The sequence below is a fragment of the Salvelinus fontinalis genome, chromosome 3 (genome assembly GCF_029448725.1).
Source record: "Salvelinus fontinalis isolate EN_2023a chromosome 3, ASM2944872v1, whole genome shotgun sequence".
NCBI lineage: Eukaryota > Metazoa > Chordata > Actinopteri > Salmoniformes > Salmonidae > Salvelinus > Salvelinus fontinalis.
This window is the reverse complement of record NC_074667.1, coordinates 18803594-18875682: the sequence shown is the minus strand read 5'-3', so window position 1 is coordinate 18875682 and position 72089 is coordinate 18803594. Positions and strand designations below refer to the sequence as shown.

Below are 72089 nucleotides of genomic sequence, written 5' to 3'. Positions count from 1 at the left end.
CCCCCCAATTTTTTCAGGTTTTTGCTATCAAAAATCACCCTTTTTTAATTGAATAAAAAAGATGTAAGTCCACAAGAACGCTTAAAACACATCAGGAAAATGCCGCCAGAGGGGATGGCTGCCGTTTTACGGGCTCCTAACCAATTGTGCTATTACGCATTGTTTGTAACTTATTTTTAACATAATGTTGATGCTACTGTCTCTTATGACAGAAAATAACTTCTGGATATCAGAACACCATCTCAATTGGGTTGAGATCGGGTGATTGTGGAGGCCAGGTGATCTAATGCACCACTCCATCACTCTCCTTCTTCATCAAATAACTCTTACACAGCCTGGAGGTGTGTTGGGTCATTGTCCTGTTTACAAACAAATTATAGTCCCACTACGCGCAAACCAAATGGGATGGCGTATCGCTGCAGAATGCTGTGGTAGCCATGCTGGTTAAGTGTGCCTTGAATTCTAAATAACTCACTGACAGTATCATCAGAAAAGCACCCCCTCGCCATCACACCTCCTCCTCCATGCTTCACGGTGGGAACCACACATGCAGAGATCATCCGTTCACCTACTCTGCGTCTCTCAAATTTGGACTCATTTCCACCAGTCTAATGTCCATTGCTCGTGTTTCTCGGCCCAAGCAAGTCTTCTTTTCTTATTGGTGTCCTTTAGAGGTGCTTTCTTTGCAGCATTTCGACCACAAAGGCCTGATTCACGCAGTCTCCTATGAACAGTTGATATTGAGATGTGTCTGTTACTTGAACTATCAATCTGAGGTGCAGTTAACGCTAATGAACTTATCCTCTGCAGCAGAGGTAACTCTGGGTCTTCCTTTCCTGTGGCGGTCCTCATGAGAGCCAGTTTCATCATAGCACTTGATGGTTTTTGCGACTGCACTTGAAGAAACGTTCCAAGTTCTTGAAATGTTCCGGTTTGACTGACCTTCATGTCTTAAAGTAATGACGGACTGTCATTTCTCTCTACTTATTTTAGCTGTTCTTGCCATAATATGGACATGGTCTTTTACCAAATAGGGCTATCTTCTGTATACCACCCCTACCTTGTCACAACACAACTGATTGGCGGACTGCCCTGCCGTGTTCCCTGGCATCCATTGAAGACCAAGACTTTTCCGCTCTCCCTCCCGAGTACTTCGACCTCCGGGAGGCCTTCAGTAAGAGGCAATCCACCACTCTCGCTCCCTCCTCATCATTTATACGACTGCGCCATAGAATGCCTACCCGGCTCCACCCCTCCCAGGAACCGTCTGTACTCCCTCTCAACCCCTGAAGCAGCAGTCATGGACAATTACATCTGGGAGTCGCTGGAGGCAGGTTTCATTCGCTCCTCTACATCCACAGCTGGTGTAGGCTTCTTCTTCATGGGAAAGAAGGATGGAGATCTGTGTCCCTGCATTGATTGCAGAGGGCTGAACAGGATTACGATTAAGAATCGTTAACCCCTACGCCTGATGTCCGCCGCCTTGGAGATGGCCCATAAGGCCCAATTCTTCACCAAACTGGACCCTCAAACATATTAAGAAGGAAAGAAATTCCACAAATTAACTTTGAACAAAGCACACCTGTTAATTGAAATGCATTCCAGGTGACTACATCATTAAGCTGGTTGAGAGACTGCCAAGAGTTTGCAAAGCTGTCATCAAGGCAAAGGGTGGCTATAAAGAAAAACCCTTGAATGGGTAGGTGTGTCCAAGCTTTTGACTGATACTGTATGTGTGAAATTTGTTTTGATTTAGAATGGACCATTATCATGCACCTGTCTCAAAACAGGGAGAGGGGGAAAAATACATGTAATCTGTTCACTCAAATAGCGAATGGAGGACATTTGTCCTGTGGTTCATTTTCATGCCAGCCAGATTAGCTATACTCATGTAAGCAATGTGCTTAATATAAAGAAAGTTGAGAAATAAATATAGTAGCCATAGCCTATAAAAAGCTGATGAGCTCCTCCTCTTTTTAATTGAGGCCATCATTCTGTTTCTCATACAATTGCATAGACTAGAAATGTTGCGCAACATGAGCTCATGGGCTCTCATGAAGTGTTTGATTGGATTTATTGATGTCAGAGTGATTAGAGGTACAGTAGAGTGCTGAGTACCAGGCAGTTGGCAAGTTTGGTTGGCTACTAATGACCATCAACAGCATCAGAGCTTGTAGAAGCCTAATTACCGTGACTAAACGGTTGTGTGGAATTTGACTGCCTTCTATACCATCACCGCAACAGCCCTACCTGCAACCACAACACTTCAATAACACTTGCTATGAGATCTTCTCTAAGCATTACAGGGATATAGCTCGGAATATATACAGCAACACATCCCCCATAACCATTCCTGTATCTTCTATAGATGTTATATCCTTGTATTGCTACTCTTGTTTATCTCGGTCTCCCTCTGTATGGCGATGCTCCTCTGTGAAATCTTAAAACCCAAAGAAGATATTCTTTTGTCATTTTTGTAACTTATGAAAAGTATGATAAACTTTTGCAGCTTCCCCTCGACCAATCATCATCTAGCACCACCTCCATCAACACTATACTGTGGGTCTTCACATGTTGTCAGATATACACAGGGAAAGACGGCACCAAACATGGGAACAAGGCAGCTCTGAGCAGTGGCACCAGGAGAGAGAAGGGAGAATCACAGCATCTAAATTTAGCGAAGTCACAAAAATAACAAAAGTGACAGAGGCATTTGTGCAGTCCAAAACAAGTATCTTCCGAGCCGATAAGCTATCTAAAAAGGCTATCAATGTACCTCAAGAAATTCCCAGATAGGCACCTGCTCAGCTGCAGTCTACTCTTGTGGCCCAGCCTACCTTTTCTAGGAGCTTCGCCTGATGCAGTTACCTGTGGCAATGTCATGAGTGGAGTGCTGGAGGTGAAGTGTCCCTTTAGTGCGAGGGACATGACCGTGGAGCATCATGTGTCCTCAATCAAGGATTTCCACGTGATCAAAGAGGGTGAGGGGATAAATATCTGGCTCGCGGTCAGTGTTCCCATTAATCCCAATGATTTTCGAATGGGTTGAGGTCGGGGCTCTGTGCTGGCCAGTCAAGATCTTCCAAACCAATCTCGACAAACCATATCTGTAAGGACCTGGCTTTGTGGATGGGTGCATTGTCATGCTGAAACAGTAAAGGGCCTTACCCAAATTTTTGCCACAAAGTTAGAAAATAGAATCGTCTAGAATGTCTTTGAATGCTGTAGCGTTAAGATTTCATGGCTGTGTACTCGATTTTATACACTTGTCAGCAATGATTGTAGCTGAAATTGCCAAATCTACTAATTTGAAGGGGTGTCCACATATAGTGTATCCAGACTGTATCACATCCAGCCGTGATTGGGAGTCCCATAGGGTGGCGCACAATTGGCTCAGTGTCATCTGGGTTTGGTCGGGATAGGCCATCATCGTAAAAAATAAATTTGTTCTTAACTGACTTGCCTAGTTAAATAAATGTTAAATAAAATGTTAAAAAATGTAATCTTGGGATGGATCGCACCGTTGCATATACAAAAATACTCATGTTAAAATTGCAATTATTAAATATAAGTTCATTGCTTATGTTAGCCTATGTACTGTTAGCATAATATGTTAAAACAGCGCTCTGACAAACAATATATGAAATTATCATAAACAAAATGTGGTCTGTCATTATTTACATCTTCACCAACAGTCACAGTTACGCTAGGCTGATAGCTACTTTGTTAAAATAGCTGGCAACCTTTTGTTTGGAGGTCATCTGAAGGATGTTGTTCCAGCCATGTGCTCCCTGCATCTACAGGGTTAGGACATATTTCGCTTGGCTTTCCATCAGTGAAGTGCTAAAAATAAAATGTTAGATAGCTAGATTAGTTATTGCATACAGCATAAACGAGGAATAGACTCAATGAATAGCTAAGGCTCTGTTGTATGCTTATATACAGAAAGGGTAATGAGTCATTGAGCTAGCTAGCTAGCTAGCAAGGTTAGCTATGATCACACCTACTCGTCACTGAGCTAAGATAGCCGAACTAGCTAAATACATGTATAATATAGCCCATTCATAGACGCTAACTACATTTAGTGCCTATTGGTGAGGGTATCTTGTTCCCGGGGGACTTTTGTTAAGAGCCACGACGTTTGCACTAAATGTTAACACACATTGCTTATGATACGGTTTTGGAAACACAAGAAATGTACACTGAGTGTACAAAACATTAGGAGTACTGCTCTTTCAATGACATACCAGTAGCTCGCAGCCCACCTGAGTAGCTCGCCAAACAATTCCAAAAATAAATGCAATTTTTCACGTGTTCCATCGCAAACTGTCATAAACAAATCTCACAACTATCTGACACCGCAAGCTCCCAGCTACTATCTAATCAACGCAACATTGACATTTTTCAAACCTCTGGTTAGCCACTAACAAAATATCTACCAAATATTTTTCAGCAATATTGCGCGTCTGTCTATGTGGTGCGCAGGTTTGTCTATCACTCTGTGTGTAGCCAGTTGATGTGATAACCGTCTTGTGGGTTGACAGAATGTAAGGGGTGCGTAACTGGTGGCAGGGAAGTCAGACGCAGGAGAGCAGAACTAGGTAATAGCCGGAGTAGTTTCATTCCAAAACCAACGGCATCAAGAAAATAACAACTTGGGTATAAAACCCGATGCGCACCAGTCAACATGTGCACAAGCACTTACAAACAAACAATACCACACAAAGACATGGGGGGGAACAGAGGGTTAAATACACAACACGTAATGAGGGAATGAAAACCAGGTGTGTGGGAAAACAAGACAAAACAAATGGAAAATGGATCGGCGATGGCTAGAAGACCGGTGACGTCGACCGCCGAACACCGCCCGAACAAGGAGAGGAACCGACTTCGGCAGAAGTTGTGACACAGAAATACTTTCTTCAAAACCTTCTCAATTAAATGTTAACTGCAAAGTAGGCTTACCTGGCAGAAGTATGTCATGAGGAAGTAAATATATCATTTGTATCTATTATTTGTTATTTAAAAACTTTGCCATGAAATGAGCAGAACCAGTACAGAAGCATCGCTAGACCAGCACATTAGATGGCAGATTCCTCATTCACTAGATGCGCAATTAAAAGGGAAGATAAACAATTAAACAACATCAAAACAATGGTCTTCTGATGTGATTTAACCATTGACATGGATTCATAACATCCAATTTCATTATTTCTCTATGAACAATTTTAAATTTTGAAAATAAAACAGAAAACTTAATTTGGGAAAGTATAAAACAGAATTTGGGAAAACATCCAAGATGTACATTTACGGAGCCTGTTACTCCTAAAGGTTCAAGGACCTTATATGTTATTTTCAGAGGTAGAATAAATCTGGCAGCCAAAACAGCCAAATACTCCGTCTAACTGTGAATTGATTCCCAATTGCGGTATGGTTCTAGAAACATAAAGCCCTTTACTTTCATATCACATCAAAATAATTTCACAAATGCAAAATATACATTTGCAGCCCTCTCCTTTTGCCCCCAGAACAGCCTCAATTCGTCAGGGCATGGACTCCACAAGGTGTCAAAAGCGTTCCACAGGGATGCTGACCCATGTTGACTCCAATACTTCCCACAGTTGTGTCAAGTTGGCTGTATGGGTGGTGGACCATTCTTGATACACACGGGAAACTGTTGAGCGTGAAAAACCCAGCAGCGTTGCAGCTCTTGACACAAACCTGTGTGCAAAGCACCGACTACCATACGCTGTTCAAAGGCACGTAATCTTTTTACACAATCCATGTCTCAATTGTCTCAAGGCTTAAAAATACTTCTTAAACCTGTCTACCCCATTTCATCTACATCAGTGGTCACCAACCTTTTCTGAGTCAAGGTCACTTTGGCAGTCAAAAAGCAAGCCAAGATCTACCACTAAGATAAAAAAAAGACTTAAAAAATGTAACATGAAACTAATAAAAACAGTTCTGTAGGAATGAGTTTTGTGCAGTAGGTCTAATACATTATTACAGCATATTGGTTAAATGACTGGCCTGCCAATATTGTTCTTCTCAGAGCATACATTTCAAAACTCAAGCATTGATAACAGATCAGTTGGTGTAGCACTTGCGAGTCACAGCGGAGGATAAATTGAAATAATTTGTTTTTTTATTTTACTGGACTAATGGTACCTGCATCTGATGGTCATGGTGCTGTCAAGACAACTCGGAACTCAGTGACGTTCAGGTCAGAAAGTCAGAGCTCTAGAAAGGTGCCAGTTTCCGAGTTGGACGACCATTCAAAACGATTTTCCCAGTCGGATCTCGTTTTTTTCAGTTCCCAGTTGTCTTGAATGCACTGAAGTCGGAAGTCCAAGATTTCTGTTCCGAGTTCCGAGTTGTTTTTAACACAGCATTAAAGTCTCAGTGGAGGGACAGAGAGAGCAGCAGAGGGTCTGCCTCTCTGCTCTTTCCTTCCTTTCTTCCGGTGAGACCAGAGAGAGGGGACACATTCTTCCACCTTCCATTCAGGCACAAATTGATGTTGTTCCGATAACCATAGAAAGTGCAATACTTCTCGATATTAAAGTAGACACCATGAGCTGCTAATAATAATAGAAACGCTGTTCTATTGATACACTTGGCTACTCATTCATTGCAGCTGCAGCGCTTCATATGTAGTATTTAATGTCTGGACAATTGTTCCTTTATGATCTAGCCAGGTCATTACAATATGATGGGATGTATGGACAGTATATGGATAGAATATATGGTATATCTGAAGAATACGTAGGATAGAATACTATATGTACAGCAATAGTTAAATAGAATAGGCCTTGACTAGTATACAGAGGATGGACTTTACAAATTCACGGTTTATTAACCCAACTCCACACAGGCTACTGTTTGGCCGTAGCCCACGCCAAATAAATGAAAGATACCCGTATAAATCAACCATGACATTCTCTTGTGAAGACCAGACGTAAGAGAGTGAACAATGGCTAAACATGGTCTTAAACTTGCAATGGCATGTCGGACCCTGCGAACACTGGGTACTGGTAAGTACAACACAACCAACTAACAGCATAACACATAACACACAGCTGTCTGTGTGGGTCACTACAATATATATAGTATCGTTCTGGGTTCCACTACGCAAGAGGGGTTCCATGGAGTTTTATGAACATCAAGGCAGACACACGGTGAATTAAGATTTTTTTTCAATGTTCTGATTGGCCAAAGTGGTCAAACCTCCGACGAGCGTTTGCAGTGCACACACATAGCCTACAGTTCTTATCATTCTCACCACCGCCAGAGAGAAGACTGGGAAGAAACCACCATTTACCTACCTCTACGCTGCTATACATATTTATTTGGTTTGACATTCTATTGTTTTTCATGGAATTTTTGTAATAATTAACTCGAATTTATTTAAATAAATGTTTCCAGGAATAGTTTTACCAGCTCCATGTATTCTCAAAATTGAAAAAGGTGAGGGAGCGCCGCTCCCCTGCACTCCGGCAGCACTACAACTCTGACCATGAGCAAACCTGTAGGAAACGTTATGCTGAAGGACTGAAATTCCCACAAAAGAACATTATTTGTTAACGTTCTCGGAACAATTTGAGAACATGACTTTAAAAAGAACCAATAGGAAACCTCTAGGAAACGTGTTGCTGAAATACTGAAATTCTCACAGAAGAACTTTGTTTCTTAACATTCTCTGAACTATTTGAGAACATTCCCAATGTCAGACCAGTTGGAGAACATTACCAAAATTGAAACTAAATGTAACCATGTTTGAACTTTTAGGAAACGTTCTGTTAAAGTAATGAAATACCAAGAAAATAGTTTTTTCGGGGTCAAGTTCCTTAAATGTGCTGAGAATGTTCCATAGCAAATATCCGGCACCATTCCCAGAAAGTTGTGTATTCAAAATAACCATAGGACCACCATGCTCTTACCACGCTCTAAGACAGGGGTTTTCAAACTGGGTTCCGAGGTACTGCGGGGTGTCCACAAATGTATTATTATTATTCTCATCATCATCATTATTATTATGTTGTTTTATGAATATTGCTAACTGCAAAAGAATACCACCGCGGATACCATTTTTATGTCTCTGCATCCAGAATGAAGGCAGTTAGAGGTAGTTTCATGAGCCAATGCTAACTAGCATTAGCACAAGGATTGGAAGTCTACAGGAACAGTTAGAATGCTTGCTGTTCCTGTTCATCCGTCTCTGCGGAAGTACATAAATGGCTTCATTGCCAAAATCTCAAACTATTCCTTTAATATGGAGGAACTTAGTCATTGGCGCTAATTAGAGGTGTTTTTTCTGTATAGAAAATTGTTAGGTGGGCCCTCTAAGTGGTAATTTTTCACTTGTTTGTTTTCACTTAATACTTTGGGATACTAGTGCTATGTCGCATTTTATGAGGGTTGTCAGATTGGAGAATTGTTGTTGTATTGATTGTTGTTGTATTGATGAAGGTATTTGGATGGGGAATGGGGATACATTTTCCTGATGGTGAATTAATTCATCAATAAATGTGGGAAAACAGAAGACCTGCAAAAAAAAAATGTGTTTTAAATCCCCCTTTTGCAACTGCATGGTATTTGCAACTATAACGAGCCTGGACTATGATCAATTAAGCCATATCAATTCAATTAAACAGGCTAATGTAAAATAATGAATTATGTTGGCTTACACTTATGGCACTTCAAGGCTGTTTCATAATGATTATTACGGTCGTGTCAATCATGTTATATACTTAGGCCATCATTTTTAATTAATGATCGGACCCTTTTCCCCCCAATTTTCACCTAAAATGACATACCCAAATCTAACTGCCTGTAGCTCAGGACCTGAAGCAAGGATATGCATATTATTGATACCATTTGAAAGGAAACACTTTGAAGTTTGTTGAAATGTGAAATTAATGCAGGAGAATATAACACATTAGAGGTGGTAAAAGATAATACAAAGAAAAAAACATGAATTTTTTGTATTTTTTTTGTACCATCATCTGAAATGGAAGAGAAAGGCCATAATGTATTATTCCAGCCCAGGCACAATTTAGATTTTGGCCACTAGATAGCAGCAGTGTATGTGCAAAGTTTTAGACTGATCCAATGAACCATTGCACATCTGTTCAAAATGTTGTATCAAGACTGCCCAAATGTGCTTAATTGGTTTATTAATACATTTTCAAGTTCATAATTGTGCACTCTCCTCAAACAATAGCATGGTATTATTTCACTGTAATAGCTACTGTAAATTGGACAGTGCAGTTAGATTAACAAGAATTTAAGCTTTCTGCCCACATCAGATGTCTATGTCCTGGGAAATGTTTTTGTTACTTACAACCTCATGCTAATCACATTAGCCTACGTTAGCTCAACCGTGCTGCAGGGGGGACACTGATCCCGTAGAGGTTAATCATCCCCCACACTTCTCCCACAGGTGTCGCCCTTCCAATGGCGTCACAGAACAGACGCAAACATTACCTCTTTGCATGACAGATAGTTATCATCAGATCCTGGACCTGTTTATACTGAATCAGATGTTGGAAGTTATGCATCATTTTCAGTACTTTAAATGCCCTGTACTTTAAATGTCCGTCCACCATGGGACTGCTTTCCTCCTCCCTGAACTCTTAGGTATAGCCACAGTAGCTGCACCCACTAAAGCTGTTCTCTCACAGTTATTCATACTATCCACACCCCCTCTCATTTCCACCTGAGCCATCACCTGCTCACTCAGTTCTTGAAATTGGTCCCACTTTGCCCTTCCAAACACCAACCTGCCTCCTCCCTCCGGCCTACTGTGCATACTATGGGGTAATGATGTTGACTCCTCCCATATCTCCCACTCACAGATTCCTGACATCACATTAGATACCAGAGTGAGGTCCAAGGCAGACTCTTTCCCTGTGGCTACATCAATCCTGGTCCCTCGGGTATCATCCAGGCACACCAGAACTTTCATTTCTATCAGATTTTATATCCTGGCCCTCCACTCTCTCCAGCACAACCAGGTCCAATGTCTGACAAGGATTATAGTAGTTCACTACCACTAGCACCCCTCCTCTCAACCACACCACCACCACATATTCCTGTTCAATACCTTTGCCTAGCATCTTGTAAGGAAGTCCTTGCTCTATGAAGGTGGCACATCCCCCTCCCCCTAGATCTCTATCCCTACAAACCACTACATATCCCTGTATGATAAACTCCAAAGTAGGTTTGAGCCATGTTTCCTGCATACAAATCACATCAGGCTTAGCTGGCATATCCACAATGAACTGCTTGAACTCATGCCCATTCGCCAACAAGGCTTCGAGCATTCCATTGTAGTATTACCACCATAACTAAGATCCAGTAATACATAACTCCAGCCTCGGATGATTGAGGTCATCTCGAACCTCTTCCCATGTCAACCTTGTCATACACAGATGTCTCCCAGCCGCTTTCACTATTAGCTGAATCTTCTCTGTTTTAGACTCTACTTTAGCAGTGATATTGATAGCTCCTGCTATGAATGTCACCAGCTTTCTCTTATCTATGTATACCATATCGCCGCCCACCTGCCCCGTAATCCTAGTTCTAGATGCTCCTACCCATCTCTCCCTTGAACCTGTATCTCCCTGTACCATCCTCACTGCCTCAGCATATGACACCCTTCTCTCCATTCTCACTTATTGCACCTCCACTGCCTGTTTCCTTGCATCACACCCACCATATGCCACACCATGAGCCCCCCCCACCTCCACCGAAAGGCTTCGGTACATAAGCTCTCACATAATAACTCGTATGTCAATAATAACTTTAGTTGGCAGTACCCTGTCCTTGATGTGTAACTGAATAGACTGGATATCTAACCTAATCACATCACAGCACCAACAAGCTCCCGTCTCTTAACACTTTATCATTGACAACTTCCCCGATCAACTCTTTTATCACAGCCGTCAACCTTATTGGACTCATCGCCCCATCTCCCCCTTCCTCCCTAAACTTCAGAGTCATCTTATGCTCCTCCTCTCCTCCATTCTCCCCTCAAGACTTGTCTTGCCCTTCCTTGGCACTCTCTACCTCCGAACTGACGCTGGCATTGGAAACTATGTTGCTTTCCTCAAACGTCCTTTTCTTCTTTTTCATCACCGCCTCCATAAACCTCTCGCTCCCCTTCAAACCCCTAATCCCTCTCTCTCCCGCTTTATTTGTCTCTTACCTACTCCCCCCTTTATTTGTATTGCTATGCCCTATACTTGCTTCACTTTCTTCTCCATCACTATCACCTAACATCTGTGACCCAACCGCCACCACACCGAGTAAAGTTTGATTGTTTGCTTATCAACGACTGATACCAGAGCGAAATTAATAGTTAGTTACAAACAATAACTTGTAGATAGCCTAACCAGCTCTGCTAGGGTGAGTAAAATGGTCAGAGTGAGACGTTCGATCATTTGTCTGGAAATATCTAGCTAGCAAGCTAGCCAACTTCAGCCAGTTCGCTTTAGGTGCTTGGTTGGTACAAGCATAAATTGTTAGCAGGCAAGCTGCAGAAGGACGAGCAGGCTACAATTCCTCGTCGTTTATTAGTGCAATTTTGACGGCCAACTAACTGAAAAAAGTTTGAGAGGGTTTATCTAATGTTCCTTCGTTAGATTTTAACTCATCTTTCTCTGGCTAGCATTAGTTGTTGATCTTTTTGTTGTTGATGTGCATAACTAAGAGAGACTACCTTTTCATGTTTGTTTGATCAATAGGACTGTAAAGTTCCCACATGTAAGAGGACTCTCAAGTGGTATTGACATATTTGCAGAAATCCATTCTGGTGTATTTTTTGGCGAATGTGTTCTAATGATCTAAAGTCGCGCTGTTGCAACTGCCTGTAAACACACAGTCCAGTTCAAAGTGAATGATGGCAGGCCTGTGTGGAAAATAAAGTCCTACTATAGCTCTGATTGGCTATGGCGCACCTGTCTGCGTAGACTCTGGTCCTGGACGAGACAGATGTTTTTATTCCGTTTTATTTACTGCATTTAATTGTCCAAACGCACATCCGCTTTATCACTCTGAATTGCTATAGAATTTTCACCAACGCCTCAGTATAAGTAATTCCCAAACATTCTAAGAATTTGTGAAAATGACATTATCTAAGTGCTCACTTGTCAGAAACTGTTTTTAAAAACGTCATTCTTCCTGGGGGTTGTATATGATCAGATTTGAATAAGATTTCATGTTGCTAAAATGCTTTAAGTGATAATGTGCTCTTTTGAACTAATAGGAGCTGGCATATTATCCTAAAATAAGTCCTGTTTTTCTTGCAACTACTTCAAACAGCAAGCAGTTGGGACATATGATAGTATTATGAAACTGGGCTTCATGGCAGATTCATTGAATAATTAATATTCAGAAAAAGCATTGTTAAAAATGTCATGTGTCCAGCCTAGTTATGAGTCAACCCGCACATCACTAGTGCATAATGACAGAACACTGCCCTGTGTGTTCTATAAAGAATTCGAGCAGCACATTAAGACCATTATACATTATTCTAATAAGAAAGCTGTTAAAACAAATCAATGTGTGCATCTTTTAAGGTCTTTGTAGAATCTGTCATTTGTTGTACCCCCTAGCGTATGTTATCATTGTCTGTTTGTATACTTCTTATATGTATACTGATTTTCCTCTAACAAAAAACAAAAAAAGATAGATCACTGCCCTCCACTTCTCTATGTGGCCGTCTGTCTTTCTATTTGTCTTTCTGAGCCGGGCGTCAGTTAAACTGCAGTACCAAAGCAAAACTGTAGGAGCAGTCGAAACCGTGCTTCTAGATCGGAATTCTCTCTAATACAGTATCTCTGGCCTGGTCAGAAAGACCAAGAAGAAATATCAACAACATCAGTTCAGCTGTGCGAGTGAAAAGATACGAGACTAGTTTCTAACATTTGTTGAATTCTGTTAATTGCTACGGTATAGCACGTGGAGTATAAATCATTGTTGTTATTTAGCGCAAATATGTCTTTGTTCGGGAAGTTATTTGGCACTGGAGGTAAAGGGGATAAAATGACTAGCCCTCAGGAGGCGATTCAGCGACTTCGAGACACAGAGGAAATGTTGACGAAGAAACAGGAATTTTTGGAGAAAAAGATTGACCAGGAACTCCTCACTGCGAAAAAGAATGGCACAAAAAATAAAAGAGGTGAGACCTATCGGAGATGCGCTCTTAATGTATTAGCTGTCTGGCTCGCTTGTTAGCCAACAACTTGACAGGAAGAAGGAAGTTGATAGTTAGCGAGTTAGTTTTAGCTAACTGCTAACTTCAAGCCTGTAGCTAGCTATCTAGCCGAGTATGGTAGGTTGCCAATTATTGAGCAATATGCCAGGTGGTTAAATATCTTACTGATTTGATAACGTAAAAATATTGCTGTTTTATTTATAGGTTAGTAGCTAGCTAGCCTACGTTATATAGCTATGTAGCCTACTGTACTAGCGTTACTTCTCTAAATAGGCTGGACACAATGCCGTTTTTTGACTAAAAAAAACGACTTAATTGCATCCGAGGTGGAGCCCAGTTTCATAATATTACCTTATGTCCCAGCTGCTAGCCGTAGTTTTGAAGTAATCACGAAAAAAACAGGCCTTATTTTAGGGCATGTTTCACTCTGCCAGCTCCTATTAGTTATATTGAGTACAGTGGCACTAACTCGCCTTCCTTAGGTTCTATTCCCAGCCTATTGTGTCACGTCACACTGCTTGCTTTACTAATGTTGGCAATGAGACCTGCCCACGTTGCTGGTAGTTAAAATGTAAACAACAACAAAAAATGACTCATGGAACGCTGAGGTCATCCCATTGTTTCCTATAGGGAAAATATGTATGCTTGTCTATTTTGCCAAATATCTCGCAATGTGTATATTTAGATTTTTTTTGTTCAAACTGAACACCATAATCATGAGAATCTCCTCTTTCTAATTATGTAAGGCTGGGCAGCGTATGTATCAAACGCTAGCGCCAAAATACCTTTTGCCATTGGAACACTGAGCTCCCCCCATTGTTTTCCTATGGAGAGGCATGCTGGTATATTTAGCCAAATATCTCACAATGTGTATATTTAGATTTTTTTTCAAGTCAGACACCAATTTTATCAGGATAATCTCCTCTTTCTAATTAGATAAGATTGGGCAGCGTACTCTGCTGTCATCGGTCGCTAGACCAGAAATAGTCAAAAGTTGCCAGACATAAGCACACTTGGCGCCATTGAGGTGCGGATGTTTACCTTCAACACAAGTTTTAATTTTTTTCAGTTTCGTCCTAGGAACAGATTGTAGTGGTTAAATAAAAAGGGCTACATTTTTTTTGGTGCCATTTAGGCAAAACAGGCTCTGCGAACATTTGATTCCATTAATTTGCTATGGGCTCGCGCTAGTGTTCCAGCTTAGCCAATGTTATTTTGCCATTTTTTCAGCCTTGGGTGAATTTTGACTTGTTCTATTGTCCAGCCTACTCTGAAGCCATTTCATGGCCCCTGTTATGTACATCATGTCATGGACGACATGGTCCTGTGTGTGTGCCCAATAAATTTGATTTGGCAGACTAAACTTATTAGGTGTATTGCCGCCACCTACTGTACAGGGTAGTAAAATATATTTTGGATGAATAAAACTCATACTGATTACCAAAACACTAACCAAATTCATGCTACTGTAACAGTAGTAACTTTACTTAAGTCTCAGAGCAAGTGACGTAACTGATTGAAATGCTACTAGCGCGTACCCGCTAACTAGCTAGCCATTTCACATCCGTTACACTACTACCCTGAATTTCAAACAAAAAACTACTCCTTTAGTTGGATTTAAATGTATATTCAGGTCCCTACACAGTAGAGGTCGACCGATTTCTATGATTTTTCAACACCGATTAATCGGCCAATATTTGTGTGTGTGTGTAATGACAATTACAACAATACTGAATGAACACTTTTATTTTAACTTAATAAAAATCAATTTAGTCTCAAATAAATAATTGAACATGTTGTTGAAACCTGGCACCATCCCTACTTTGAAGCATGGTGATAGCAACATCATGCTGTGGGATGTTTTTCAGGGGCAGGGTCTGGTAGACCAGTCATGACCGTGAGAAAGATTAACGGTGCAAAGTACAGAGAGATCCTTGATGAAAACTGGGGCGAAGTTTTTATTTTTTCCAACAGGACAACGACCCTAAGCACATAGCCAAAACAACACAGGAGTGGCTTGGAGACAAGTCTCTGAATGTCCTTGTGGCCCAGCCAGAGCCTGGACTTGAACTTGACCGAACATCTCTGGAGAGACCTGAAAATAGTTGTACAGCGATGTTCCCCATTCAACCTGGCAGAGCTTGAGAGGATCTCAAATCCAATCAAATGTTAGAAGAATGGGAGAAACTCCCCAAATACAGGTGTGCCAAGCTTGTAGTGTCATACCCATACCAGAGGACTCTGTAATCACTGCCAATGGTGCTTCAACAAAGTACTGAGTAAAGGGTATGACAACTTATGTAAATGTGATATTTCCGTTTTTTTTAAATACATTTTGCAAACATAAAAAAAATTGTGTGTTGATTTTTTTTAAATAAGGCTGTAACGTAACAAATTGGAAAAAGTCAAGGGGTCTGAATACACTGTACGTCTCCTTATGATAATACTGCACTTCTCCTGACATCGTGTTCTTGACTTCTCAAGGGACGCCATTTTCCTTCCTCCACTTGCCCTCCTCCCTTCACAGAACAGCGCAAACTGGCTCTAACCAGAATAAGAAGAGGAGTGGGAGGCCCCGGTGCACAACTGAGCAAGAGGACACGGACATTAGCATGTCTAGTTTGAGAAACATACGCCTCACAAGTCCTCAACTGGCAGCTTCATTAAATAGTACCCTTAAAATACCAGTCTCAACGTCAACAGTGAAGAGGCGACTCCGGGTTGCTGGCCTTCTGGGCAGAGTTGCAAAGAAAAAGCCATATCTCAGACTGGCCAATAAAAAGAAAAGATTAAGATGGGCAAAAGAACACAGACACTGGACAGAGGAACTCTGCCTAGAAGGCCAGCATCCTGGAGTCGCCTCTTCACTGTTGACGTTGAGACTGGTCAACTAGTCTAAACAAGGCCAGTTTTATTGCTTCTTTAATCAGAACAACAGTTTTTAGCTGTGCTAACATAATTGCAAAAGGGTTTTCTAATGATCAATTAGTCTTTTAAAATGATAAACTTGGATTAGCTAACACAACGTGCCATTGGAACACAGGAGTGATGGTTGCTGATAATGGGCCTCTGTACGCCTATGTAGATCCATAAAAAATCAGCTGTTTCCAGCTATTATAATAATTTACAACATTAACATTGTCTACACTGTATTTCTGATAAATTTGATGTTATTTTAATGGACAAAAAATTGCTTTTCATTCAAAAACAAGGATATTTCTAAGTGACCCCAAACTTTTGAAAGGTAGTGTATATTACACTAGATGATAAAAAGGAGGCGCTGTTTTGAAGCCACAGCGCCTCCACCTTGACACTCCCCCACCGTCGTGGAAGCTATAGAAATGCATTCATTAATGTCTACATTTGTTATTGCCACATTTATTGTATTACATACACCTTAATTATTGCATACTTTAAAATTATATTATTTGAGTTTAACATAAAAAGAAAACATTTTCCTTAAAGTATCATGTACTAATGTTACTGTCCCCACAATAGATTTTTTTAAATGTGTAATTTTGTCCTTAACATTTAATAATTCTAGAATTCTGATAGAGGACTGCTCCTTCCCGTGAGTGCCAATATGAATGACCGGTGGTTTCAAAGCCTATCATTGGCCATACATAGCATCAGAAATCCAGGGTTTATATGTACATCATTGTTTAACGCACGAGCGGCAACCGCCAGTGACCACGGCGACAAAATGAACATTATCGACATGCAAAAAGTGAATCGCTATAACACCATAAGCATGCATAAAAACCAATTTACATGCAAGATAAATTATGAATCTAAAATTAGATTACAAAACAATGATTTGTATTGTTAAATGTGACTCTGTAAACGGATAGTTAGCCAGCTAGCTAGCGTGGGCAAGTTGGATGTATGTGCTGAGGTATCACCACACAGGCTACATTTTCTACTGTGATTTGGTCAAAGACGGCGCCGCTTCAATAATAGTGAATAAACCAGATAGGGGCTTACAGATGGGCCGCGGTAAACGGCGGAGGTCTCATAAACGTCAATAGGAGTAGGGCGGCTAAACGCAAGCAGTTTTGCAAGCGGCGCGGTTCGTGGTGCCATCTCCGGTAAGCTGCGCCTCTGGCACAGCGCCTAAAGATTTAATTAGCGGAGTCTTTAGCGGCTGCAGCGCATGGTTGATTAATGAGCGGAGTTCATCTTGACAACCAATCAAACAATGTTTTAATGACCAACATTCGAGCTGACAACAAACGGGATCGCTGGTCTCTACACAAGGTAGGCGTATTTTGTCGGGCTCAAAGCCCGTACTATTTTCTCCGCCCTCAGCTGAGTGGCTTCCACAGGCACGAGCACCGCAGAGCCCCCCTGCCTAGGATTAATTGAAAATCAATGGGCCACCCTGCCCGCCACTGCGTGTAACTCAAGGGGCACAATTGCAACTTTGGACCCTTTCTCCTCAACAGGCCAAACATTGTTGAGGAGTAATAGTAGAGCAGCTATGATTGGCGTGGTTATTAGACTTGACACATAACAAGATTAGGTTGTGTGCAGTTAAAGAGAGGCCTACGCTCTGTCAGATAGTAAAACAACATTAAAGCAATAGAAATAGACACACACACACACACACACACACGCCTCAGTTTTGTTCTAGAAATGCGATTAAGCTGTAATCGATCTTGGATGGTCGATTTCCATGGTTCTGCTTCTCTCTCTCTAAGGGAACTTTTGATGGAGCTGTTATACAGTCTAGCTCACGCAGTCCTTCAAACTATGGGACTGTTCAGATAATCAATAGAGTTGATTCTTTCGGTGCTTAATGATTGGTAGTCTCGCGTTACCATTCTCTTAAGTCTCGTCCAAATTAACACACATGCAGGAAGCATGGAACTGAGGCTAAATGATAGGTAACCACATGCTTGAGTGGACTATATGGGGTGGTAGTGAAGCTGGTGGTAGTGCCTTCAGGTTGCCTTAGTTGTAGTAGCAGGGGAAATATTTGCACATCAGGTGATGTCCCTGACATGTCAATAGGTCAGTATGCTAGCTAGCCTATGTTTATGGAGTAGCTTAGCTTAACCCAAAAAACAGAAGCAAGCTGAAGCCACAGGACAGTAAGACATAATATACATTTTGTATCATTTTTGGTCAAAAATGTAGCAGGAAAATGGTGTGTTCAAAAAGTACTTTCAGCATTTTTATTTAAACTGTCTGGAGTGACAGATGTGCTCAATCAAATAAGATGTGATGCAGAAATCTACAAGCTACAAAGTAACACCATCTTATCATGGCTAATATACTTCAGCCTGTCTCACCTCAATTAAGTACATATTATAAGCTTGTGTAAGCCTTCTTATTGTAAGCTTATACATGGTCACCCAGTGAATACTGACCTAGCCAAAACCAACCAAAGAAACGAGTCAGTTGAACAACAACGTTAGTTTTTCTATTTCCTCTTGCAGTGCTTTAGGGCTTTTCTGCTCCATTAGTATTCCCATCCCACAACCTCTCACAGTCGCTTCTCCTCCCTCTCCTCTTGCATCCAGCTGCTCTGCAGGCCTTGAAACGGAAAAAGCGGTACGAGCAACAGTTGGGCCAGATCGACGGCACGCTGTCCACCATTGAGTTCCAGAGGGAGGCGCTAGAGAACGCCAACACCAACACCGAAGTGCTGAAGAACATGGGCTTTGCCGCCAAGGCCATGAAGGCAGCCCATGAAAACATGTAAGGGCCACCGTCACTATTATTATTATTATTATTATTATTATTATTATTATTATTATAATAAACTGAAAACTTTTTCGTAAAACTGAAAGAAAATAATTTACAAACCTGTTTTGAAAAACTAAAACTATACTGAAACTTAACTTTGACTCAAACTAAATTAAATTTAAACCATCATGGATTATGTTCAGCTGTAGATTTTTTCTCTCTAAACTTTTGGCAAAAATCAAATGTGGTTTTCAAGCAATTTTGTTTTCTAATGGGGTTTGCAAGCTTCTGAATCTGGCAGGTAAATGCTGCCAGCGGATAGGCTTAGCTTCTGCATCACTATCACCAGCTATCACTAGATAACAGGGAAGAAATCTGCTCATTTATTTCCCTAACTCTAACTCTAAAACTAAAAACTAAATAGTATAAGAATAAAATAGAAATGTAATTAAAACTCAAACTAAATACAAACTATTAAATCAGGCTTGAAAACTTACTGAAACTTAACAGAATTTTGAATAGAAATAAAAACTAACTTAAACATAACTATAATAACCTTGGCGCACACACACACACCTCTGAGGTGCCTTTGACCTAGGCCAACATTAATGTTCTACTTCACGTTTGTCTAGGATTTTTTGTGTGTGTGACTAAACCTTGAATATGCAATGAAACCCATTTAACTTTAATCGTAAAAGTAATTTTTAAGTGCGCTACGTTCTCATGCACATCCTTTTATCTGCAATAAGTCAATTTGATGGAAACACATCACTAGTGGGAACATTTTCATATTTTTTTAATGGAGAAACCTAGCTAATGAGTGAGACAAGGAGTCCAAAGAAGTGGTAAAAAGCCATTGACGGACCCCCCCCCCCAAACCAATCCCACCCTAACAACGAGTATATAGTATCAGTTCTCTGTTTGACAAGTATTATGGAGCTGTGGCTCAGAGTATTGTTTCTTCATCCTATGTCATGTATTTTCAGTGAATTTTGTGGCGATCCATTTTTTTTCCCTATTCAGAGAAATGAGTCATTGAAGTTGTTGGGTTTATGTCCCATCCTACATCCTGTTATTACCACAAGATGGTGCTGTTCCTGCTATTAGGCGATTCTGTTTTAAAGAACTGCCCATTTTTAAAGGGATACTTCACCCAAATTACAAAATGACATATTGACTTAATTACCCTGTGAGCAGTCTATGGACCAGGTATGAAAGTAACCAATGCTTTGGTTTTGTTTACCTGGCCATTGTTTCAAATGCAAACTTTTTATAATTTGCTTCACAATTCCAATGCAAGTCAATGGTACATACTGAGTGTACAAAACATTAGGAGCAACTGCTCTTTCCATGACATAGACTGACCAGGTGAATGCTATGATCCCTTATTGATGGCACCTGTTAAATCCACTTCAATCAGTGTAGATGAAGGGGAGGAGACAGGTTAAACCCCTAGAGTCGATTTCTGCCATGGAAATCCAATTAGCATAATCAAAATGAAACAATTATGTCAGCTAAAGATATTATTTTTTTTGCATTGGCTGCGTCTCAATCCACCCCACATCCGCCGATGTCGCACTTCCGCATCTGCGGTGAAACGTGCCAGAGCTAGAGTGGTGTTTGTCAGACCATGAGACATCCTGAAAATTGGTCTTCTCACAAAATCGTATGTAGTGTCCGACTGGTTTGGCCTATAAACTATTATGACCCCTCTATGGAAAGATGAGACTCTCACAAACACTATGGTGTTCCTTTTGCTCTACAACCCTCGCAAGCATCTTGGGCCTCTTCTGAAGTCGATACAGCCGATCTGCCAACTTCTGTCTGTAACGTCCAAACAGTTTGGGCTACACACTAATATGAAAGGTGCGACTCTCACAAACATGCCTGTTGTTTTGCTGTAGGACGCCTCACAAGACTCGTCTGAAGTTTCCCCGGTACCAGTAAAAAAAGAAGAAGAATGGATTAATATGGAAAAAGTTTAGTGCAAAGAATAAGGGGTTAAATACATGTAAAAAGAAAAATGTATGTTCCTCAGCTATAGGACACACTTGAGAACAAACGTCTTTGTTATTATTTTGGGGGACTGTTGTTCTATGTAGTGAATCTGTTACTCATTGTGTTTGTAGGGGCTAATAGTAAGGCCTAATGTAATTGATCAAATAATTGTTTTATATATATTTTTAAATTCTAAATCAAATAGCTAAATGATCCTTGGTATGACCTTCTTAAAACAATTCCATATAGCTTAGTAGAACCCCCTCCCCTGGCTTAGACAGGGCTTAGTCAGTAGAGACATAAAGAAGGATTTTTTTTGCCTTGACATGGATTGTGTATGTGTGCCATTCGGGGTGTGAATGGGCAAAACAAAGGATTTAAGTGCCCTTTGAGTGTGTCAAGAACCGTAACGTGGCTGGGGTTTTCGCACTCAACAGTTTCCCGTGTTTATCAAGAATAGTCCACCACCCAATGGACATCCAGCCAAGCATTGGATTCAACATGGGCTAGCATCCCTGTGGAACGCTTTCGACACCTTGTAGAGTCCATGCCCCGAAAAATTGAGGCTGTTCTGAGGGCAAAAGGAGTGCCACTCAATATTAGGAAGGTGTTCCTAATGTTTTGTTCACTCTGTTACGCATTTTCACACTTTATTATACACGCTTCATTATTCAGAATGCAAAGTGACTTCCCGAAATATCTGCAGTGAGGTTGATTTTTTTTATTTTCCATATCTCTATCCTTCAATGTAAATGTTTGGGATTCGCATAATTTCAGTTTATGGTGTAGTAATATCATAAAATGTCTTTTGCCAGAAAATGTTCAAAATGCCACTATTATTCTTTCCTGAATTTGCTATGAATTATTAAATGGTCTTTTGTGTTTTTGCCCATAGGGACATAGACAAAGTGGACGACTTGATGCAGGACATCACAGAGCAGCAGGAGCTGGCTCAAGAAATCTCTGACGCTATTTCTAAACCTGTAGGGTTCGGAGAGGAATTTGATGAGGTAAGCTGAGCTAGGATGTTTCCTTTACCGTAGTGCTTCCCAAACTTGTTCAACCTCCCCATTTTTGAGAAGGTCTGGTCACACCACACATTTCTTAGGTGGAAAAGGTCTGGATGGATATTGTCATTTGTTGGCTTAGTTCCAAACCCCCACCTCGCATCCCATGCGACCTCAGCAACCTGCGCCACGTTTATTTCTATGGGTACAAGCTCTGTCCATGACAGAAACGGCACACTGCTCTTGTTGCCAGAGAGAAAATGTTGCAGCTTTAAAGCTCCTGCAATTCTACACATTTTACCATGTCTTATGTGTGTTCATGTGATATCTGTGTGACCCAAACCATAATGGGTTAAAAAACGTTAGCTGACATGGGCTAGTTGAACAACTGGACATTTCTGACACCCCAATTTTGGGAACCACTGCCATACCGAATCAGACTAAAGGCGTTCGTCGTTGTTGTTTTGAAATGTATCCTTATCTTATTTGGACATATAGACCTGTCTAACCCTTAATTATTTTTCTTTCTTTGTGTAGGATGATCTCTTAGCAGAATTGGAAGAACTGGAACAAGAGGAACTAGACAAAAACCTCCTGGAAATCACTGGCACAGAGAATGTACCGCTGCCAAATGTGCCCTCCACATTCTTACCTGTAAGACCAGCAGGTAATGGATATATTGGCTTAGCCAGCTTTAATGCTAGCTCATGTCTCTGAAGTACACTGACAGGAATTGATTTGAAATGATAAAATACTGTCTACACACACACATTTCTTATTCTGAAAACATCTACCTGTAAACGGTAGTCTTCCCAGTAGTAGAAGGTTTTTACCGTTTCCAACCAGTATTTCGCCAGTCAGTGTAACGCTACCTGACTTCTATTCAAACCTGAAAGTTTTTTTGTCAATCTTTATAGGCCGATTTAAAAAATATATATTATTAAAAAAATTTTTTTTTTAACTCATTTTATCAAATGAATGTGGTTCATTCTTACAGCCAAGGAGGAAGATGAGGACGACATGAAGGATCTGGAGGCATGGGCCGCCAACTAGTCACTGCTGTTACTCCATACCTTCTACAGGTGGAAAAGAAGAACTCTATGGTATGTGTTTCAGGAAGGAATAGGAAAAGTCTGAATAAACGGAGACTTTAAAAAAACTTGACAACCTTTTCGCTTACTGTCAAGCTCAGCCTCCTAAAGAGGGACAATGGCATGTTGTACCTTCAACCACTTAAAACCCCAAATCTCTGGAGCGACCAAACAGTGTTTTTCTTTAAGTCCCTCAACTCGTTCTCTTCTGTAAAGCATTGCTTCACTCCTTCCACCCCCCTTCTCTTAGTGCACAGAATATATTTTGAAAAGAAAGTGTAAAAATGACTGCTCAACACTGACAATAAGCTTCAATGTAGAAATTCTAATACCTCATACCGTTTTATGTGCAGTGCGACAATACGTTGGAAGATATTACAATACCCTGTATACATTTTTGTTGTTGATGCACAATATCCCTTTGGCGTCATGTGTTCACATGGCAATCCGCTGTTGTTTAATACATTTATCAAAATATGCACTTAAAATATACCTATTGTACATGATATTTATTAATAGCTATGTCCAGCGGGGAGAATTTGATTCCCATCTTTAGGGCTATTGGTGTTGGTCTTAAATTTTATTTTGGCAGGATTTATTGAACTATATCATGAATATACTTCCAGATACTCTGGCTTTCAAACGTGCACATATCTATGAGTGCAACTCCACAAGGTATCCTTGAAATGCTTCCCTGGGTGATGGTTCACACGGTTATCTTTCTTTGATGTGACAACCTAACCAACTAGTTACATTTTGAAAACACAATGACATTTCTCGTCAAAACTGTCTATACTGTATCTGTTCAAACTGAAGTGACTGAGTGAGATTATGTCTACCTCTGTGAGTGTTTGTTCATTTTCATCTTTAAGAAACATTAACACTATAGGAGGTTAAAAAAATATATATTGGGGTGTTTGGGCTTCTCAGAGTAATGGCATTTGATGTGTGTGTGAAGCGAGAATAAATTGATTGTATTCAGACTCCAAATTACAGGCAGTGAGGTTTATTTAACATTATGGCTTTCCTGAGTTTGTCAACTTAGCCCACTACTTTCTAATTTGACATGCTGCTTCAGATTTCTTATTTTCTATGTTTCAAATGTCTATTTTCTGTCTAAATTCCACCTTCAGAAGGGGAAATAAACTAATGTATGACAGCATTATGTTATGTTTGACATGCTCCGATATACCATAGGTCGTGTGTGTTTGTACACAGGGCTGTCCCTTGTGTGCCGGTTCCTGTTTTTCTTTGGTCCGTCTTCCTACCCTGCCTATCACAACTTTCCCTTGTTTTAATGGAACACCTAAATTAAACCTTTTGCCAAGTTGTGCGCTGTTTGTTTCCTTTTTTTAAGCTAAGAAAATCTGTGAATTCCTTTATCAAGAACTGTTGGTCAGAGTTATGGCAAGCGCTTGTGATGAGATCAATGCTATTGAGAGGGCCACGGTTCATGTAATAGTAAGTGTTGGGTCAAGGGTTATGGTTGGGCAAGGGCTATTCTTAGGCCACAGTCATCTGCTGAAAAAGTCTGAGATCATGTACCATGTTTTAACCGAAATACTAAAAGTATTATTGTTTGGAATGGAAGGGAACTACAGTGGTACTGTTTTAATTACCTTATTTTTGTCAAATATAAATAATTCTGTTGACAAGGTCCAAGTTAAAAAGTTCTCATTTGAATAAATTCTCTATTGTATACTGAACAAAAATGAACAAAAATGTAAATGCAACATGCACCAATTTCAATGATTTTACTGAGTTACAGTACAGGAAATCAGTCAATTGACATGAATTAATTAGGCCCTAATCTATGGATTTCACATCACTGGGCAGGGGCGCAGCCATGGGTGGGCCTGGGAGGACATAAAACCCACCCACTAAGGAGCCAATAACACTTTAGTTTTTCCCCCACAAAGGGGCTTTATTACAGACAAAAACACTCCTCAGTTTCATCAGCTATCCAGGTGGCTGGTCTCAGACGATCCCACAGGTGAAGAAACCGGATGTGGAGGTCCTGGGCTGGCGTGGTTACACGTGGTCTGTGGTTGTGAGTCCGGTTGGACGTACTGCCATATTCTCTAAAATGACGTTGGAGGAGGCTTATGGTAGATCATTTAATGTTAATTTACAGTTGAAGTCATTAAAACTCGTTTTTCAACCACTCCACAAATTTCTTGTTAACAAACTATCTTTAAGTCGGTTAGGACATCTACTTTTTGCATGACACAGGTCATTTTTCCAACAATTGCTTACAGACAGATTATTTCACTTATATCCCTGTATCACAATTCCAGTGGGTCAGAAGTTCACATACACTAAGTTGACTGTGCCTTTAAACAGCGTGGAAAAGTCCAGAAAATTATGTCATGGCTTTAGAAGCTTCTGATAGGCTAATTGACATAATTTGAGTCAATTGGAGGTGTACCTGTGGATGTATTTCAAGGCCGACCTTCAAACTCAGTGCCTCTTTACTTGACATCATGAGAAAATCAAAAGAAATCAGCCAAGACCTCAGAAAAAAAATTGTAGACCTCCACAAGTCTGATTCATCCTTGGGAGCAATTTCCAAATGCCTGAAGGTACCACCTTTATCTGTACAAACAATAGTACGCAAGTATAAACACCATGGGACCACGCAGCCGTCATACCACTCAGGAAGGAGACGCGTTCTGTCTCCTAGAGATGAACGTACTTTGGTGCGAAAATTGCAAATCAATCCCAGAACAACAGCAAAGGACATTGTGAAGATACTGGAGGAAACAGGTACAAAGGTATCTATATCCACAGTAAAACAAGTCCTATATGAACATCACCTGAAAGGCTGCTCAGCAAGGAAGAAGCCACTGCTCAAAAACCGCCATAAAAAAGCCAGACTACGGTTTGCAACTGCACATGTGGACTAAGATCGTACTTTTTAGAGAAATGTTCTCTGGTCTGATGAAAGAAAAATAGAACTGTTTGGCCATAATGACCATTGTTATATTTAGAGGAAAAAGGGGGAGGCTTGCAAGCCGAAGAACACCATCACAACCGTGAAGCACGGAGGTGGCAGCATCATGTTGTGGGGGTGCTTTGCTGCAGGAGAGACTGGTGCACTTCACAAAATAGATGGCATCACGAGGGAGGAAAATTATGTGGGTATATTGAAGCAACATATCAAGACATCAGTCAGGAAGTTAAAGCTTGGTCGCAAATGGGTCTTCCAAATGGACAATGACACCAAGCATACTTCCAAAGTTGTGGCAAAATGGCTTAAGGACAACAAAGTCAAGGTATTGGAGTGGCCATCACAAAGCCCTGACCTTAATCCCATAGAAAATTTGTGGTCAGAACTGAAAAAGCCTGTGTGAGCAAGGAGGTCTACAAACCTGACTCAGTTACACCAACTCTGTCAGGAGGAATGGGCCAAAATTCACCCAACTTATTGTGGGAAGCTTGTGGAAGGCTACCTGAAACGTCTAACCCAAGTTAAACAATTTAAAGGCAATGCTACCAAATACTAATTGAGTGTATGTAAACTTCTGACCCACTGGGAATGTGATGAAAGAAATACAAGCTGAAAGAATCATTCTATCTACTATTATTCTGACATTTCATATTCTTAAAATAAGGTAGTGATCCTAACTGATCTAAAACAGGGAATTTTTACTCGGATTAAATGTCAGGAATTGTAATGAAAAAAAATAGTTTAAATGTATTTGGCTAAGGTGTATGTAAACTTCCGACTTCAACTGTATCTGGCCACAGCTCTGGTGGACGTTCCTGCAGTCAGCATGACAATTGCACACTCCCTGAACTTGAGACATCTGTGCCATTGTGTTGTGTGACAAAACTGCACATTTTAGAGTGGCCTTTTATTGTCCCCAGCACAAGGTGCACCTGTGTAATGATCATGCTGTTTAATCAGCTTCTTTACATGCCACACCTGTCAGGTGTATGGATTATCTTGGCATTGGCTAAATGCTCACTTAACACGGATATAAAAACAAATCACGATATGCCTACCTTCAGTTCCAGAATCCACTTATACATCATTTAATGTAGTAGGCCTATGATAAGTGTTCTATTTAATTATATCCCATTTTAGTTATTCTGTGTTTGATAAATGGGTTTATAATTCATGAGGAAATCACATTTGAACTGCAACACCCAATTCATGATATAACCACAAACTGGCTGTGTGTCATGATGAAACATTGTTTGATTGAACATAGATTTCCATACCAGACATAAAACTCCCTTTAAAAACAACCTAAGGGGAGGGTGTAAAAATCAACATTGCCTCTATGTGGATGTGTACATATTTATGGACAGACATGTTTTCTATGCACTTAAGGCATTTTACATCAAGAAAGAAAAGTTTGGCAAAGACGATGAAAAAGTAAAACACTGTTTGCAGTGTGGAGGTTGAACAGCAATGCTGACCTAGCTATAATGGGACCCCCCCCCCCCCAATTACTTCTCAACTGCACATTGCATGACTAAACTCAGATGCAGCAGCATATTACAAGTGGAAGAGTCAACCAAACTCGTTCAATCAAGTATGGACAGGATTTTGAATAAGCCTGTTGCATAACCACTGCATATTTTCAACCAAGTTACAAAAGGGCTGTCCATAAGATGAATGATTAAATTGAGGTAACACAAGAGTGAGTTCTTGTGTTATGCTTTATGTATGCAACCTTCTAAGGAAGTGTTATCCAAAATGATACCTTGGAGTATATTAGATTTAAATGGAGATTGTACGAGCTGAGGCAGCCTAAATACACAGCTTTTAATATAAGCATTAAGGTTTTATATAAACAAAGAAATGCATTGACAGGGTTGTGCATACACTCATTGGAAGACTGACCTAAAACTTGTGTCCCATCTCTAGCCCTTCCCTATAATCTTCCTCTGTAGCCTCTCTGTTGTCTACACAATTCAAAAGGATCAAATTACGCTGAACAAAAATCTAAAACGCAATATGTAAAGTGTTGGTCCCATGTTTCATGAGGTGAAATAAAAGATACCAGAAATTATCCATATACTCAAAAAGCTTATTTCTCTCAAATATTGAGCAGAAAATGTGTTTTGGTTATTACTATGTAGTACTAGTGCTATAAAACACATGTTTATTGACACATACACCAGATAGGTGTAGTGAAATGTGTTGTTTTCCTGGGTCAACCGTAGTAAGGCACCCCTGGAACGAATTAGGGTTATGTGCCTTTCTCAAGGGCACAGACAGATTTTTTACCTTGTCAGCTCAGGTATTCGAACCAGCAATCTTTCAGTTACTGGCACAACACTCTTGCAACTAGGCCACCCAATTATTAACTATTCAATAAAAGAGGTTGTGGTATGACACTGTTTTTGGCTGCCACTCTCCGTGGCTAAGAGCTAGTTCGTTTTGCATAGCCCGTTGCCCCGGGTCGAGATTTTACTTAACGACCAATGGGAATTGTCTTTATTTGCAATCACACTCCCGTGGCACCGGCCCATGCAAAGCGAACTCGCTTTCTTTCGTACGGGGCAGGAACATTCTCAGCCAATTGGAAACGTAATGTTGAAGATTGGCACGGAGACCTCATGAATATTAGAAGCAAGCAAATTGACTGATACTTAAATTCAAGTTCACAAATATTATACGCTCTCTGTCCAAAGCCGGGTAACAACAACACATATCAAGACGGTGACATCCAAAAGAAACCATCATGTCTGAGAAACTTCCCTTCAAAGTCGGTCAGTATATGAATGTACATTATTTATATTCTTTATCATACAGGCGATCTTCAAGCCCTTCATTGATTGTGGATTAACGGGTGGCTAACCAGCTAGGCTAATGTCGAGTAACAGATTTTAGACTGCACATTTAGCTAGCTTGGCGCTATTTTAGCTGATTTATATCAAGTGATGGCTAGCTAATTGGTTATCATTGGACATTCGGCTAACCAAACATCTGCACAAGTGCACTGGTATTTATAAACTTGTATAATCCAGTTCGGACGGAACACGGTCCATTTACCTGCAGGCTTTTGTTAATTTTACAAAGCCTTACCCATGCATAACCAGTAACAGCAGTTTTGGCATGCAATTCACATATAAGTGGTAGAAGGTAAGAGTTTTGTTATATTACAGAATAAATCGAGTCGACATGTACACAACACTTGTCCTCAGGCAAGCATGGTTTATTTCAGAAGATTTAACTATGTTCTCGGTTAGTTGTAGTCCATTTAGTCGAGCATGGTGCTTTAGTTTGTTTTCTGAGCTCGGTACTTAAACTGCATTACCTAAGTAGTTTTATTTATTTTATTTTTCATTTCACCTTATTTAACCAGGTAGGCCAGTTGAGAATAAGTTCTCATTTACAACTGCGACCTGGCCAAGATAAAGCGATGCAGTGCGACAAAAACAACAGTTACACATGGGATAAACAAACGTACAGTCAATAACACAATATAAAAATCTATATACAGTGTGTGCAAATGTAGTAGATTTGGGAGGTAAGGCAATAAATAAGCCATAGTGGCGAAATATTTACAATTTAGCATTAACACTGGAGTGATAGATGTGCAAGTCTTTGCAGTGTGCGACGCCGCCAGTTTTCCTTGATTGACGGTTAGTATGTCAACCTGGAGTCTGGCACAGGCAATGAAGGGAAATATTAGTGTGCTATCTTCCAAAGACAGTACAGTATGAAGATGGGAAGAAGGTGCTGCTTCACTGGATAACGCTTGTAGGCGACGTAGGCTAGCTAAACTCATGTGCATAAACACGTCAGCGAGTATAAGGCTCGTCTCGCGCCGAACTGCGCACGTGCAGACTGTCAAATCAAAGGTAGGCCGGACACACCGAGGTAAAGACAGTTTCAAGTTGGATATTCAATGGCTATTCGCACTTTCAAACCACTTGAGCCGCAGACTCCAAATAAGTGTTATTATGTTGAAGAATTTTCGCACAAATTGCACAGGTCTTATTTTCACGATTTGGACATTAATTAACTTTCCAAAGCTAATAAACATGTTGAAATGTGAGCAGCATTTTGTATTCCCAGTTGAATTAGTTAGGGAGCGTAAACAAAGTACAAACTTTTTTTACATTCGAATTTCAATAGCTCATTGGTCATGTGACCTAATGACTCAAACAAGGTCCAGAATGTCCACTGACTACCGTTCTATATTGCACACCCTTTAGTTCGTCCATCTTCATTTCACACGTTTTTACATGAATTTTACATGAATCAAAATGTAACATTTCAATGGCTCTTTGGTCATGTGACCTGACTTCAAACATGGTGCAGAATGTACCCTTCTATATTGCACACTCTTGTTTGTGTACTGTAAAATCACGTGGTGTAACTACATTTTTCATAGTTTTAAATTGCAATAGCTCCTTGGTCTTGTCAATTACACACCTAAGAAGCGTGCAGTGGATATACACCCATATTGCATTATGAGTTATAAAAGAGTTATGTCTCTTTTATATTGTTGTACATTAATATTAGTTTGACAATTAGGAGGTTCAGTCCAGTGTTGTGTTTGCCCTTTTCTTTAATATTTAGCTATAATAATTGGTATTTCTAAGTACTTTATCCCCCCCCTCACCACAGTATTTAACAGCGGTACACAATAGGAGAGACACAGATCTCCTTTCTTCGTTAATATCAACCATAAAGGAAAGGGGCAAAGTACGAGAGTCATGCTATTAATTGTCCAAAGCAGGGATGGAGAGTGAACTAGTGAGGTAGGCTGCAGTGGGTTTGCTGGTCAATACATATACTGTATTGACCATGTTGATATACATATACTGTATTGACCATTATCCATGTAACCACAGTAATGGTGGCCAGTAAATCAATTAATAAAAATGTAATATTGACAAATGAAACAGAAATTGTAGACCTTTAATCTTTTCCAACATGTCAACAGACACTTAACTTCAAATAAGTATGAAACATTTCAGTGTTAACTTTCTCTTTATCCCTGGTTGATGTACATTTCAGAGCCTCTTCAGTGTGGATGGGGTATAGCATACATTTTCAACAACAAATACTGCACTTCCAGTTTGTGTTCTTTACTCTGTTGAACTATTTTGTCTTCATTCCTAGATACAGCACATGGAACCACCGTTGGTATGCAAAACATTAAATCTAAAGCAAAACAAAGCATAACACATTATAAATAAATGCATATGTCAATGCAGAATGACGAATTAGTCATCCATTGTGTTATATCATAAATTGTCTTACACCCACTCACTGTTCAGAAGATTATAAACATGTTAAATTAAGTTACTAACCCAGTCAGTCTTTTGGCCACATTCAGATTCTTTATCAGTGGCACACATTAAGCAGTTGTTGTAACAGTCCTGACCTATTTATGTTAGTTTTTATGTGTTTATGGTCAGGGCATGTGTTTTGGGTGGGCAGTCTATGTTATCTGTTTCTATGTTGGTTTCGGTTTGCCTGGTATGGCTCTTGATTAGAGGCAGGTGGTTTGCATTTTCCTCTAATCAAGAGTCATATTTAGGTAGGGCATTCTCACTGTTTGTTTGTGGGTGATTGTCTCCTGTGATGTTTCGTGTTGTTCGATATATATTCACAAACGGGACTGTTTGGCTGTTCGTATGTTTCGATGTCCGTTCCTGTTCGTGAGTTTACGTTTGTCTATGTAAGTTTATGTTCAGGTTGCGTCGACGTCGTTTTGTTATTTTGTAAGTGTTGAAAGTGTTTTGTTTTGTTTAGTCTACGTCGTGTTATATAATAAATATGGCTTATTTCCCTGACTCCGCATTTTGGTCCGAAGATCCTTCTCTCCTCACCTCATCTGAGGATGAGGAAAGCGACAGCTATAACAGAATCACCCACCAACAAACAGAGACCAAGCGGTATGGGAATACTCGACGGAGCAACAGGAACTTCTGGACTTGGGAGGAGATCTTGGACGGTAGAGGACCCTGGGCGCAAACTGGAGAATATCGCTGCTCTCGTGAGAAGAGTGAGGCAGCCACAGCCCAGGAGCGGTGGTTTAAGGAGGCAGCTAGGAGACGTGGATGGAAGCCGGAGAATCAAGCTCGAAACCGGAATTATGAGGGGACACGTCTTGCACGGAAGCCCGAAAAGCCCGTGAGTAACTCCCAAAAATTTCTTGGGGGGGGGATAAAGGGTAGTGGGCCAAGGGCAGGTAGGAGACCTGCGCCCACTTCCCAGGCTAACCGTGGAGAGCGGGAGTACGGGCAGACACCGTGTTACGCAGTAGAGCGCACGGTGTCTCCTGTACGTGTGCATAGGCCGGTGCGGGTTATTCCACCTCCCCGCACTGGTAGGGCGAGATTGGGCATTGAGCCAGGTGTCATGAGGCCGGCTCAACGCGTCTGGTCTCCAGTGCGTCTCCTCGGGCCGGCATACATGGCACCTGCCTTACGCATGGTTTCCCCGGTTCGCCTACACAGCCCGGTGCGGGTTATTCCACCTCCCCGTACTGGGCTGGCGACCGGGAGCATTCAACCAGGTAAGGTTGGGCAGGCTCAATGCTCAAGAGAGCCAGTACGCCTGCACGGTCCGGTATTTCCGGCGCCACCTCCCCGCCCCAGCCTAGTACCTACAGTGCCTACACTACGCACTAGGCTACCAGTGCATTTCCAGAGCCCTGTTCCTCCTCCACGCACTCTCCCTATAGTGCGTGTATCCAGTTCAGTGCCTCCAGTTCCGGCCCCACGCACTAAGCCACCTGTGCGTCTCCTAAGTCCTGTACACACTGTCACTTCTCCCCGTACTAGTCCTGAGGTGCGTGCCCTCAGCCAGGTGCCACCAGTGCCGGTACCACGCACCAGGTATAGAGTACGCTTTGAGAGTTCAGTGTGCCCTGTCCCTGCTCCACGCACTAGTAGGAAGGTGCTTATCATTATCCCGGTGCCTCCAGTTCCGGCACCACGCACCAGGTCTACAGTGCGCCGTATCCGGCCAGAGCCATCCGTCTCCCCAGCGCCATCTGAGCCATCCGTCTCCCCAGCGCCATCTGAGCCATCCGTCTCCCCAGCGCCATCTGAGCCATCCGTCTCCCCAGCGCCATCTGAGCCATCCGTCTGCCAGGAGCCTGCAAAGCCGCCCGTCTGCCATGAGCCTGCAAAGCCGCCCGTCTGCCATGAGCCTACAGAGCCATCCGCCAGACAGGAGCCGCTAGAGCCGTCAGCCAGACAGGAGCCGCTAGAGCCGCCCGCCAGACAGGATCTGCCAGAGCCGCCAACCAGACAGGATCTGCCAGAGCCGCCAACCAGACAGGATCTGCCAGAGCCGCCAACCAGACAGGATCTGCCAGAGCCGCCAACCAGACAGGATCTGCCAGAGCCGCCAACCAGACAGGATCTGCCAGAGCCGCCAACCAGACAGGATCTGCCAGAGCCGCCAGAGAGCCATGAGCAGTCAGAGCCGTCAGAGAGCCATGAGCAGCCAGAGCCGTCAGAGAGCCATGAGCAGCCAGAGCCGTCAGAGAGCCATGAGCAGCCAGAGCCGTCAGAGAGCCATGAGCGTCCAGAGCCGTCAGCCTGCCATGAGCGTCCAGAGCCGTCAGCCTGCCATGAGCGTCGAGAGCCGTCAGCCTGCCATGAGCGTCGAGAGCCGTCAGTCTGCCATGAGCGTCGAGAGCCGTCAGCCTGCCATGAGCGTAGAGAGCCGTCAGTCTGCCATGAGCGTCGAGAGCCGTCAGCCTGCATGGACCTGCCAGAGCCGTCCAAACAGGACCTGCCAGAGTCCTTCAGCCGGGATCTGCCCCTTGTCCCGGTGTTGCCCCTTGTCCCGGTGCTGCCCCTTGTCCCGGTGCTGCCCCTTGTCCCGGTGCTGCCCCTTGTCCCGGTGCTGCCCCTTGTCCCGGTGCTGCCCCTTGTCCCGGTGCTGCCCCTTGTCCCGGTGCTGCCCCTTGTCCCGGTGCTGCCCCTTGTCCCGGTGCTGCCCCTTGTCCCGGTGCTGCCCCTTGTCCCGGTGCTGCCCCTTATTCCAGTGATGGTCCTTATCCTGGTGCTGCCCCTTGTTCTGGTGCTGCCCCTTGTCCCGGTGCTACCCCTTGTCCCGGTGCTGCCCCTTGTCCCGGTGCTAGCTGTTTATTTAGGGGAAGGTAGTGTTAGGGTGGTCAGTAGAAGGGGTAGAAAGAAGAGGGGAGTGACTATGGTGGTGCGGGGACAGCGTCCTGAACCGGAACCACCACCGTGGTCAACTGCCCACCCGGACCCTCCCCTGGACTTTGTGCTGGTGCGCCCGGCGTTCGCACCTTGGGGGGGGGGGGTACTGTAACAGTCCTGACCTATTTATGTTAGTTTTTATGTGTTTATGGTCAGGGCATGTGTTTTGGGTGGGCAGTCTATGTTATCTGTTTCTATGTTGGTTTCGGTTTGCCTGGTATGGCTCTTGATTAGAGGCAGGTGGTTTGCATTTTCCTCTAATCAAGAGTCATATTTAGGTAGGGCATTCTCACTGTTTGTTTGTGGGTGATTGTCTCCTGTGATGTTTCGTGTTGTTCGATATATATTCACAAACGGGACTGTTTGGCTGTTCGTATGTTTCGATGTCCGTTCCTGTTCGTGAGTTTACGTTTGTCTATGTAAGTTTATGTTCAGGTTGCGTCGACGTCGTTTTGTTATTTTGTAAGTGTTGAAAGTGTTTTGTTTTGTTTAGTCTACGTCGTGTTATATAATAAATATGGCTTATTTCCCTGACTCCGCATTTTGGTCCGAAGATCCTTCTCTCCTCACCTCATCTGAGGATGAGGAAAGCGACAGCTATAACAGTTGTTGGCTTTTTTGAACTCTGAATTCAAAGGCATGAACTGAACATATGTCTGTCTGACACAACTACGAAAAAATAAAGAATTTACATTTACTTTGAATTAAATGTCATTACATACCAGACCTTTTTAGAATATCCTTAGCCATTTCTTTTTGCAGTTGCTCCATGTGTTATTGAAGGTTCCATATCAATTTGGGAGGGAATGTTGGGGAAGTTCTGTGCAACTTCCTTGGCCATCTTCACCAACAAAGTAAAATAGAGTTTTTGACCTAATTGTCACATAACAGCTAACCATTCATTATTGAAAATATAACTATCAAACCTGCATTACAAAGACTCCGCAGCTGAAGATGGCCTGCTGCATGGTGTGAGTTATTTTCCCTCCTTTCTACTTTATGTTCACCCAGTCATCTTTTCCATGGCAGGATCTCAAGTATTCTCTTTTTTATGTAAACATAATGGAATTGGTTTAAATACACAAGCTAAATTTGTATGCTGTTTTCCTTATCACTATAATCTAGTAGTAATTTAGTAGTAGAGGTAATTTACTTTATGCCCCATTCTACACACAGCCTAAAGTATAGGCACTGAACCATTTACAGGACAATAAAAGTAGCGTATAGGAGCGTCCAGCCCTATCACAGAGTGAATAAATTTCAAGCGTTTGTAGACTTTAAGAAAAAAATATTAAGTGACAGTTTCATCAGTACATGCTTAAAGAAAGTCATATCACAAAGATCACAGATGACAGTGCCCACCAAATCTATGACAATGGAGAATGAATTGTAAGCACCAAAGTGTGTTTGTCAAAATAATATCTGAAAATGTCAGTTGTTGATCATAAATTGCTATTGAAAATATAAGTATTATGATATATGCAGTTGAGGAATATTCCATGTACCAACACTACATGTAGAACGGACATAAGACATTCCCACATACAGTATTTTTATTTTTTTATTTTTTCACCTTTATTCAACCAGGTAAGCCAGTTGAACAAGTTCTCATTTACAACTGCGACCTGGCCAAGATAAAGCAAAGCAGTGTGACACAAACAACAACACAGAGTTACATATGGAATAAACAAGCGTACAGTCAATAACACAATAGAAAAGTCTATATACAGTGTGTGCAAATTAAGTAAGATTAGGGAGGTAAGGCAATAAATAGGCCGTAGTGGCGAAATAATTACAATTTTGCAAATAAACACTAAATAGATGTGCAGAAGATGGCCTGCTGGAAGTTATTTAGCAGGGCTCTGGCAGTGCTCTTCCTTGCACAAAGGCCGAGGTAGCGGTCCTGCTGCTGGGTTGTTGCCCTCCTACGGCCTCCTCCACGTATCCTGATGTACTGGTCTGTCTCCTGGTAGCGCCTCCATGCTCTGGACACTACGCTGACAGACACAGCAAACCTTCTTGCAACAGCTCGCATTGATGTGCCATCCTGGATGAGCTTCACTACCTGAGCCACTTGTGTGGGTTGTAGACTCCGTCTCATGCTACCACTAGAGTGAAAGCACCGCCAGCATTCAAAAGTGACCAAAACATCAGCCAGGAAGCATAGGAACTGAGAAGTGGTCTGTGGTCACCACCTGCAGAACCACTGCTTTATTGGGTGTGTCTTGCTAATTGCCTATAATTTCCACCTTTTGTCTATTCCATTTGCACAACAGCATGTAAAATTTATTGTCAATCAGTGTTGCTTCCTAAGTGGACAGTTTGATTTCACAGAAGTGTGATTGACTTGGAGTTACATTGTGTTGTTTAAGTGTTCCCTTTATTTTTTATTTATTGTATTTTTGTAGTAATGACAATTACAACAATACTGAATGAACACTTTTATTTTAACTTAATAAATCAATTTAGTCTCAAATAAATAATTAAACATGTTCAATTTGGTTTAAATAATGCAAAAACACAGTGTTGGAGAAGAAAGTAAAAGTGCAATATGTGCCATGTAAATTTTTTTTTTTTTTTAAAGCTAACGTTTAAGTTCCTTGCTCAGAACACGAGAACCTATGAAAGTCTGTGGTTCCTTTTTAACATGAGTCTTCAATATTCCCAGTTAAGAAGTTTTTGTAACGGCAGCCTTCCCTCTCTTCACTAGAAGAGAGAGTGTAGCAGGGATCGGACCAACACGCAGCGTAGCCAGTGCTCAACATGTTTAATTAAACGAAAACAGTGAACACTTACAACGATACAAAACAACAACATGTGGCAAACCGAAACAGTCCTAGCTGGTGCAGACAAAACACAGAGACAGGAAACAATCACCCACAAAATCCCAACACAAAACAAGCCTCCTATATATGATTCTCAATCAGGGACAACGATTGACAGCTGCCTCTGATTGAGAACCATATTAGGCTGGACACAGAAACAGACAAACTAGACACACAACATAGAATTCCCACCAAGCTCACGTCCTGACCAACACTGAAAAAGCAAAACACATGAGAACTCTGGTCAGGACGTTACAGTACCCCCCTCCTGAGGTGCGGACTCCGAACGCACCCCTAAATCTCAAGGGGAGGGCCTGGGTGGGCATCTGTCCGCGGTGGCGGCTCCGGCGCCGGACTAGGACACCACTCCACCACTGTCTTTGTCCCCCTCCTTAGCGACCCTTGCCCACGACCTTGGTCTAGGAATCCTCCCCAAGGCCCCCACATGATTTAGGAGGTAGCTCAGGACGGAGAGGTAGCTCAGGACGGAGAGGTAGCTCAGGACGGAGAGGTAGCTCAGGACGGAGAGGTAGCTCAGGACGGAGAGGTAGCTCAGGACGGAGAGGTAGCTCAGGACGGAGAGGTAGCTCAGGACAGAGAGGTAGCTCAGGACGGAGAGGTAGCTCAGGACGGAGAGGTAGCTCAGGACGGAGAGGTAGCTCAGGACGGAGAGGTAGCTCAGGACGGAGAGGTAGCTCAGGACTGGCGTGCTGCTCCTGACTGGCTGGCGGCTCCTGACTGACGGACGGCTCTAGCGGCTCCTGACTGACGGGCGGCTCTAGCGGCTCCTGACTGACGGGCGGCTCTGAAGGCTCGTGGCAGACGGGCGGCTCTGAAGGCTCGTGGCAGACGGATGGCTCTGAAGGCGCTGGGCAGACAGGCAGTACAGGCGGCGTTGGGCAGACGGCCGACTCTGACCTGCTGAGGCGCACAGTAGGCCTGGTGCGTGGTGCCGGAACTGATGGTACCGGAGTGGAGACACGCACCTTAAGGCTAGTGCGGGGAGCAGGAACAGGGCACACTGGACTCTCAAAGCGCACTATAGGCGTGGTACCGGCACTGGTGGTACCGGGCTGAGGGCATGCACCTCAGGGCGAGTGCGGGGAGAAGGAACAGTGCATACAGGGCTCTGGAGACGCACAGGAGGCTTGATGCGTGGTGCCGGAACTGGAGGTACTGGGCTGGAGACACGCACCACAGGGAGAGTGCGTGGAGGAGGAACAGGCCTCTGGAGACGCACTGGAAGCCTGGTGCGTGGTGTAGGCACTGGTGGTACTGGGCTGAGGGCACGCACCTCAAGGCGAGTGCAGGGTGCTGGAACTGGAGGCCTGGTACGTGGCGCCGGCACCGGAGAGCTGGTGCATGGGGCTTCCACAGGAGAGCTGGTGCGCTGAGCTGGCACAGGACGTGCAGGGCTAGCGAGGAGCACAGGAGGCCTGGTGCGTGGTGCTGGCACAGTCTTCACCAGACGGCTAGCACGCACCTCATAACGAGTATGGAGAGCTGACTCAGGTGACATCAAATCCCCAACACGCACCGTCGGGCGGATGCCGTGCCTCATGCACCAAACCAGCAAATCCCTCATTTTTCTCTCCTCCAATTTCCCCATTAGATCCTTCACAGTCTCTACTTCGCTCACCTCCAATACCGCCCTCACCGGCTCTGGTTCCATCCTTGGCTCCTTACGGTAAGCAGGGGAGTTGGCTCTACTTGACCCAGCTACACTCCCTTTTAGCCCGCCCCCCCCAAGAAATTTTTGGGTGAGCCTCTCAGGCTTCCAGCCGCTCTGCCGTGCTAGCGCCTCATAATGCCGCCGCCTCCGCTTTTGCTGCCTCCAGCTCCGCTTTGGGGCGGTGACACTCCTCTGGCTCTGCCCAGGGTCCTTTACCGTCCAGAATTTCCTCCCAAGTCCATTCCTCCTGGTACCGCTGCTGCTGCCACTGTTGCCCGTTGCTACGCTGCTTGGTCCGAGATTAGTGGGTGGTTCTGTAACGGCAGCCTTCCCTCTCTTCACTTGAAGAGAGAGTGTAGCAGGGATCGGACCAACACGCAGCGTAGCCAGTGCTCAACATGTTTAATTAAACGAAAACAGTGAACACTTACAACGATACAAAACAACAAAATGTGGCAAACCGAAACAGTCCTAGCTGGTGTAGACAAAACACAGAGACAGGAAACAACCACACACAATCCCCAACACAAAACAAGCCACCTATATATGATTCTCAATCAGGGACAACGATTGACAGCTGCCTCTGATTGAGAACCATATTAGGCTGGAAACAGACGAACTAGACACACAACATAGAATTCCCACCCAGCTCACGTCCTGACCAACACTAAACAAGCAAAACACATAAGAACTCTGGTCAGGACGTTACAGTTTTAGGTTGTTGTTTTTATAGGACTATTTCTCTCTATACAATTTGTATTTCATATACCTTTGACTATTGGATGTTCTAATAGGCACTTTAGTATTGCCAGCCTAATCTCGGGAGTTGATCGGCTTGAAGTCATAAACAGCGCTGTGGTTCAAGCATTGCTAAGAGCTGCTGGAAAACGCAGGAAAGATTGAATGAATGCTTACGAGAATGCTGCTGCCTACCACCGCTCAGTCAGACTGCTACAGTGGGGCAAAAAAGTATGTAGTCAGCCACCAATTGTGCAAGTTCTCTCACTTAAAAAGATGAGAGACAAAATGAGACAAAATGAGGAGAAAAAATCCAGAAAATCACATTGTAGGATCTTTTATGAATTTATTTGCAAATTATGGTGGAAAATAAGTATTTGGTCAATAACAAAAGTTTATCTCAATACTTTGTTATAAACCCTCAGGTAAAAACGTTTTCTGTAAGTTTTCACAATGTTTTCACACACTGTTGCTGGTATTTTGGCCCATTCCTCCATGCAGATTTCCTCTAGAGCAGTGATGTTTTGGGGCTGTTGCTGGGCAACACGGGCTTTCAACTCCCTCCAAAGATTTTCTATGGGGTTGAGATCTGGAGACTGGCTAGGCCACTCCAGGACCTTGAAATGTTTCTTACGAAGCCACTCCTTCGTTGCCCGGGCGATGTGTTTGGGATCATTGTCATGCTGAAAGACCCAGACACGTTTCATCTTCAATGCCCTTGCTGATGGAAGGAGGTTTTCACTCAATCTCACGATACATGGCCCCATTCAATCTTTCCTTTACACGGATCAGTCGTCCTGGTCCCTTTGCAGAAAAACAGCCCCAAAGCATGATGTTTCCACCCCCATGCTTCACAGTAGGTATGGTGTTCTTTGGATGCAACTCAGCATTCTTTGTTTTCCAAACACGACGAGTTGAGTTTTTACCAAAAATTTATATTTTGGTTTCATCTGACCATATGACATTCTCCCAATCTTCTTCTGGATCATCCAAATGCTCTCTAGCAAACTTCAGACGGGCCTGGACATGTACTGGCTTAAGCAGGGGGACACGTCTGGCACTGCAGGATTTGAGTCCCTGGCGGCGTAGTGTGTTACTGATGGTAGGCTTTGTTACTTTGGTCCCAGCTCTCTGCAGGTCATTCACTAGGTCCCCCTGTGTGGTTCTGGGATTTTTGCTCACCGTTCTTGTGATCATTTTGACCCCACGGGGTGAGATCTTGCGTGGAGCCCCAGATCGAGGGAGATTATCAGTGGTCTTGTATGTCTTCCATTTCCTAATAATTGCTCCCACAGTTGATTTCTTCAAACCAAGCTGCTTACCTATTGCAGATTCAGTTTTCCCAGCCTGGTGCAGGTCTACAATTTTGTTTCTGGTGTCCTTTGACAGCTCTTTGGTCTTGGCCATAGTGGAGTTTGGAGTGTGACTGTTTGAGGTTGTGGACAGGTGTCTTTTATACTGATAACAAGTTCAAATAGGTGCCATTTAATACAGGTAACGAGTGGAGGACAGAGGAGCCTCTTAAAGAAGAAGTTACAGGTCTGTGAGAGCCAGAAATCTTGCTTGTTTGTAGGTGACCAAATACTTATTTTCCACCATAATTTGCAAATCAATTCAGTAAAAATCCTACAATGTGATTTTCTGGATTTTTTTTTCTCATTTTGTCTGTCATAGTTGAAGTGTACCTATGATGAATATTACAGGCCTCTCTCATCTTTTTAAGTGTGGAGAACTTGCACAATTGGTGGCTGACTAAATACTTTTTTGCCCCACTGTATATCAAATATCAAATCATAGACTTAATTATTTTAAACACACAGAAATATAAGCCTACGGTCATTAATATGGTCAAATCCGGAAACTATCATTTAGAAAACAAAAGGTTTGTTCTTTCAGTGAAATACTGAACCGTTACGTATTTTATCGAACGGCCACCAACCTAGCACGGAACCCAAACCGGCTGCGCGCATAAATGTATTTTGTCCCCCACACCAAACGCGATCATGACACGCAGGTTAAAATATCAAAACAAACTCTGAACCAATCACATTCATTTGGGGACAGGTCAAAAAGCATTAAACAGGTATGGCAATGTAGCTTGCACTTGCTAGCTAATTTGTTCTATTTAGCTAGCTTGCTGTTGCTAGCTAATTTGTCCTGGGATATATCGTTAAACATTGAGTTGTTGTTTTACCTGAAATTCACAAGGTCCTCTACTCTGCCGATTAATCCACACATAAAACGGGCAACCGTTTCTAGTCATCTCTCCTCCTTCCAAGCTTTTTCTTCTCTTGGCTTTATATTGCGATTGGCAACTTTCATAAATTGGGTGCATTACCACCACTGACCTCGTTCGTCTTTCAGTCACCCACGTGGGTATAACCAATGAGGAGATAGCACGTGGGTACCTGCTTCTATAAACCAATGAGCATATGGGAGAGGCAGGACTTGCAGCGCGATCTGCGTCAAATGGAACCTATTTTAGCCCTTGGCAACGCAGACGCTCGTTGGCACGCGTGAGCAGTGTGGGTGCAATAATTGAATAACATATTTTTAAATGTTTTTTGTAACGCTCACACACGCGATGCGAGCTGTGTAATCAGGGACTTAGTCTAAATATTGCTGTTACATTGAAGGTTGTGCAATGTTATGTCATAATTCTGGCAAATTAGATTACGCGATTAAACATTTTCCCGTGTTGCCCTGACTTCCTAGTTAATTAAAGTTTACATAATAATAATTACGCATAGAGAATTGATTTGATAAAGTAAGTCTTCACATTTAATGATAGTCACAGACAGTCTTATTTAGAAGTCTCTTGTGATCTCTGCAAAACGACGAATAAGTGTGATCTCGACAACTTGCCCATTTCCCTCAAGTTAAACCATCAAAGCACAGTACGCATTTAGTACACCACATTCACAATCTACAGAAGTCCAAAGAGGACATAAATAAAAAATCCCTCTAAGTGATTTATAATAATAATTATTGACTAAACTTGTGACTAGTAAAAATGACCTTGTTTGAAGGTTCCTATTCATGAAGTGAAAAATCACCACATGTTTTGAAAGGGTTCGATGAAGCGACTCGAGTGACACTATGTAGCCTGTGTGTTTGTAGGCCTACAATTGCTTTTCTACCAGCCCGTGTATTACTTGGTTACATAACTCTACCAGCTGTCTTCTCGGTCCTCTCTTGTCACCCTGGCACAGGTGTTTTTAGGAATAGTAGAGGGCTAGTTACTTAATGGCTTGACAGTAATGTAGCTTTAGACTTTGTTCCACAACTTTCTGGGTCAGAGGTGTCCAAACAAATGATACTTGAAGTGTTGTATCATTCACTCAATATTTTGGGTGAACTATTTGTTAATGTCACATTTTGTTTTAAGATCTGACACCCTGGAATAACATCTATGGCTTCTTTGGAGCAGTCTGTTTCGCCTCTGTCTTAATAGTTTTGCAATGTGTGTGGACATTTTGGGTACTTAATGCAATTTATGTGACCCCGTGAACCACTGGGCTGCAGGACTGCTTCAGTTCAGTGTGGCTGGGTTTGCAGTTTGCACAAATTCTGACTAACCACATCTGACTGGAGCAAAGGAGTACGGTTCAGTTATGAGACCTCTGAAGAGCGCGGCGTTGGCTTGCAGGTGTTATGCGCCAGTAGTCAGGGGAAGCTGCAACTGTGATATTGGCACTCAGGCGATTTCAGCCAGTGCAAGGCCACAGCCAATGTCTAACTTGAATACAAACTACAGTCTCACTGCCAGCCAGCCTGCCCGCCCTCTCCAAAACCACAATCCCAATTGATCATTAGATGACCACTCACAATGAAAGTTCTGGATAAATGACGATCAAATCAATGATCATGAAGGGAAGGAAATGATCATGGACAGTTGGAGTAACTTGGACCCAAAATGAATGAGAAATGGACTTTGTGTATTATATGAATGAAACGGGCAGACATGCACAGTCTAAAATGTTCAAATAAGACAAACTGATACTTTAACGTCCTTTGTTTTCTCCCTAGCTGACATCAACCTGGCGGCGTGGGGTCGCAAGGCTATCGACATTGCTGAGAACGAGATGCCCGGCCTGATGAAGATGAGGGAGATGTACGGGCAGTCCAAGCCCCTGAAGGGTGCCCGCATTGCAGGGTGCCTCCACATGATCCTGCAGACCGCTGTGCTCATTGAGACACTCACTGTCCTCGGCGCTGAGGTGAGACCCTCTCCCACCCTAAAGGAAAAATCCACTCAAAACCACTCACTCCTTTAATTTACAGTTAAATTACACTGAACCAAATGTTTCATTTTGGCATTGTAGTAAGGTTGGTAGAACCATGGAAATCTGTTGCAGTGCAAGTTGACTACAAAATCCACAATGCAATGCTCTCAATGGGCTGGCTGGCTGGCTAGCTATCTAGAAAATGTAGCTACACACAATAATACCAAAGACAATATCAGCGTGTAGTGCAGTTGAGGCGATTTTACAGCTGTAAACCCCTGAATTGATAATCTCATCACGTTCAACATGTGGATCGATACGCCTTGAAGAGTTGCGTCTAACATTAGCAATGGCAGATATACTTTTTTTTGGGGGGGGGCATTGCCCATGCTACATCAATGGGCCGCGCGGTGGATTCTGGGACAAGAAGCGCTCTCCTTCAAGGAGTGAATGGGAGTCTATTGGGCGCCAACTCAAACCCAACATTAGCACGAATTGCGTCAACAAGAAGTACAACATTAAATATTTTCCTGAGATAATTAGTTGGCTATATGTAGTACCATATAGCTTTGGAATTGTGACTTTACTTACTTTTGAGGGAAATAGGCACGTTTCTCAATCTACACTTCGCGATTGAGTGACGATTAGGTTAGCAACTGCGTGACACATTATGACAATTTGAACGCTCTTGGATGAGTCTGCTGGGTGGGGTGTTATACATTCCTTCAATTTATTCATTGGATGCCTATCTCCTGTCTGTATCTCTGGCAACGGCGCAATGCACCCTGGACTAAAGAGGTAGACAAATAGGAAAAATGTGCTAGACACATTTCGAGGTAGGAGAATATTCACAAGAATATGATCAATGGCTCATTCTCCCGGGTGGCGCAGTGGTCTAGGGCACTGCATCGCAGTGCTAGCTGCGCCACCAGAGTCTCTGGGTTCGCGCCCAGGCTCTGTCGCAACCGGGAGGTCCGTGGGGCGACGCACAATTGGCATAGCGTCGTCCGGGTTAGGGAGGGTTTGGCCGGTAGGGATATCCTTGTCTCAGTATGTAAAATGTAATAAAAATGTATGCACTCTACTTTAAGTCGCTCTGGATAAGAGCGTCTGCTAAATGACTCAAATGTAAATGTAAGACACCCTCCTCAGTTATGACATCAGCCAGTATTGAAATCTGACATGTGTAATAGACATTTTCGCGATCAAAAATTCGTATTCCTATTAACTATTAACCAGTGTAGTGAGAGCCACTTTATCACGGCGCTACGTCATACTGGCCATGTTTGCCTGCTTGAATACCAATAACTCAGATACGCATGAAATGACCAAAGGATTTGCTAGAACATACACAAAACGGTAACATTCAAAATCGGTTAACCTTTTTTATAGGAGGACTCCATTAACGTTTGACGAAGGTTCTAGACAATGGTTGTATATAGTGTCACTTTTGTACTTGAAATGCTAACATCCTGGTCTGTTGACCTTGGTTGCATGATCTGACAAAGGATAGACTATTTCATATGAAAGTGAAGCTTTGAGCAAGCAGTGTGTCGGAACGTCTCATCTTGTATCAGGTCAGAACTCTCTGGTGGGTCATGACTAGTTCCTCCTAGGGTTCTGAGAGTTCTGTGTCAAACAGATTATTAGCGTGGGTCATATTAAATTGGAAAGCGGGTCACCTCAATATGCAACTAAATTGGAGAACCACTGCAAGAAGGACAATGACATTATGACAAAGAAACAAAGGTAAATCTTACCAAAAGCAAGTTGAGGCATCATGAGAATGGAGAAGTCCATAAGTGTTTTTTGAATTTTTTACTAGAGGTCGACCGATTATGATTTTTCAACACCGATACCGATTATTGGAGGACCCTTAAAAAAGCAGATACCGATTAATCGGCCGATTTAAAAAAAAAAAAAAAAAAAAAGTGTATTTGTAATAATGACAATTACAACAATAGTGAATGAACACTTATTTTAACTTAATACATCAATAAAATCAATTTAGCCTCAAATAAATAATGAAACATGTTCAATTTGGTTTAAATAATGTAAAAACAAAGTGTTGGAGAAGAAAGTAAAAGTGCAATATGTGCCATGTAAGAAAGCTAACGTTTAAGTTCCTTGCTCAGAACATGATGTCACGATCGTCAAAAGGACTGAGAGAGGACCAAGGCGCAGCGTGTGGAAAGTACATCTTCTCTTTTATTTTTAAAGAAGGAAAAAACAAAACAACAAACAGAACAGACGAACGTGAAGCTATAAATGACTAAGTGCAAAACCATGCAACATAGACACCAACATAGACAATTCCCCACAAACAGCTAAAGCCTATGGTTGCCTTAAATATGGCTCCCAATCAGAGACAACAATAACCAGCTGTCTCTTGAGACTCAATTCAGGCAACCATAGACTTTCCTAGATACCTACACTCAACCATAGACACAGCTAGACTACTATACTAAACATAAACCCAACTACTCTAATAAACTCCCTAAACCTTACAACCACCCTAGACACTACAAAAAACACATACATTCCCCATGCCACACCCTGACCTAACTAAAATAATTACGAAAACAAAGAATACTAAGGCCAGGGCGTGACACATGAGAACATATGAAAGCTGGTGGTTCCTTTTAACATGAGTCTTCAATATTCCCAGGTAAGAAGTTTTAGGTTGTAGTTATTATAGGAATTATAGGACTATTTCTCTCTATACCATTTGTATTTCATTAACCTTTGACCTTTAATGTTCTTATAGGCACTCTACTATTGCCAGTGTAACAGTATAGCTTCTGGCAAAACGCAGGAAAGTGCTGTTTGAATGAATGCTTATGAGCTGCTGCTGCCTACCACCGCTCAGTCAGACTGCTCTATCAATTCATAGACTTAGTTATAACATAATAACACACAGAAATACGAGCCTTAGGTCATTAATATGGTCGAATCCATAAACTATCATCTCGAAAACAAGACGTTTATTCTTTCATTGAAATACGGAACAGTTCCGTATTTTGTCTAACGGGTGGCATCCATAAGTCTAAATATTCCTGTTACATTGCACAACCTTCAATGTTATGTCATAATTACGAAAAATTCAGGCAAATTAGGCGGCCCAAACTGTTGCATATACACTGACTCTGCGTGCAATGAGAGAAGTGACACAATTTCACCTGGTTAATATTGCCTGCTAAACTGGATTTATTTTAGCTAAATATGCAGGTTTAAAAAGATATACTTCTGTGTATTGATTTTAAGATGGCATTGATGTTTATGGTTAAGTACACATTGGAGCAACGATACGCACCGCATCGATTATATGCAACGCAGGACACGCTAGATAAACTAGTAATATCATCAACCATGTGTAGTTAACTAGTGATTTATGATTGATTGATTATTTTTATAAGATTTAATGCTAGCTAGCAACTTACCTTGGCTTCTACTGCATTTGCGTAACAGGCAGGCTCCTCGTGGAGTGCATTGTAATCAGGTGGTTAGAGCGTTGGACTAGTTAACTGTAAGGTTGCAAGATTGAATCCCCCGAGCTGACAAGGTAAAAAATATGTTGTTCTGCACCTGAAAAAGGCAGTTAACCCACCGTTCCTAGGCTGTCATTGAAAACAAGAATGTGTTCTTAACTGACTTGCCTAGTTAAATAAAGGCGTAAAAAAGAAACGGCCAAATCGGTGTCCAAAAATACCGATTTTCCGATTGTTATGAAAACTTGAAATCGGCCCTAATTAATCGGTCGACCTCTACTTTTTACCCCATTATTTCGTGATATCTAATTAGTTAGTCTTGTCCGATCGCTGCAACTCCCGTACAGACTCGGGAGGCAAAGGTCAAGACATGCGTTCTCAAACAAAACCCTGCCGAGCCGCACTGCTTCCTGATACACTGCTTGCTTAACCCGGAAGCCAGCTGCACCAATGTGTCGGCGGATACATTGTACAGCTGGCGACCGAAGTCGGCTTGCATGCGCCCAGCCCACCACAGTTGCTAGAGTGCGATGGGACAAGGACATCCCAGCCGGCCAAACCCTCCCCTAACCAGGATGACTCTGGGACAATTGTGCACTGCCTCATGGGACTCCCGGTCGCAGTCGGCTGCGAGACAACCCAGGATCGAACCCGGGTCTGTAGTGACGCCTCTAGCGATGCAGTGCCTTAGACCGCTGTGCCACTCAGTTGGACGTAACAGTCACTTCATTGATGATTGCCCCCTGTGGTTGCCACCCACCATGACACTTTCAATTAATTTGGTCAGGCAAAAGTCCAACTGATTCACCTAAGCAAATGCTCATTTGACCTCGATAAATGTGAATTTTAGATAACACTCTGGTTCCAGTGGTTAGGGGCTTGATGATGAACATTCAATAATCATGGATTTCAAGACCGTTTTATTGATACAACTGTCTGGAGTGTCATTGACTCGCATGCATGAACATTTCGAGGCCTAAATATACACTGAAATCTAGCCTGTGGTAAAGGTAAGCACAACGAGAGAACCTCCATGAATTGGAATAATGTTAAGACTCATGACCAACCTCTAGTCCACTTTGCATTCATCCCGGTATTTTCCCTAGACGCATGGAATTTCCCCCCTCCCCCACTCACTGCCTTAAGTTTATCTTGGATTTATCAAAGCTAAGTATGCAAACTTATTGGACTGCTCTGGACTGGTTATTTTAGTCAGAAAGCAATGTCCTGAGAATTACAAAAGGACTAAGTGTGGGACTGATTTTTGAGAATGTCCTTGTCAACCAGTGTCCATTTCTCCTCTCTTTGTCTCATAGGTCCAGTGGTCTAGCTGTAACATCTTCTCCACCCAGGACCACGCCGCTTCAGCCATTGCCAAGACCGATGTTCCAGGTAATTACACAACAGTTTGTTTGAAAACCACTGCAGACCTAGGATGTGGCTAGCATTGGTTCTGGCCTGCTCTTGTTTTGCTCTTGTGCAATTCAGTGAGAGATGAGGCAGACCATAAGTACACAAGGGTCCTCCATTGGACAAAGTGGCAGAGAGCTCTACTCCTACATAACATGCTGACCACACCGCTCGCGTCACAAAATAAATGTACACATGCATGTTATTCCATCATTGCTCGCAAGCGTCTGCGTGACCCAGTGCTAAAATAGAAATAGGTTCTATTTGTGACTCTCAACGAGCTGCAAGTCCGACCTCTCCCATCTCCTCATTGGTTTAAGAGCATATACCCACGTGCCATCTCCTCATTGGTGTTTAGGAGAATATACCCACGTGGGTGATTGAAGGATGAACTGACGTCCACACTCCAGTCAGTTGTAGTAATGCACCGTAAAGTTGGTTGCCAACCACCATATAAAGTCCAATGTTGTAAAAAGGAAGCCTGACCAAGGAGGAGAGATGACAAAATGGTAAACCAAATTCCTTTCTCATCTGTGGATTAATTGTCAGAGTAGAGGACATTTTTATTTTATTTAACCAGGTGGGCCAGTTGAGAACAAGTTTCATTTACAAATGCGACCTGTCCAAGATAAAGCAAAGCAGTGCGACACAAACAACAGAGTTACACATGGGATAAACAAACGTACAGTCAATAACACAATAGACAAATCAATATACAGTGTGTGAAAATGTAGTAAGATTAGGGAAGTAAGGCAAAAAATAGGCCATAGTGGTGAAATAATTACAATTGAGCATTAACACTAGAGTGATAGATTTTTTTCACTGTCAGTAGGGTAGTGAGGTCTGCACAGGGGCATCACTGGGGGCAAACTACCTGCCCTCCAGGACACCTACAGCACCCGATGTCACAAGAAGGCCAAAAAGATCATCAAGGACAACAACCACCCGAGCCACTGCCTGTTCACTACGCTATCATATAGAAGGCGAGGTCAGTACAGGTGCATCAAAGCTGGGACCGAGAGACTGATAGAAGCTGTTTATCGCAAGGCCATCAGACTGTTAAACAGCCGTCACTAACATTGAGTGGCGGCTGCCAACATACTAACTTAAATCTCTAGCCACTTTAATAAATAAAATTGGATGTAATAAATGTATCACTAGTCAATTTAAACAATGCCACTTTATATAATGTTTTCATACCCTACATTACTCATCTCATATGTATATACTGTACTCTCTGCCATCTACTGCATCTTGCCTATGCCGTTTGGCCGTCGCTCATCCATATATTTATATGTACATATTCTTATTCATTCCTTACACAAGTGTGTGTGTGTATAAGGTAGTTGTTGTGAAATTGTTAGATTACTTGTTAGATATTACTGCATGGTCGGAACTAGAAGCACAAGCATTTCGCTACACTCGCATTAACATCTGCTAACCATGTGTGTATGTGACCAATAAAATTTGATTTGCTCATTCTTACCTCAAGGCACCTCTTATCTGAAGGCAGTTTTGGCCATTGAGACACTTGCCATTCTAATACTCCATTAATACCAATTTAACCCCAGTTTGGCAGTTAGTGCCAATATCTTTCTTGTTTAACAAATTACATTAGTAATTATTTTGCCATTAGCCATCAACAATACTAAATTATTGTACTGGGCCTACTAAATTATTGTACTGGCCTAGTTTTCCACAAGCATTTTAAGACTTGGTTCATTAGAACCTTCGAAGGAGCATTGTTAAATCTGAGCTGTTTCCCAAAACCATCGTTACTGAAGTTGCTCTTAAACGCTTGTTATTTACCGACTGCCTCAGACAACTCGTAGAATAGTTAAGTGCGTTGTTAAATGCTTTTTTTTGCCCTTCTGTGTCAGTTTATACACAGAAGATCACAGAATCAAGATGTTTTTCTCTCTGACAGCCGATAACTTCAGAACAAAGTTGACTTCATATGCAAAGTTGCTACAAACAAGCGAAGGATAAAGAGGATTCAAATTAAGATGATAACAGTATAGGCTACACAGGCCTATATATTGAAATTCATTTAATGTTCATTCAATTGCTTTCTATTTGACTAATTATAGTCTACTGTCTAATCTTTATTTAGTGTATTATTAGGTAGGCCTACACATTAGAATAAGCTGCCTCAATATTTGCAGCCATAGGTGATATCTCTGCGCTTATCCCTCGTCAGTATTATGGAATGATTTCTAATATTAAGGTACAATTTTAATGGAGAAGGCTGATCCGAGAGCAGCGCTGCCTTTCATTCGATCCTATTTGTTTTGACACGTGCCTCGACGACACACTTAGCGTACATTCTCTGAGTGGTGTTTTGGGAAACACATGTTACATCTTTGGAAGGATGCATCCTTAACACTCGCAAGCCTAAGTTCCATCACTATCGGAAACGGGGCCCTGGTGTGCACTCAAACTTTTGTATTATTGTCATGTTGCCTGGGTTGCATTCATTTGGTACAATTGGTATAGTAATGTTTTAAAAATAGAATATGAAAATTAACTTTCCAATTGGTAGTGCCTGCTTTGTTAAAAAAAAAATGTATCCTGCTTCATCCTTACTGAATACATCCATTGGGTCTGATGCCATTGCTAAGCCCTCATCAACCCTGATTCTCACGCCCTCTCTCATTGCAGTCTATGCCTGGAAGGGGATGACCGATGAGAAGTACGTGTGGTGCATTGAGCAGACCATCTACTGGAAGGACGGCCAGCCCCTCAACATGATCCTGGATGACGGCGGCGACCTCACCAACATGGTCCACAAGAAGTACCCCATACTGCTGTCAGGTATGGGACCTAGCTATCTCTGACTTACAACTCTCAGGCCTCTCATACGGCTGCTTAATTAAAGAAGCGGGGCACCATATTGCTGCAAACGTTGAAGGGCTAAGGAGGACAGTGGTATTCACCTGTCCCAATTCGCTCCCTCCCCCATGGCCCTAACTGGATTCGAAGGGTACTGAAGTGAAATACCGTGTAGTAGTGGAGCTCCCATTTTGCTTTTGCCTTACAGAAATGTAAACATGAGGTTTGATATTTAGCCAATGCCCCTGCATTGGACTTGTCACAGGTATTTGTCATAATCATTTACCTTATCCGGTCAAGCCTTTGTTGGTTTGCCTTTTTGTTAAGCTGTGTGGCAAATTAAGTTTGATTTTAGGGTGTGTTACATCCTGTAAGAGCTTTTAAAGGAATGACTGTTCCATCTAGAGCAAAGCATTAAAGGGGAAGTTCAGTATTTAACTTGATATTTTGTATTGGCTGGGAGACTGTTATCCATGGTTTCTATTTTCTTTAAACAGCAAAGACACACTTTAGCCAGCAATCTAAATAATAAATGAGTGATGGGGTAACCTTGCAATGTAAAAGTGGTTTACTTTATGCCCCAATGCGAAACACTAGAGGTATTGTAATAGGCACAGCCTTTCCACGCTAGTCCTGTACACTAGTATTCTCAGATCTAATTTAGTGTGGTTCAGCTATGGAAATACGCCTCCCCCAAATTGCCAGGGTGATACTGCTATGATTGTCAGCAGGGCTGTATTTCTCAGTCTTGTACACTAGGTGGCGGCATTACTCCAGAGTCAATACTGAGAATGCAGATGAGCTTAAGGTGCTTGGTAAGCAACATGCAGCAGGATCTCTTAACTTTAAACACAGTCCCTTGGGAATGATGTTCCAAAGAAGGGAATTCTTGACTAATGTTTGAAATGTTAACCAGCCATTCATATTAGTTCTCTGAGAAGAGATCAGGCTATGGCCCTGATAATTTTGTGATCTTCATGTTGGCGCCACCTACCACGTGTGGATGCCATTTAAAAAAAAAAAAAAAAAAAAGTGCCAATTAAAGATTGTCAAATTGTCTCCTTTAGGAATCAAGGGTGTGTCTGAGGAGACCACCACAGGGGTGCACAACCTGTACAAGATGATGAAGAACGGTGAGCTCAAGGTCTTAGCCATCAATGTCAATGACTCAGTCACCAAGGTAGACCCCATCATCCTCCCTTAGTAGGGCCATGCATGCCTCGTCAGTTCTTAAAGTACCATAAAATAATGGTACTGTACGTCATCACCCTCCTGAGTAAGCAGCAGTATTGACTCCCTCTCTATAGATCATTTCTCTCTCTCTCCCTCCAGAGCAAGTTCGACAACCTGTATGGCTGCAGAGAGTCTCTGATTGACGGGATCAAGCGGGCCACCGACGTGATGATTGCCGGAAAGGTGGCGGTTGTTGCCGGCTACGGTGACGTTGGCAAGGGCTGCGTCCAGGCCCTCCGTGGGTTCGGTGCCCGCGTCATCGTCACAGAGGTGGACCCCATCAATGCCCTGCAGGCTGCCATGGAGGGTCTGGATCCTCTTTAGTTTGATTATGTTATTGTTCAGATTTACATTCTCAAAATATTATTGGAGATTGGTTTTAGGTGTGCATTCAGTTATCTTGGGTGCCTAGCAAATATGATCTGAAGAATTTGTTTTAAGTTGAAGGCCATTTATAATTGCTGTACATACTATGCGAACAATTTCTGTTTGACCCCATGTCATTTGTTCACTGCAGCAGAGGTATCAAGCTCAAGTGCTAAAAGTAATGTTGTACATTGCTTTTGTGTAGTATTTAATTGGCTTTTGTGATTGTTGCAGGATATGAAGTCACCACCATGGAGGAGGCTTGCAAGGAGGGGAACATCTTTGTGACCACCACTGGCTGTGAGGACATCCTTTTGGGCAAGTAGGTATCATTTTGGAGTCCGGTAGAACACCATGCAACCCAAACACTGTCTGATCAGAAGTACACGCAGTCAAGTTGGGCTGACCCCATTTAATCGCTTGTTTGGGCAATAGGCTGTTGGACGAGCAGTCGCAAATAGATTTGTTTTTGTTCATGGCACACAAGACACCTGTCTGATTTTCTCCTGTCTCTGTGGACTAAGCCATTGTGGAGGCCACTGGGATGACACAGTCCAATAAGAAGAGTGTGGCTAAGTTGCACAAGGTATGTCTCTCTCAGAATGGGCTCTCCCGCCATTTCGTCAACATTCATTGTTTCATAACTTCATTGTGTGAATTGTTGGCCCTTTTTATTGTTAGTCTATCAATTCCCCATTACATAGATCACCAGTAGTACATTGTTTAATTCCATTTATGAGTTCTCAATTTATTCATTATATTTACTTTGAGTGCTACTGTCAATGTTGAGTATGGACACACACCTGATTACGCATATAGAAGTAGGCCTATGCCACCTGGCCTGCGCGTAAGTGCAGACCTATATGTTTGCACATTTGGGACGTCTGTCTCAACTCAACACCGCTAATGACCAGTGGCGCTTCTTAAAGTCATTTTTTCTTCACTTCAAACCACAAGTTAACCAAGTCTGTTATTAGAATCCATTGAGAATGACAGTAGTTCAATGTTTTAGAGCAATATTTCCATCTCTCTCCCTTTCGATAACCACTGCATGAAAGGGGAAAAATGTAATGCTCTGATCCAGGTTAAACGCCATAAAATACCTGATTTACTTTTTATCCCTTGCACAAATAGCCTACAGCTGCGTCTGTCCTGAGCTCACTGGATATGAGGGCCTAGAATATTTTATATAATGCTGCACGTTGCCTAGCGAAAGGTTCGGGCCGGACCAAGTCAATACGTTTTTTTGCATACAGGCCATGTGTTGCAAATATGTATTATTATTTTTTTTATATGATTTTTTTATTTTTTATGTGTAGGATTATACCTGCAGGCTGCAATGTTTTTATTTGTTTGCTTTATGTAGGCTATTTCTATATGGATGGCAATCGAAGTAACTTTTAGATTTGTCACTATCATTTAGATATACTTTTTTTTATTAACCACATGACAATGATTTTGAGATTCGAAGACTGTTATAAATTAAATGAAACAGTTCTACAAAAATGTGCATCTGAAAACCATAACTGGCACGCAAATTAGTACAAATGGTAAGATGATAAATTGTCACGCCAAATGGAGAAGGTTGCCGGCGCCTGGTGTAGCCTATTACCGCCAACTTCAGGAGCGTAACGGCATAATCTGCAAAGGCCAGGAAGAGCAGAGGGGTTGGGAACTTTTGATTTATTTCATTTTTTATGTATTTTGATCTCTTGAGTCATTTGTGTGTCTTAATTATTTAATCACAGTGTGCTTAGCATCAGGCAAGCTCCGTAGCTTGCATATAGTTGATTTTATTAAAACACAGGGTGTTTACATATGGAAAAATTCACATTTTAAAATTTCAACCAATCGATTGGTCGCAAAAACTTTTTTTGCCAGGGACAGCATTACAGTCAAGCATGATTTGTATTAAACGATTCAATCCAGCACTGGAAAAAACATTCAGAAGTTACTTCTACATACACTACCGTTCAAAAGTTTGGGGCCACTTACAAATGTCCTTGTTTTTCCATGAAAACATGCATGAAATGAATAGGAAATGTAGTCAAGACGTTTACAAGGTTATAAAAAAATATTCTTTATTGAAATAATAATTGTGTCCTTCAAACTTTGTTGCAAATTGAGCATTCTTTGACGAAAGCAATTACAGCCTTGCAGACATTTGGCATTCAAGTTGTCAATTTGATTTCACCCCATGCTTCCTGACGCACCTCCCACAATTTGGATTGGCTTGATGTGCACTTCTTACGTACCATACGCTCCAGCTGCTCCCACAACAGCTCAGTAGGGTTGAGATCCGGTGACTGTGCTGGCCACTCCATTATAGACAGAATACCAGCTGACTGCTTCTTCCCTAAATAGTTCTTACATAGTTTGGAGCTGTGCTTTGGGTCATTGTCCTGTTGTAGGAGGGAATTGGCTCCAATTAAGCGCTGTCCACAGGGTATGGCATGGCGTTGCAAAATGGACTATTAGCCTTCCTCCTTCAAGATCCCTTTTACCCTGTACAAATCTCCCACTTTACCACCACCAAAGCACACCATCACATTGCCTCCACCATGCTTGACAGTTGGCGCCAAGCACTCCTCCAGCATCTTCATTTTTTCTGCGTCTCACGAATGTTCGTCTTTGTGATCTGAACACCTCAAACTTAGATTCGTCTGGATAAAAGTATTATGGACAATCTTCAGCTGTTCAGTGTCTGTGTTCTTTTGCCCATCTTAAGCTTTCATTTCTATTGACCAGTCTGAGATATGGCTTTTTCTTTGCAACTCTGCCTAGAAGTCCAGCATCCCAGAGTCATCTCTTCACTGTTGACTGTTGGTGTTTTGCATGTACTGTCTCTCCTTTTCTGGGGAGTTTCCCATTGCTTGGAAGGCAGCCACGGTTCGTCCTTATTTAAAGGGGGAGATAAAGCTGATCCTAACTGTTATAGGCCTGTTTATTGACAGGCTTTTCCAACACTTTTGATAATCAACTGACTGGCTTTCTTGATGTCTATAGTATTCTCTCGGGTATGCAATCTGGTTTCCGCTCAGGTTATGTATGTGTCACTGCAACCTTAAAAGGTCCTCAATGATGTCACCATTGCCCTTAATTCTAAGCAAATTGTGCTGCTATTTTTTTGCCTTGGCTAAAGCTTTTGATATGGTAGACCATTCCATTCTTGTGGACTGGCTAAGGAGTATTGGTGTCTGAGGGGTCTTTGGGCTGGTTAGCTAACTACCTCTCTCAAACAGTGCAGTGTATAAAGTCAGAATCTGCTGTCAACCACTGACTGCCACCAAGGGAGTACCCCAAGGCTCAGTCCTAGGCCCCACGCTCTTCTCAATTTACATCAACAACATAGCTCAGGCAGTAGGAAGCTCTCTCATCCATTTATATGCTGATGATGGTCTTCTACTCAGCTGGCCCCTCCCCGGATTTTGTGTTAAATGCTCTACAACAAAGCTTTCTTGGTGTCCAACAAGCTTTCTCTACCCTTAACCTTGTTCTGAACACCTCCAAAACAAAGGTCATGTGGTTTGGTAAGACGAATGCCCCTCCTCCCACAGATGTTATTACTACCTCTGAGGGTTTAGAGCTTGAGGTAGTCACCTCATTTAAGTACTTGGGAGTATGGCTAGATGGTACTGTCCTTCTTTCAGCACATATCAAAGCAGGCAGGCCAAAGTTAAATCTAGACTTGGTTTCCTCTATCGTAATCGCTCCTCTTTCACGCCAGCTGCCAAACTGTAAACTGGTCATCTCTGTATACCCGTCGCAAGACTCACTGGTTGATGCTTATTTATAAAACCCTCTTAGGCCTCACTCCCCCCTGTCTGAGACATCTACTACAGTCGTCATCCTTCACAACACCCGTTCTGCCAGTCACATTCTGTTAAAGGTCCCCAAAGCACACACATCTCTGGGTCGCTCCTCTTTACAGTTCGCTGCAGCTAGCGAATGGAACAAGCTGCAACAAACACTCAAACTGGACAGTTTTATCTCAAAGACTCAATCATGGACACTCTTACTGATAGTTGTGGCTGCTTTGTGTGATGTATTGTTGTCTCTACCTTGCCCTTTGTGCTGTTCTCTGTGCCCAATAATGTGTGTACCATGTTGTGTTGCTACCATGCTGTGTTATGTGTTGCTGCCTTGCTATGTTGTCTTCGGTCTCCCTTTATGTAGTGTTGTGTTCTCTCTTGTTGTGATGTGTGTTTTTTGTCCTATTTATTTTTTATCCCAGGCCCCCGTCCCCGCAGGAGGCCTTTTTGCCTTTTGGTAGGCCGTCATTGTAAATAAGAATTTGTTCTTAACTGACTTGCCTAGTTCAATTTAAGGTAAAAAAATCTATATGTACAGTGGGGAGAACAAGTATTTGATACACTGCCGATTTTGCAGGTTTTCCTACTTACAAAGCATGTAGAGGTCTGTAATTTTTATCATAGGTACACTTCAACTGTGAGAGACGGAATCTAAAACAAAAATCCAGAAAATCACATTGTATGATTTTTAAGTAATTAATTTGCATTTTATTGCATGACATAAGTATTTGATACATCAGAAAAGCAGAACTTAATATTTGGTACAGAAACCCTTTGCAATTACAGAGATCATACGTTTCCTGTAGTTCTTGACCAGGTTTGCACACACTGCAGCAGGGATTTTGGTCCACTCCTCCATACAGACCTTCTCCAGATCCTTCAGGTTTCGGGGCTGTCGCCGGGCAATACGGACTTTCAGCTCCCTCCAAAGATTTTCTATTGGGTTCAGGTCTGGAGACTGGCTAGGCCACTCCAGGACCTTGAGATGCTTCTTACAGAGCCACTCCTTAGTTGCCCTGGCTGTGTGTTTCGGGTTGTTGTCATGCTGGAAGACCCAGCCACGACCCATCTTCAATGCTCTTACTGAGGTTGTTGGCCAAGATCTCGCGATACATGGCCCCATCCATCCTCCCCTCAATACGGTGCAGTCATCCTGTCCCCTTTGCAGAAAAGAATCCCCAAAGAATGATGTTTCCACCTCCATGCTTCACGGTTGGGATGGTGATCTTGGGGTTGTACTCATCCTTCTTCTTCCTCCAAACACGGCGAGTGGAGTTTAGACCAAAAAGCTCTATTTTTGTCTCATCAGACCACATGACCTTCTCCCATTCCTCCTCTGGATCATCCAGATGGTCATTGGCAAACTTCAGACGGGCCTGGACATGCGCTGGCTTGAGCAGGGGGACCTTGCAGGCGCTGCAGAATTTTAATCCATGACGGCGTAGTGTGTTACTAATGGTTTTCTTTGAGACTGTGGTCCCAGCTGTCTTCAGGTCATTGACCAGGTCCTGCCGTGTAGTTCTGGGCTGAGCCCTGACCTTCCTCATGATCATTGATGCCCCACGAGGTGAGGTCTTGCATGGAGCCCCATACCGAGGGTGATTGACCGTCATCTTGAACTTCTTCCATTTTCTAATAATTGCGCCAACAGTTGTTGCCTTCTCACCAAGCTGCTTGCCTATTGTCCTGTAGCCCATCCCAGCCTTGTGCAGGTCTACAATTTTATCCCTGATGTCCTTACACAGCTCTCTGGGCTTGGCCATTGTGGAGAGGTTGGAGTCTGTTTGATTGAGTGTGTGGACAGGTGTCTTTTATACAGGTAACGAGTTCAAACAGGTGCAGTTAATACAGGTAATGAGTGGAGAACAGGAGGGCTTCTTAAAGAAAAACTAACAGGTCTGTGAGAGCCGGAATTCTTACTGGTTGGTAGGTTTTCAAATACTTATGTCATGCAATAAAATGCAAATGAATTACTTAAAAATCATACAATGTGATTTTCTGGATTTTTGTTTTAGATTCCGTCTCTCACAGTTGAAGTGTACTACCTATGATAAAAAATTACAGACCTCTACATGCTTTGTAAGTAGGAAAATCGGCAGTGTATCAAATACTTGTTCTCCCCACTGTATATATATTTAATGAAGCTGCCAGTTGAGGACTTGTGAGGTGTCTTTCTCAAACTAGACACTCTATTGTACTTGTCCTCTTGCACAGTTGTACAACCGTCCATTAATGTATGCACTGGTGTTCTCCCCAGACACTTTAAGCAAATGAAAGAAGACTCCATCGTTTGCAACATCGGCCACTTTGACTGTGAGATTGACATGAACTGGCTCAATGCCAACTCAGCCAAGAAGATCAACATCAAGCCGCAGGTTGGACTAACCCCCCCCCCCCCCCACACACACACACACACCCTAGATGTGCTATATACGTTATGTTGTCTTCTGTAATTTAGTTCTCCAGTTTTGTCCTAAACTACCGTTCTCCTGCCAGGTGGACTGCTACCGCATGAAGAGTGGTCGCCACATCATCGTCCTGGCCGAGGGCAGACTGGTCAACCTGGGCTGCGCCATGGGCCACCCCAGCTTCGTCATGAGCAACTCTTTCACTAACCAAGTGTTGGCCTAGATTGAGCTGTGGAAGAACTCCAGCAAGTACCCCCTGGGAGTCCACTTCCTGCCCAAAAAGGTGAAACATTTCTAAGAGAAGCGACGTAAATGCACTTGTCTTTTCATCATTAGATTGACACACGTGTATTCTGTATTTAGTTATTTAGTTGTGAGCGTCCTATATACGTTTTTTTCACAACCTGTAAAGGGTTCTAGGTTTTCTTTGCTTGCAACTCTGTACAGTTTAATAGGAAAAAAATGTAGTGTCACTGTATTCTGAAATTGACCCCACTAACTCCTGGTTGAAATAAGTGGTTTCGGATAGATACCAAATATCAAGTGGACACAGGTAGCTTTTTTGAGTTCTCAGAATTGGACATGCATTTGTAGTATGTTATCAAATATGCTCCATTAACATTACATCGTGGCCTTTATCCAGTTTGCAGAACCACGTAATGCATATATTATTTCTTTGGTCTCTGCTTGAGTTGAGGATGTTCTTAATGCATTACTATTGCCAATTCTACCATCTGACGGGGTCTTGACAATTTAACTATCAAACTGGTTGTTATTTTAAGGCGTTATGAATATTTGGATTTGAGCATTGCTTTCACTTTGTTTTTTTGTCATCGTTTTTCAAATGGATGAAGTATATTATATGATGTCTTGTGACTATTCAAAGAAATTGAAACTAGGCTGAATGGGCTTAATGGCTTTGATTAACCCTGTAATAGGTAGCCGAAATGAGGCTCTTTGTACTTGGAGCTGAAATTGAGCACTGCGCAGTCATTTTAAATGGAGTGACACATGGGTTGTGGTGAACATCTTAAGGCCTTTAACTGAAGCCATACACTCAGAGCTGAGCGCAAGAGATATGCTGGTGGGAAGTTGGGAACAAAGCCAGGGATGGTTCGAGGTCAGTCTATTGCCTTAAGAATGTAGTTTTATTTATTTTGTTTAAGAGTACATGGTCTGTCAAACATAAGAACCACCACTGTGATATCCCTCATTCTTTTCCTGCTCGACCTAATGTTCAGCCTTTTTTGACAGCTCCTTTGTGAATGTCTGTTCTTGAGACTGGCATTGAGACCAGTTTTGGCATTTTTGCTGCGATTTTGACCTTACTGATTGGGAGCAAGCAAGCATGTTTTTGTTTTAAGAGGAAAATGTGATTTGCGTGACGATTGAACCCATTACTAATCCGTTTTGTCCCAGTGTAAGGAAACTTTATTCTGAATTTGACTTGTAATATCCTTTTTTCTCTTCTTTCTGCACCTGGATGAGGAGGTGGCTGCCGCCCATCTCGACAAGCTCGGCGTCAAGCTGACTAAGCTGTCAGATAAGCAGGCCAAATACCTGGGACTTAACTGCGAAGGACCCTTCAAGCCCGACCACTACCGCTATTGAAAAGTTTGACAGGAAGGTGGCCAAGCAGCGGCCCAGAGTCATGGTGCAGTCTGGAGGTGGTGTGGTGGGTGCATGGACACGTGGGTCTGGGTAGGGGAAGATTCCCAGGAGTCTTCTGGTGGCTAGGACATTTTTGCTAATGCTCTGCTTCAACTTGCATTCAAATTGTCTTGCCCACTGTATACACTTGCCTTTAGATTCTAACCAGAGCTCCATTGCCTTTCAAGTAACAAGTGCGAAATGGCTTCTAAAAGCCCCATTCTTGTTATAAATTGCATTCCCTCTAATAATGGAAAAAGCCTAATGTATTTTAGTTGAAAGCCCCAATCCCTGTACTATTCAGGTTAACATATACAATGTAGTGTCTAATATGGCAATAAGTGCTGGTTTTGTATTGTCTTAAGGAAAATCCACCAAAGTACCACCAAAGCAGTTCTTTCCTGGCTTCAGGTATACTTACTCAGTTCTCGAACATCTGTAGTGACTTCCCTATTCTGTTTTTTTTTTAGCTTTATCTTGCCAGTGTTGTGAGCTGTGACAGAATGGGGGTAATGGGGGTCAGGTTAACTATAGTGCCATGTTTTGCGGTTACATCATGTATATCTCAAGCGTTGCATTTCATTCGGGGGGGTGGACTATTGTGAAATGTGATTCTCTTTTATTAACTTTCGTTGGATTGCTGCATGGCAAATGCAATGCAAGAGTTGAAATAATGCAATGCTGGCAACAATGCAGAGGGCAACTCCACGCAACCTTGCCGGACCCCTCAATTGAAAATGACAGATTCTGCCAGGACACTTCATTACTGCAATTTGTCTGCCCTTTGCTTAAGTCTGTTCCAAACAGGTGAAAATTGACCCGTTTGAACCAAACTGGAGTTATGCAAAGCTATTCGTTGGGGGATTGCGTGGATGAACGCTATTAATTCAAATTTATACTGCAATCTCCCATCAACTTAGCGATTTTGCTTTTGATTCAATGCTACTTGGCTCTGGAGGATCCATCAGCTAATTGAATAATGGCGTTTTGTTTCTCCGTTATTGGCACCAACTCAGTGGCCTGGTTAGTGTCCGCCCTGAGATTGGAAGGTTGTGAGTTTAATCCCTCGCCGAGTCGTACCAAGACTGTCAAAATGGAACCGGATGCTTCTCTGCTTGGAACTCGCCATTAAGAATATAGATTGGAAGGCCCCTGCAATAGACTAACGTCCTGTCGGAGGTGTATTTCTGCATCAAGCTGCCTCATGCTACAGAAATATGAACCGTTCCGGATCTCGCAAGGCTGCTTACCTTTGTTATTCCGTGTACTTGTCTCCACGCCAACTCGACATATTACGAAGAACTCTACAGTATGCGTTACAAGCATTTGGGTTTGAATATTAGTCAAGAAAAGGTATGAAGAATTGATTTTTAAGGCTTGAATCGTAAACTACAGTCTGCTTAACGCTCATACTACCGACACAATTTTGGATCATAGCCCAAAGGTGGTTTATTAAATGTTTCATTACTTTGTCAATCAACTTGTTTGTAATATAAATTATCAATATGGACCTTTTTTAAAAAGTGAATTACTTTGAGGTCATTTTGACCCCAGCTAAAATAACCTTTATTTGTGTACATATAAAAATCAGCCCCTGGTATAAATACTGCAACACAGAACTCTGATACTCAATCTACACCCACAGCTGTATTGGTGTGTATTCTCTAAAAGGTAGTCGTTCTCGGAAAAATCGAAACTCAGGTTTCTCTAGAGACATTAAGTTATCCATGCCACCAGAGGGTGAAGGGGGACCTGTATACAGTTCAGCTACAGATATGGCACACACTTATGTACTCACCTATGGTAATAACTAGGTAAGACCGTGTACAAAATCAATATTACCTTACATACAGTGTACAAAATATTAAGAACACCTGCTCTTTCCATGAGACTGACCAGGTCAGCCACAGGTTAATATTGGTTCGTTATTTGGCAGGCACTGAACAGACAAATGTGACAACTAGCTAGATGGCTACAGTAGTTGCCTTGGTAACCAAACAAATAGACTTGCTAGTTTAGCTAAGCAAACCATCATCCAACTTTACTATTATGAAAATCTAATTCAACAATGAAGTTAAGGTTTCCAATTTTGACTTTTGCTTTCAAAAGCAGTTCAAATAGAACATGTAAGAATGAACTTAGCCATTGAATTACATCGTGCAATAGGGAAGTAATGCACACTCTAGAATGCCCTTCAAGCCAGTCAGAAATTAGTATTCAACAATGCCATGGTATAATCGAAGATGTTCTATCTGTGGTAAAATGGTTTTAAATATGCTTTGATAAATGATTAAATGCACATTTACCTCAACCTTTATAAAGGGTACCTTTAATATATAGTGTTACAGGTTGTTTATTTGACCATTTTAAACATCTATCAAAAGACCACGTACATATGAAAAAAGATTGCAGTCAGAGTGCAGTATAACTGCAGTATTCTGCAATTACTGCGTCCAAAATACTACAGTTACTGCACTTTCAAAACTGCAATCTTTTTTTGTAAGGTTGGGAATGCAAGGGGTAACTTTACGGATAACCAAAGTACCCTGTGGGCCATTAGACATACTGAAACGTTGAAATTGCTGCCAAAGTGTTTTCCTGGGGCACGTAACTGCTCAATCAACCTTTTTCTAAGATTATTTTCTTTTTCCTGTGAATGGGAAACAGCTGCTGCATGTGGTACCCAAAGTGTCACTCCCTCCGGTTGATGTGTTTTGGCTCCTCACTTTTATGACTTGTACTGGCTGGGCCTGGTCAATGTTTACAGCCCAGCTCATTACACTGCTCTGAGCAGCTCAGTTCTCTATCATGAGAGCCACTGGTCTGACTTTGATCTACGCAATGCTGTTTACTGCAAGGTTTTGTCATTGAACGTGTCTGAAAGTGTCTGTACACCAATGTTCTAGAATATTGGACAATTGGCTTTCATACTTTCTTAGTTCTCTGGGAGGCAAACTCAGCAAAAAAAGAAACGTCCTCTCACTGTCAACAGCGTTTATTTTCAGCAAACTTAACGTGTAAATATTTGTATGAACATAAGATTCAACAACTGAGACATAAACTGAACATGTTCCACAGACATATGACTAACAGAAATTGAATAATGTGTCCCTGAAAAAAGGGGGGATCAAAATCAAAAGTAACAGTCAGTATCTTGTGTGGCCACTAGCTGCATTAAGTACTGCAGTGCATCTCCTCATGGACTGCACCAGATTTGACAGTTCTTGCTGTGAGATGTTACCCCACTCCTCCACCAAGGCACCTGCAAGTTCCTGGACATTTCTGTGGGGAATAGCCCTAGCCCTCACCCTCATATCCAACAGGTTCCAGACGTGCTCAAAGGAATTGAGATCCGGGCTCTTCGCTGGCCACTGGCATTCCTTGCAGGAAATCACGCACAGAACGAGCTGTATGGCTGGTGGCATTGTCATGCTGGAGGGTCATGTCAGGATGAGCCTGCAGGAAGGGTACCACATGAGTGAGGAGGATGTCTTCCCTGTAACGCACAGCATGGAGATTACCTTCAATGACAACAAGCTTAGTCCGATGATGCTGTGACACATCGCCCCAGGCCATGACCCCACCTCCAAATCGATCCCGCTCCAGAGTACAGGCCTCGGTGTAACGCTCATTCCTTCGACGATAAACACGAATCCGACCATCACCTCTGGTGAGACAAAACCGCGACTCGTCAGTGAAGAGCACTTTTTGCCAGTCCTGTGTGTCCAGCGACGGTGGGTTTGTGCCCATAGGCGACGTTTTGCCGGTGATGTCTGGTGATGACCTGCCTTACAACAGGCCTACAAGCCCTCAGTTCAGCCTCGCACCACCTATTGTGGACAGTCTGAGCACTGATGGAGGGATTGTGCGTTCCTGGTGTAACTCGGGCAGTTGTTGTTGCCATCCTGTACCTGTCCCGCAGGTGTGATGTTCAGATGTACCGATCCTGTGCAGGTGTTACAGGTGGTCTGCCGCTGCGAGGACGATCAGCTGTATGTCCTGTCTCCCTGTAGCACTGTCTTAGGCGTCTCACAGTACGGACATTGCAATTTATTGCCCTGGCCACATCTGCAGTCCTCATGCCTCCTTGCAGCATGCCTAAGGCACGTTCACGCAGATGAGCAGGGATTTTGGGCATCTTTCTTTTGGTGTTTTTCAGAGTCAGTAGAAAGGCCTCTTTAGTGTCCTAAGTTTTCATAACTATGAACTTAATTGACTACCCTCTGTAAGCTGTTAGTGTCTTAACGACCGTTCTAAAGGGGCATGTTCATTAATTGTTTATGGTTCATTGAACAAGCATGGGAAACAGTGTTTAAACCCTTTACAATGAAGATCTGTGAAGTTATTTGGATTTTTACAAATTATCTTTGAAAGACAGTTTCATTTTTGCTGATGCTACCTATACACAAAAAGTGTATCATTGTCACCCCCTGATCTGTTTCACCTGTCTATAGGCTTGTCTCCACCCCCCTCCAGGTGTCACCCATCTTCCCCATTATTATTATTTTTACGAATTATCTTTGAAAGATAGGGTCCTGAAAAATTAATTTTTTTGCTGAGTTTAGTTACAATATGTCATAATGGGCTGCTGGTCTATCACAGCTCTGTGGCTGTGGATTCTGAATTGTGCCTAAAGAATTTTTATACCAGTAACTATTTCACTGGGAGGACAATGGCACCGGAGGGGATGGCTACTGTTTTATGGGCTCCTAACCAACAGTGCTGTTTTGTGTGTTTTTTTTGCGTTGTTTGTAACTTATTTTGTACATAATGTTGCTGCTAACGTCTCTTATGACCAAAAAATAGCTTCTGGATATCAGAACAGCGATTACTCACCTCGAACTGGATGAAGATTTTTTCTTTAATGAGTCCGACGCGAATGACAAGTTCCTTGGTGTCCACCACGCCAACAAACTATCATGGTCCAAACACACCAAGATAGTCGTGAAGCGGGCACAACAATACCTTTTCCCCTCATGAGACTGAAAAGATTTGGCATGGGTCCCCAGATCCTCAAAAAGTTCTACAGCTGCTCCATCGAGAGCATCCTGACCGGTTGCATCACTGCCTGGTATGGCAACTGCTCGGCATCTGACGATAAGACGCTACAGAGGGTAGTGCGTATGGCCCAGTACATCACTGGGGCCAAGCTTTCTGCCATCCAGGACCTATATACTAGGCGTGTCAGAGGAAAGCCCCAAAAATTGTTAAAGACTCCAGTCACCCAAGTCTGTTCTCTCTGCTACCACAATGCAACTGATACAGGTACCGAAGCACCAAGTCTAGGTCCAAAAGGCTCCTTAACAGCTTCTACCCCAAAGCCATAAGACTGCTGAACAATTAATCAAATGGCCACCCGGACTATTTACTTTGCTTTGTTTTTACACTGCTGCTACTCGCTGTTTGTTATCTATGCATAGTCACTTTACCCCTGTCACTTTACCCCTACTTACATGTACAAATTACCTCAACTAACCTGTACCCCTGCACATTGACTCGGTACCGGTACCCCCTGTATTTAGCCTTGTTATTGTTAATTTCTTGTGTTATTTTTTACTTTAGTTTATTTAGTAAATATTTTCTTATCTCTATTTCTTGAACTGCATTGTTGGGTAAGGGCTTGTAAGTAAGCATTTCACAGTAAAATTTGATTTGATACCCCCAAGTTTAAGCAAACTAAAAGGTGGCATATAATCAGCTGAATCGTCATACTATTAGCTGTTCTTTTTGGACAATGAATCTTCTTTCTTGTCGCTACCAGTAACTTTGCCTCATAACCGCAACTTTGCAGGGTCAAAGAAGCAAGCAAGTGTTCTTCAATTGTCCTTCGCAATTCATCAGAGGTGACATCCAGAACACTATCAAACAAAACAATATAGCTGCAGGCAGCCATGCCGGGGTTCAAGCTTTAGCCCCATAGCACCACCATCAAGACAAATGGGCTAGGATGAGCTGCTTCTGTACTCCTTATCACGCTTGCCAAATATCTGACCTTAACATCGAACAGATCATGCAATTTGCTTTTGATGCATTTTGAACCATTTTCAGTGATGTTGACTACTTTAAATGTATTTACTCCAGAACCGCGGGACCGTTGGCACCAAATTGTCTATATAGAATCTATGTACCCATGTCTTTTCCAGGACACTAGCTCACACTATATGGCTGCTATGAGCCTATGAACCTGCATGAAAAGTTTTGCCTGTCTGACAGTGCCACCATGCAGCCAAACTGAAACGGACTTTACAGGTTAGCTAGACTCATATCCCTGAGTGTTTGTGCCAAATTCCATGTTGTTGATCTGAATGTGCTTGCATATGTTGAGTCTTGATGTTTGGAACATGTGTACCAAGTTGTTACAATACTAATATCCATTTATGTGCCAGGTCATACCCACTTGAATGTTTATTGGTCAGTATTGTTGTTTGACATACTAGGCTAAAAAAATGTTGTGTTAAGAGACTTTGGTTAATAGATGCTATATATCAAGTTTCATTCAGATCAGTCATTCTCTGCCAGAGAAGTAGCGTTTTAAGTGTTTTTCACAAAATTCTTAATGGCGGAAAATTCTAAATGGCGGACCTTGTGGGTTCTTGAGGCAAATGTGTTCCTTGTGAGGAGAGGGAACTATCTGCCACATTTCCGGACTCTAGGATTCATGGGGTGAGGGGTGGGACTTTTCAGAGTTTGCATCTTCAATCACTTGTGGCCAATTGACATGGCATTGCTTGAGAGGGTGTGGCCCTTGGCCATTAACCTTTTTTGCTCAACCTTTTAAGTCTTACCATCTCACAGGAATTTGCATGTGAATTTCTTCTTACAGAAGAAAAATAAAAAGAATGCAAAAAATACAATAAGGTTTAACCCAGCTTCGCTGCTTGAACCCCTAATAACCAATGCCAACAAATATAATAAGGTTTCTCGCAGCTTCGCTGCTTGAACCCCTAAGGATAAACTGATGAGATGGGTAATATTTTTGTAGCATTCTGGGCTTTTTTAAGTGTTCATAATAGTCCAAAACGTGTATGCGTATGTACAGCAAATTCTCAGAGCAGCTCAAGCAATATCTCCAACTGTCAACACATTCAAATGAAGAGGACACATACCGAAGCCGCGTTGGTTGCGTATTTTGGGGAGGTGTGCGTTTGGCCTTTGCTCCTGTGGATGTTGGTCTCAGAGCTGCGTAGTTATGTCGCAATGAGACGCAGGACTATCCCATCTCAGCGTCTGTAGACTATGATTTACGCTTTCGTGGGTGCAACACAAGTGCAATAGAAACCAGGCGTCCAGTACTGCTGCAGTATGATGATTCACAGCCATGATCTAAACAAGCGCAGCAGTTCAAATGCGTTTAAATGTGAAGATGACTTCAATGCACATAAATAAAGTTACAAAAAAATGTAAATAGAGGTTTATTTCAAAATATGTGTTGATTAGATTTTTCGTTACATCATTAAAATAAGTGTTAATACAAGCCATATGCCATAGAAAAATTCAGTACTAATGGTCTTCAGTAAATGCCTCGCAGTAAATATTGTACAGTTAGTTTTTTTTTTACTCAAGAACAGACATTTTGGCTCCTTGAGTGCTTTTGCCAGTTTGTATTTCTGTAAATAACATGTCATATTAATTTAGAACCATAAAACATTTGTATTTCTCCAGTGCTAGTTTAATTTCTGCTGTCGGTCAAGTGATCACATGCATGCAATACAACACTGCTGATCGTTATGAGGTTGTGAACACTAGCAGCATCAATCTATGAAAACCAGGTAGGGGAACACAATTTGTGCTTCTTTTAAGGTGCTTGCCATGTTTTATCAAAGAGCCAGACAATTTGGCCCCTGGACTACTCAAGACAGTAAATCCTACACACTCTCTTTTACAGCACTGGCATGATTTGTAAACTACTGCTTCATGTACATGTCTCACAACAAAGTCTTTATTAACAGAATATAATTGCAAAATATATTTAGTTTTGTCAGGAAACCAGTTCAATATCCACTAATATAGGCTATGATTTAATAGGCCTTGGACTAGGCCAACTTCTCCATTTATGGAAAGATAGTCTACCTTAAAGTGCACCAAAATTTAACAGATTTGAATGACAGGGTCAACTAGTCTCTTTAAAATCCCTTTTGCAAGTCCTAGTACACCATTATGGAACTTTTCTGGTGCCACTTTTTTTTTAACCTCATATGGCATCTACATTTTGAGAAATATTATTCCAATTATTTGTAATGTCTCAAATTTGGAATGATAGTCCAAGGATTTGTGTGGTTTTAGGCTTACACATGTAGGCTCTGTCCTCAATTAATCTTGGTCATTATCCTCAGAAGTGAGACATCAAACAAGATGGTATGATAAGCGTACTCATAGACATTTTCTCTCCTTGTGAATATGCCAATATTCTGTTATTTTTCTTTCATGTCTTCAACACCGCGGATTTCCCATTCGACAATAGCACACAGTCTTGAAAAGGCGGCAGTGGCAGAAAGCGCAGTACTCACAGCACACATTATTAGGGGTTTTGCAGCTTCCCCACAATGGCACGCAGTTGGCGGGAGGAGGTGGACGTTTGTTTTTGACGCTGAATTTGTTCTGTGAAAGGAGATAATGATTTAGCCTTGCCTGCACTTACACTAAGGGTACATCAATGAACACGAATGAATGACATAATTAATGATGAATAGCCTACAACAAAGCATTAATAGTGTTCACTTTACAATAGGGCCCTCCTTAGTAAATTCAGAGAAGTTTCTACTTTACGTAGGGCCCTGCAAAGTGACTAAACTAATATTTAGATAACATTAACTTAATTAGCATACAAGCTATTTGAAGGAATTTTCACCTCTTTGCTAATATGGTCATGAATGTCTTTAGTAATAGTCTAGTCAACAGAATGCATGTTGCTTTGTAAATAAATTAATATATTATGTATTTGTGTTAACTCCTGCATTTTACTCATGTTTAATAATGTACCCTTATTGTCAAGTGTTACCACTTGACTCATACTTTTCATCAAGTAGAAACATGCCTTCATTCACACTGAAATGTTTTTACATTCAATGTCACAATAAGCTTTTTTTTTTTACACTTGGCTATGTGTATTTTAGATTTATTTCCACCAACTTATCAATATGACACAAACATGAATAATTTTGACTTATTTTCACAACATAGTTACCTTTCTTGGTTTCTTGATTTTTTTCTTTGCAGTTTTGGGCAACTCTGAAAAAGAAATGTATTTTACATATTTTCACAATGTATATATAATTTAGCAGTTTATCAAGATTGGTGTTAGTCATACTGACGGCTTTGCTTTTTGAAGTCAACCTTGGAATACTTAAATACCCAAGCTAAAATATATCTGCATTTTACAATAATATTTCCTGCATATAACAGCAAAATGGCACAAGATATCAGCACATATCAAAGAATGGAGTGATTTTTAGCAGCCCATTTATTTGTATTCCATACACTGATTATATGCCAGACCTAATGATTAACTGACCTACAATGACGATGGGTGGAGCATCTGACAGGCTCCCATTCTGTATACTCGAGAAAGAAGACTTATTGGTGGATAGCGCGTCCTCCAGTACCATGTGCGAGTATACCAAGAGAAACCAGGTGGAGCTTAGACAGCTCAGGAGAAACAGGGAATTCATCTCTGTGGTTTTCTGTCGGCAAGGTCGGCCTAAAGACTGTAGTGAGGACAGAGTGTTAGAAAGTAGGCCTATGGAAGACTATTAGAGCCCATTTTGATTGTATTGTGGTTGTAAACATATTCATATCAGATAAAGAATTTGAATGTCACAATTTACCCAGCAGCTCAAGATTGTTATTGTATGGCAAATCAACTATAATTGGCACAAAACTGACCACATGCACAGCTAGAAAAATACAAACATCTAATAATCAGCAATTATCAATTTCTTAAATAAAGCTTTACATTGATTTTTAAAGATATATATCTAGATCAATTCTGTAATTGTATCCAACATGCAAGTGCGAGAATGTATTCAAAATGTTCCCAATCTCAGGCCTTTGATTGTTTTGATTGTCCTCAGCATAATTTCTCTATACGGTTTCTTTCAGCTTGGATGAAGCTTTCTGTGGGAGCCTATACCTAGTCAAGCTGAGCTGCTTCTTGCTTATAAAATCAGTTAAACTTTATGCAAAGGAAGTAGTCTCAATAATAGTCTTCAAATAGACATCTAGGGGCGGTTTCTAGGACACAGATTAAGCCGAGTGCTGGACAAAAAAATCCAACTCAATGGAGAATACACGATAGCGCCGTACTGTATCGCTGCCGTCTTGCATGCTCCGACGCAACTGCACTGTTGGGTAGGGCTTGCAAGTTAAGCATTTCATTGTACTTGTGCATGTGACAAATACAACTTGAATCTCCATAAAATAAATGCTTTTAAATCCTAGTTAAGTCTTAATATGTGTCTGGGATACCGCCCCCTTAAGTGCCTTTTAAAACGTGTAAAGCTAGAATAAATGTAATGATTGATTAGCTATAGCATTTCGTCTAAATGTCCCTAGTTCCGTTAATTTTAAATTATATTTTATTTGAAATCATAATACCTAGTTATGAAATATACAAAAGACTGAGGTTAACCGTTACAGGAAATGAACATAAAGACATTTCAATCTGGATGAACATGGTGGATTATAACCCTTTGTGAGTATAATTTTCAGTGAACATGTACGCCTATACAAAGTGTTATCTGAAGTAAAATATTCACAAATAAATCAAATCAAAGCTGTCTAACATAAATCAATTGGATCATGAGGTACTTATTAAATACCTTGTACAGTATGAATTGTATTGCCATGAATTTATATGAAGAAAATATACCATTAATAAATAACCTAATTTAATGTATGTCCAAGTGTAATGTGCTCAATTGAAGATGTGAAATTTTTAATTAAATTAATTGGTTTATATTATCTTTACTGTGCAGGTAATTTGCATTATCTGGCCCATATGCTGTTTGAGCCCCCCCCCCCCCCCCCCCCCCCCCCCAAAAAAAAGAATTAAGGAATGCATGCATAAAGCCTTTTGCTTTTTATATAATCTTAATTATCCAATGCGTAAATAGCGTCCACCATACAAAAAACATTTTTAAACCGTTCATAATATGTATGATAAAATAGCTTTTTGACCAGAGTTTAATAGTACATTTTTTGTGACCAAAATTTTTTTCATTGGGGTGGTAGATAGAGGTACATAAACACAAAGTATTGATCATTG

General features: G+C 42.0%; 2 protein-coding genes and 1 pseudogene across 2 annotated transcripts; 2 read left to right on the top strand and 1 right to left on the bottom strand.

Annotated features, from left to right (window-relative positions):
• Positions 1 to 12798: 12798 nt before the first annotated feature.
• On the top strand, positions 12799 to 24339 carry LOC129840514 (charged multivesicular body protein 4b-like). Its single transcript, XM_055908438.1, has 5 exons — positions 12799 to 13186; positions 18748 to 18925; positions 21807 to 21921; positions 22456 to 22585; positions 22916 to 24339. Exons 1-5 carry the CDS (start codon positions 13003 to 13005, stop codon positions 22969 to 22971), a joined length of 663 nt encoding a protein of 220 aa, XP_055764413.1. The 5' UTR covers positions 12799 to 13002; the 3' UTR covers positions 22972 to 24339.
• A 4162-nt stretch (positions 24340 to 28501) lies between these two features.
• On the top strand, positions 28502 to 70649 carry LOC129840506 (adenosylhomocysteinase B-like; annotated as a pseudogene).
• Positions 69255 to 70494, bottom strand: LOC129840496 (agouti-signaling protein-like). The gene is made up of 3 exons (XM_055908417.1): positions 70338 to 70494; positions 70011 to 70054; positions 69255 to 69424 (listed from the first exon to the last, which is right to left on the bottom strand). The coding sequence occupies exons 1-3, from the start codon at positions 70492 to 70494 to the stop codon at positions 69257 to 69259; spliced, it is 369 nt and encodes a 122-aa protein (XP_055764392.1). The 3' UTR covers positions 69255 to 69256.
• Positions 70650 to 72089: the final 1440 nt, after the last annotated feature.

Bases quoted from the DNA above. Each gene is read 5' to 3' on its own strand.
- LOC129840514 (XM_055908438.1), top strand. From the start codon at position 13,003: ATGTCTTTGTTCGGGAAGTTATTTGGCACTGGAGGTAAAGGGGATAAA. The intron at 18,926-21,806 runs GTAAGGGCCACC...TTTTGCCCATAG, and splicing joins AAGGCAGCCCATGAAAACAT to GGACATAGACAAAGTGGACG. The intron at 21,922-22,455 runs GTAAGCTGAGCT...TTCTTTGTGTAG, and splicing joins TCGGAGAGGAATTTGATGAG to GATGATCTCTTAGCAGAATT.
- LOC129840496 (XM_055908417.1), bottom strand. From the start codon at position 70,494: ATGAATTCCCTGTTTCTCCTGAGCTGTCTAAGCTCCACCTGGTTTCTC. The intron at 70,055-70,337 runs GTCAGTTAATCA...TTTCTTTTTCAG, and splicing joins TCCACCCATCGTCATTGTAG to AGTTGCCCAAAACTGCAAAG. The intron at 69,425-70,010 runs GTAACTATGTTG...CTCCTTTCACAG, and splicing joins AAATCAAGAAACCAAGAAAG to AACAAATTCAGCGTCAAAAA.